Here is a 60948-nt window from a genome sequence, read left to right on the forward strand (position 1 = left end):
TTATGACCTCACCTTGGAAGTCCTATTCCAGCCTTTCTGCAATATCCTTCTGGTTACCCAGCCCTGTTCAGCGAGGGAGGGTGTGAATTGCAGGGGAGAAGAAATACTGGGCTGTCCTGTAGGTTGATGATGACACAGGCCCACATCCCACAGAAATCCTCAGCTGACGCAGGCAAGGATGCTCACCACACGGCTGCACGGGGTGGCCAGGAGCGGAAGTGCTCCCGGCAGAGGCGGCATGGGGGACACCCACAAAGGAGGCTGCACCGCAGGGAAAGCAAAGGGATTGAATGAACACGCGGCAACACGGAGGCATCTTAAAAAGCAAAGTACTTAGTGGAAAACGCGAACTATAGAGTGAGTTCTGAGCACCTTCTCCTTCACATCAGTTAAAGACACATGCACGTAAAGCAGCAAAACGTTTGGCAGGAACACATGAAAACAGCAAGGTACCTGCTAAACCCAGCAGGACGGCTGCCTGGGGCACAGCGTGCGAAGGGGGGATGGAGACCAACGGGAATAAATAACAAACGTAAATGAATGTACGGAGACCAGCAAGACTGAGCGCCACAGCCTATGGTGTAAAGTGACCCGGTTCTCTGTACCTGAGACAAAAGCACACTTGCACAAGGAAGCAGGCCCCTTCCCCTGCAGCTGGCCACCTGCAGTGACCACCTGCCGCACAGCTCCCCTGTGGCTGGCTCCTTGTGGTGGCTGGTCGGCTGGCTTCGTTTTGCACCTAAACCCTTGTCTCCAACTCTCTTTTCTCTGGAATTCCAGGCTCCGTTCCCACCTGGGTTTTGCACAAACTGAATTCACTGCCTACCCTCCAGATCGACTCTCCTGTGGCTTCTGTCTCCAGGCAGGGCCGCCCCACCCCCCACAGCCATGCCGTCAGAACTGCCTTATCCACCACCCTCCCGCCCCCTCGCTCAGCCCCACACCGGGTGCAGCGCCCTGTGGGTGCCAGCTCAACCTACCAGCATCCCCTGCCTACCAGACAGGCTCTCCTGTCTGCACCATGAGAATGAGCCCTTGCACCAGCTAGGACACTCCGAGCCGCAAGTAGCACACGGGCAGACAGCGCAGACTGGTTCCAGCAAAAATAAGCAGGCGTGTCACTAGGCCCTGCTTTCTACCTTCAGGCTCAGCTCTGCTCTCCGCCCGGGGAACATCACCTGCCCACGGCTCTGAGAGGCCCCCTCTCCTGGTCAGAAGCTGGAGGCAGCAACTCCTGCTCTTACATCCCCTCGCTTCACAGCCCTGGGGGAACAGTAAGCTCTCGTCCCCAGGCCTGACTGGCTCTCTTGGGCCATGTGGCCAGCCCAGAGCCAACCGCCAGGGCAGGGAAGGACTCTGACAGGGCAGGCCTGAGTCACATGTCACACCTCTGCCCGGGGGTGGGCTCACCTACAGAAGCACACGGAACGAGAATGGGGCAAGAGCGGGTCCCTGGTGGAAACAAGGTGACCAGCTGAAGGGCGAATGGAATGCGGGTGGCTGCGTGTTTGATGAGCACGAGCCCTCACGGGGTGTCACGAGGATGCAGTGAGAGGCTGCGTCTGGCTCTTGCCGGCACCTGCAGCAGTACCATTATTAACTTGGGTACTTCTATGAGCAGACCGGCAGTTTTAAAAGCTAGAAATTCCAAAACTTGGCCGCACAGAGACATGCAAACCCTTACAGCCTTTAAGACTTCTTAGCAACCTCAGATGAGGGCCAGTCAGGACCACCCACGATTTTATTTTGCTTCTGGAAATTAAAAGCTTTTATATGTCACCACTTTCTAAAGAGTGCATGCGCTATCGCAGGGAGCAATCTGTGATCTCAACTTAAACACGCTCTCCGGGGAATCAAAGTCCTGGGGAGAAGCTGCAGCCCCATTTATCAGCGTTCCTGCCGCTCTTCTGGCTGGTTCCGCAGACACAGCTCGAGCCCAGGATCTCATCTCGCTTGTCAAGTCTTTTCTATGTCGCAGTCTTCCCACCTCAACTAACATGCGGGCTTCTAGGAGCTGAGAGCTTCCGTACATCTCCCCAAGGCCCCTAAAACCGCCTCTCCGGGTGAAGACTGAGCGGGCTGGCGGGCTGGCGGGCGGGCTGGCCCGCTGTCTGGCCATCGGGCTGACTGACAGGGCAGCCTGGATCCCGGGACCTGGCAGAATTCCCATCTGTCTGCACAGCCCACACACCCCCGGCCCCGCTGCCAGCCAGGGCTTAGGCCCCGGCCATTAGAGGCTCCATTTGTGCCATTAACGGGAACTTCAGCAACAGCTGCCGGCAGCAGGTGCAAAGCCAAACAGAGCCCGGCTCTGGAGAGAAATCTTTGCTCATCAAGCCAGCTGTAGAGTCAGTGAGGAGAAGTGGGAGGGGGACGGTTCTTTCTGAAAGCCAGCTCAGAGCAGGGAAAGTTTGGTCCAGGCCACTTCCACGACTGAGTCAATCAGTTGGCTGGGCCAGCTGGATGGCCGCCCAGTCACACCAGAGCTGAGTGCCCCCCGTCATGGACGCTGGGATCGGCCCACCTGCTCCTCTCACTTCCAGGGACTCCTTGCCCCACCTCCAAATCCAGACGAGAGAGGAGGGGGCATGTGGGGGAGAAGCCAAGGGACCGCCGTGTGGCACCTCTAGCCCTGGACCAGTGGAGCCCCGGACATGTGCCCCTGAGAAGTGCAGCCACTCAGCCCCCACCCCAGACCTCCTGGGGCAGAGTCTGCAGTTCACCATTGCCCCAGGGGACTTGCAGGCGCATCCAAGTCTGAGAAGCACTGGCTGGCTTGAGCACGCATTTAGCCCTGCAATAATTTTCACTGAGTGTCCCCTCTGTGCCTGGCAGTGCTGTAGGTTCCGGGGCACCTCAGTGACCAAGGAGAGAAGACAGCCCACTTTCCAGTGGAGAGAAAAACACGGCGACTGAGATCCGTAAAGCAGACAGGGTGCCAGTGGGCGACAGCTTCTGAGAGGAAAGGCTAAATGGGGAGAGGAATGAGGGTGTGAGCTGGGGAGGGAGCAGCTGTAAAGAGGGCGCCTTGCTGAGAGGTGAGGGCCCAGGAGGAAGCGGGCTGAGGGCCTGGAGGGAGCAGGGGCGGGGCACACAGGACTGCCAGTTTTACAGCCAGGGCAAACAGGGACAGTCGGTCGCCCTGGAAGGAGGGCGAAGATAGAATAGGCGGCACCACCCTGGATCCTCACTGCTCGCAGCGTGGACCGCAGCTCCGCGGTACCACGTGGGCGGGGGGTACAGGGGTGGAGGGAGGGAGGTTGTGAGGAATGCAGACTCTCAGGCCCTGCCCCGGACCTCCTGAATCAGAATCTGCATTTTCACAAGATCCCGCAGGGGTCCAGGTGCATACCTGCTCCTTATAGACCTTTATAAGGACTTCGGCATTTCTGTTACCAACCCAGGTCCTCGGACTCCTTAATCAATAGAAATTGATAAGAGGCCAGGCAGGGAACCTCGGCAAGACTCCACTGGGACTCGTGCAGCACGAAGGAGCGAAAATGAGTAACAGCTTCCCTGCTTGCTCTGGGAGGCCAGGGGCGGTGTGGGGTGGGGGCAGCTGGTTCCTCAAATGGGGCGGGCCCATGGGGCGGGCAGGAGGGGCAGCTCAGGTGGTCTGCCCACCCCCTTGGTGGTGCTGTGTGCAGGGATCACGCCCAGTACCCTGCTTTTGCTCAGAGCACCTCAGAAGTGGTGGTGGGTTTGTGGCTTTTTTGTACCTTATTGTTCGTAACTGCCCCAACTGCGCGTGCGTGCAGTTACTTTCAGTCCCTTGCGGTTTCTTTCTAGTCTGTTGCCCAACAAGACAGTTTGTCCAGGTGCGTGCACTCCAGCAAAGGGTCCCAGGTCCCAGCCTCTCTCGTTTTCTTTGCGTGAGATGGGAAACCATCACAGATGACCTGATCCAGCGCTTAACAGGCTGCTGGGCTGAAAACAGACTGAGAGGGGAGGGGAACCAATCAGAAGAGGCCTGAAATGGTACAGGTGAGCAAAGGTGGAGCAAAGGTGGAGGCTGCTGGCCTCGGGCTGGTTCCGCGAGGGTTACACAAGAGGCTGTGAAAGCGGTCAGATTCCAGATGTATTTTTAAAGGCGAGGCAGGGTTGGAGCGTGGAAACCAAGCCTCTGCGAGGTGAGTGCACGAGCTACTTTTCACAACATGCTTTCTCTTAGGTCCACCTCCTTGGGATTTCTTGCAGTAACTTCCTTCCCTCCACCAGCATTCTTGGTGCCTGGTTTCTGGAAGTCCGTGTGCTGGAGGAATGAGGTCCCTATGATGAACAAAACCCCAGGGGATCCGGGTACCCAAGGGAAGAAACACTCCATCTAGGTGGGAGTGGGGGTTCCGGGAAAGGTTACCCCAAAGGACTTGTCCTCACAGCAAGGCTAGATCTCAAGGGACCTGAGATGAGGCCTGTTGCAGACTCAGGAAGCAGCTCCTGCAAGTACCTGAGGGCAGGCGAGGGAGCACTCCCGGATGCGGGAATCAGTGGGGTCACTGTGGACCTGGGTCCTCGGATCCCCCAGGGCTCCGCATGGCCCACAGGAACAAGCCCACGCTCTGTAGCCTGAAGTTCAGTGCCATCGTCATTCGAGCCCAAATATGCTTTCAATTTTATTTCCCAGCCCTCCCCTCCAAATCTGAGTCTCCTCTGCCACCCCACCAGGGCTCGTCCGCTCCTGGCTCCCACCACGACCAGCCCCAGATCTGGGCGAGAGGGCTGCTGCTCTGGACCCAGCTCCTTCTGGGGCCCCTCTTCTGGCCACACCCCTGTCCTGGGAGTGAGCAGTCTGGGCCACAAGGAAGTGCCCGCGCGGAACCCGCACGCCCCCTCAACACGGTCACCGGCCCGGGAGCTTGGACTTCCGGTCAATAGAAATTGATAAGTGCTCCTGCTGTGTCCTCCCCCCCAGTAACCACAGGTTCGTTTTCTGTGTCTGGGAACCTGTTTCTCTTTTGCATAGAAGTTCATTTGTGTCGTTCTTTGTAGATTCCACAAGTAAGTGGTATCGTAAGGTGCTTGTCTTTCTCTGTCTGACTTCACTTCCTGTGACTGACCACTATATAGAATAGATTTAAAAAGGTCCCACTGTGAGGCACAGGGCACTGTCATGGAACAGTGCATGAAACGGAACGTACATGCACAGCTGAGTCACCGTGCTGGACGCCGGAAACCAGCACAGCGCTGGAAATCTTAAAAATGGAAAAGAGGCTAGACAAGAAGTTCAGACGAGGCCTGACCGGGACCCGGGCGGTAGCACGAGGGAGCAAAAACACGGCAGCCATGCCCTGGCCCCCGAGGGGGCGGGCTGCTTGCTTTAGCGGAGCGAACGGGGCGGGAGCGGGGGGCTGGCTTCAGTGGCCCGCCCACGCCCGCAGGGCTGCTGTGCGCAGGGCCCTGCTTTTGCTCGCGGCGCCTCAGAAACGGCTGCTGGTCTGTGGTCTCTTGTGTCTCACTCATAATTTGCCCCAACTGCACACGCATGCCGTCAGTTTTGTCCCTTAGAGGTTTTTGTATTCTGTTGCTGGAGGAGGCATTTGTCCACGGGCAAGCACTCGTGTAAACGGTCTCAGGTCCCAGCCTGTCCCAGTGCTGCGCTCCAGCATCTGGAACCACAGAATTCACTGCTCAGACGACAGCCCCCTTCCACGCCGGCACAGCCCTCCTCCAGGCCGGTACCCCTGAAGGTGAACAGGGCCAGCATGTGCAGCCCAGGCCAGCGGTTGACAAGGGCTCTGAGGTTGGACATGTGTGCCGAGGTGTCCACGAGGAAGGGTCAGGCTGCAGGCTCTCCCTGCTCCATCTCATTCCAGCGCAAAATTCCGAGGATGCTGAAAATTCTGGATGGGAACCTGCCTTCAGGTCATTACAAAGACTCATGCGTCCAGACGAGAGGAGAAACGTATTTTACTGAACAGATTGCTAGTGTGAGCTGCAGCTCTTTAATGTTCAGACATGTGGTCTGTGGCCTCCGTTTGGGCTCTTGCCCTCAGCTCCGCAGAGGTTCTGGCCAGGCTGGTGGCGCAGCTTCGACCCTGCAGTTCTCCTTGGAGTGGTCCTCCCCTCCTCCGGTCTGAACCTGAAGTGCAGTCAAGGCCCCTGTGAAGGTCGTTTGTCATTCTGCCTGCCGCCGCTCCTGCCTGCTTCAGCTGGTGCCTGTGAGATGGGCTGGGACCTGGGACCCTTCACCTCCGTGCTTATTCCTGGACTAAGGTCCCTCTGAGCAACAGACCACAAAGAACCTGAGGGGTTAAACATAGCTGCACACACGCGTAGTTGGAGCGATTATGAGCAATAAGGTACAAAAAGCCCACTAACCCACTGCCACTTCTGAGGTGCCAGGAGCAAACCCTTTGAGGGAGGAATGCCGCCTCCATCACCGTGAAGCCCTGCGCGGTGGGCGGGGCGCCACTCCCAGCACGTGGCGGGCACGGGATGAGCCCCTGCTAATTTACCAGTCAGAGGCCTTGACGCTCGATTGGCTAAATCCAGCCTCCTTTTCCACCCAACGTGCCGGCCGGCTCTGAGTTGATGTTTCTCCCCGGCAAGACTTTTTCAATCCGACAGGCTAGTTCCCAGGCCATTAGGAGGAACTGCAACCAGCGCAGGAATATTACGCTGCTTTCTTTTTCCCTCCATTTCCTTTTGTTTTCAATTTTCTGCCTGTGGAGGCTTTTTCTTCCTCCCTTCTTCTCTAACAGCCCGAGTTGCTAAATTGCACATCGCCAGCAGCTCCTGTGAGTTTAGTCCCTAAGTGTTAAATTTCTGTAACAGATACTCCAAAAAGCAGCACTTATCTTCAGGAGGGGGCTGGTGAGGCCGCTAAAATTACATTTCCATTTCTGTTCCTATGTTTTTAAGCTGTTATTTTAGCATTTCTGACTAGTTCACAGTTGACACCTACTGATGGAAAATTAAATGAAACTTGGCCAAGGAGCCTTCCCTCTCCCCCCCCCCCCAGGCTGAGAACCAGCTCCTTTTTATAACGAGGCGCAGCTGTGGAGGCACAGGAAGGCTCCTCGATTCGGAAATGGGAGACCTGCTGTGCGGCCCCAGCTCTTCGGCCACCTACCTCCTGGACCTGGGGTAAGCCACCGAAGCCCTCGGGAGCTCCTCCGTCGTCTCTGTCAAGCAGGAATCACTCCTGCAGACGTGGGGTTACTGCAGGTTTTATACTGCGTAAAAACGTCTGGCCAGACGCTGGCCACACGAATCCTAGGCCATGACAGTTCTTGGCACATAGTAGGTGAGTTGTGAGCTCTTAATCCTTCTTTCTCAGCTGTTCAATAGCCTTTGGATTGGTTTGTGCTCCAAACCAGTTAAGTGATTTAAATATGGGAATGATGGGATTCCGCGCCTTCTCAGTGAAATTAGCAGACCATGCCCCGAAGTACAGGCTACACTAAGGCCCTGGGGTCCGCTCTCCACTCTATCTTCAGCAGCGCCCTATTTAAAAAAAAAATTGGAAGGGGGAGGAGACCAGGTTTGTTTGTTTGTTTGTTTGTTTGTTTATTTATTTATTTATTTTAATGGAGGTGCTGGGGACTGAACCCAGGACCTCGTGCGTGCTAAGCACACGCTCTTTCCCTGAGCCGCACCCTCCCCGCCAGCAGCACCCCATTGTTCTGGGCCCTCCCCAAGCCTAGACTCCACAGCACTACTTACTGCACGAGGTGGCTCCCACCTTCCTCTTCATCTCCTGCCGTGTCCCCACCTGGAATTCCTGGCCGTACACTTCCATCTGCCTGGAGAACTCCCCTTCAAACTGCGAGGCAGCTTCATCACATCCTGTCTTTGGGCTGCCTCCATCACGCAGTCCAGACTCGTTCTGCTCACCGCACGACAGGCCAGTAAACGGGAGAGGAGGTGTTGGGGCAAGGAGGTACGACTGTATTCGGAAAGCTGGCACACCCAGAAGATAGCAGACGAGTGTCCTGGAGAACCATCTTCCCTGGGTCAGAACTCAGGCTCCTTTTAGACTAAAGAGGGGAGGGGTGCGGTTGGTTGTTGCAGACTTCTTGGTGTCAGAATCCTTTGTTCCTGCATCTGTCCACGGGGGTCAGGTCACGATGAGCCTGCAAACCTCCAGCAAGACAAGTGGCATTTTCTCTTCTGCAGCTTCTACCTTTATACGAAAGGGAACGTGCCACACCCTTACAGGGCGGAGCCCGGAGCACGGCTCTCCTGTGCATTTCAGGCTCTAGGCAACATTCTTTCACAAAATGTACGGAAGCAGCATGACCGAGCCCAGGGTTAGAGCCAGAGGAACAGCTCCAACATGGAGCCAGGTCTGCGCTTCCTGTTACGTCGCTGGGCCTGCGACACCCGCTGGGACCGCGACCAGTGGTCTCGTTCGTCTCCCACTAGACTGGGAGCCTGGCTGGCACGGACAGTGCCCTGTTATCTCTGATCTTTAGGGCCAGCAAAAATACAGAAGGAGCTCAAATTCTATTTCTTAAAAGTAAAAGAGGGTTAATCCATGAAAAGTCTACAAGAGGAGGTTTCCAGGTGTCAGGTCAGAAATCCTCCTTCAATTAAAATTGAAATTCAGTGTAATTCCAACCCATATTCTGATGGGATTCTTAGGAAACTTGAGCAACTAGTTCTAAAGTTTGTCTAAAGAGTAAATTCATCTGGAAAAGCAGATTAAGCTTGAAAACCTGCTCTGCAAAACATCAAAATATGTTCTAAAGCTTTGTCAATTAAAATAGGGATTTGGGTCGAACAGGCCCATGGTTTGATGGATGGGACTCAAGATACACACCTGTGTATATAATGGGGATTGGACAGTGACGAGTGCGGCGTTTTATATCAGCAGGGAAAGATGGGCCATTTCAAAGAAATGGAAAGTCAATCATCAGCTGCCCACATGGAAAAAAGCAAAGGTCTTAGCCAGGACAGCGATGCTGCGCTGTGGCGATAAACTGCCCCCGAACAAAGGGCTGACTTCTGGCTCCGGGCACACGTGCGTTAGCAGGTTGGTGGGGTGGCTCTGCTCATTCAGGTCACGCAGGAACCAGTGACGGAGCAGCCACCATCTCAGACGTTGCCATGGAAGGTCTGGGCATGGACTAGAAGGTCTTGCGTTAGAAGTAAATGCTTGGTCCTGAAGCAACCCCATCAGTTCCGCTCACAATTCGGGCTACAGCCAGCTGCATGGCCCCTCGGACCTCGAGGCTACAGGAGGTGAGATCCTACCACACGCTGTGAGTGGAGAGGACCACAGGGTGTCAGGGCAGCGAGCACTGTGCCTGCCCTCCCCAGGTCATGCCCTGACCCCCAAAAGGCAGCTTTCATTCTTTTTCAAGCCTAAAGAAATATCAGGTAAACTTTTTTTTATAATCTTGGAGAAGATGGCTTCCTAGTCAAGGCATTAAACCCAGAACCCATAAAAGAAAAGAATCACAGATTTAATTGGCTAGAATGCAAACATGTTTTGCACAGCAAAGTAATCTGTAAGCGAAGAGACAAGTAACAGACCGGAGGAAATAGTTGCGCCGCCGTGCGTGGCCGGCAGCGAGCGAACGTCCACGGAAGAGGCTGCAGAGGGCTCCTGGAAATCGGGAGGAAGAGCCGCGCGGGGGCTGACCGCACAGGGCAGGCAGGCTTGCGTAGAGGGTTTGGGGAAGCAGACCTGTTGGTACACTCGTTAGGTGTAAGCTGATTTTCCCTTTTTTTATTTTTTGAGAGTAATTTGAAAGTACCTCTCACCAGGGCAAACGCACACACAGGCGACGCAGCAGCTCCTCCAAGCCTTCATGCGAAATACCGTCCGCAGCGGGAGCGCACAGCCGAGGCACAGAGTGCCTGTTTGGCACGCCCGAGGTCCCGGGTCGACCCCCGGAACCAATAAAATAAATAAATAAAAACAACCCTGGTTGCCTCCTCTCCCAAAAAATTAAAGGAAAAAAATGTTAGTATAAAAATAATCTTAAGAAAGAAATACTGTCTGTAGATGTACGATGCACAGTGTTATCACGCAAAATATCACCTGCGAGTGCGTGCGCGCCATGTTGGTCGTTACAGAATTACTGGTAATGGCCAAAAACAGTGTTGCTTTTAAAAGGAAAAAAGTACTAATATATCATTTTTGCACAAGTGTGGCTCATGCGTGCTTTGGAATCTATGCCGTCAGTAGGAAGTGTGAGGTGGCGCCACAAGCACGGACGTGAGAGACGCTCAGGACGCTCCTGTGTGAGGCTGCGGCGCTGCCTGGTCCCCGCCCTGCCCTCCGATTTCTAACATGCTTATAATGACCCCCAAGAACCAAGTCAGGTCAGCGTCATCGACAACGAGCAGGACGAGGGGCATCAGTGAAAAGTCCACCGTGTCCGTGGGCCCAGACCAGACTCTTCACAAGGTCGAAGTCCGTTTGGCTTTTTGTAAAGTCTGTGTAACTGCAATACTAATTCTCCTGGGATTTTTAAGCAGAGAAAGAAAAGCACTCCAAGAGCCACTCGGCCTGGGTATGCAATGACACAGTTAGCCAGCTGGCCCGGGGCGCCCACCAGGGGGTGGCGGGCAGGTGACAGCAGGACAGCGCTGTGGAGGTACCCCTGCATTAAGCCGAGTCGCCAGGGAGCTGCGTTCCTGGGGTCAAGCCTTGAGTGTCCTCCCTCCAAGCCCATCTCTGACTCTAACACTGCGATTGGCCTTCACCACTGTTACCTCTGCTCTTGGTCTAAAAACTGAAGCCAAAGAGGTTCCTCGTGCTCGTCCGCGTGCCCCCTGGGGAGACGGTGCCACAACCCTGGACTTGTCCCTGCTGCGCAGGCGGGCCCTTCCCTACGGTAGTAAGAATGCCGGGACCCCCGGTGCCCTCCCCCAACTGCCTCCTTCCTTAGGAAGCACAGAAACACATTTTGCCTTTACCAGCCGAACTTCCCCACAGTCAGAGTCATGCGATGCAATGTCCCCTCTCAACTGCCTCTTTTTCACTACACTTTGCTCTTTCCTCTGCCTGTGAGCGCCAAGCCCGCGGTCCCTGTATTTCATGGCTCTCCCACGTGGCCTAGGTAGCCGGGGCTGAAGCCCAGCTCACGAGACCTGGGAAAGTTCAGTTCTCTTTGCCTCAGTTTCCCTGTCTGTTCAGTGGGAGTGGTAGTCCCTGACCTCGCATGGGTTCATACTGCGCATAAACTTATATATGCGCCTGTGCACAGAAGGCGCTCCACAGAGGTCAAAGGTCACCGTTTTATTCCAGAATGCCTGAATATGACAGTTTCACGTGGTTCGACCTAACAGGTTTTGGCAAAAGTCAGCGGTCTGTAAATAACTGTGACGCCCTTTCTCACCCCATCTATCCACCGTTGGACATTGGGACGGTTTCCTACTTGGTAACTCTGGAGCCCTGGCACGCCTTGCAGTGGCCTGGGGTGGGAAGCAGGGGCAGCCAGAGGGCCGCTGAGAGCCCAGGGACAGGAGAGAGGAGCCTCTGGAGGGACCCTGGGGACTGGCAGAGGACAACTTTCTGGGCTCAGGTTTTGCCCAAACACAGCCCAGACCCTGGGCCTCCCTCTGCTCCAGCTGTTCCCAAAGCCTGCCCGAATCCCACCTGGTCTTCAAAAGGTGGCCTGCCAGGCCACTATCAGCCTTGCCACTCACCAGATGTGTGCCACGCTCCTCTCTGCATGGCTTTGCAAGGAGCCCTGGTGTCAGGCCCCTGACAAACGCGCCTGCCTCCCCGTGATGGTGAACTAGGCCAGGCAGGCCCTGTCTGCAGCCCGTGCAGCCCCGTAAGGCTTAGCGCGGTGCCTGGGACCGGGCAAGGACTTAGGAAATGATTGCTGAAATGAAACTTCACTGAGCTCACAGCCTCCCCTGGGGGCCAGTCTCATCCTCCTTGTGGGATATTAATCTTGTAAAGCTGTTCTGCTTGGGAGGAAGGGAGGGAGCGGGGAAGGGGGATGAAAGAACTCCTGTAGGCAGGCGCCAGGGGCAGCTCAGAAATTTCTTCCCAGAGGAGCTGCGGGGCACCCCCAGCCGGGAAGCGGGTTGCTTACAACTTGTCTTAAAGCCGCACTGACACAGCAAGCTGACTGATTTAACTTAGATGGTGGGTTTATTTGGGGTGGCTTGGAGGCCAGCTGGAGCCCCCAACCCTTCCCCCAGCCACCTAAGCTCACCACCTGTATAGCCCTCTTTCCCTACCAGATATAAATACAAATTTAAATATAATCCGTTCCCAGGTACAGGCCTCTGCTTGATTTCAGATCCCCAGCAGCCGTCTTCAGTGGTAAACTGGGCTTTGTCTCAGCCCCACAGTGCTGGGTGACCTTGGCAAACCCACCCCACCCCTGGGAGCTCAATTTCCCCAGCTAGAAATTAGCTCAACTTCTCTGCCCCCCCCCACCCCTCCCTTCTCCGCATCTTGAGCCCAGAATCCTGCAGCCCACCTCCCTGGAAGCATCACAAAAGGCAGCGATTTAGAACTGGAGCCCTGGTCTGAGGTATCAGGGACCGGAGGCAGCCTTCCATCCCCGCAAGCGAGCGAGCAAGCGGCTCAGGCTGCAGCTGGGAATTACAGGGCTGCCTCTGGGCCACCACCCCAGCGCCGCCTGCCCGAGAGGCCCCACTCTTGTCGGAATATTAACACCCTGGATGCATTTGTGTGTTACTCATGATTGCGACCGCGGTTCCAAAAGGATTATGCGGCATGCATATTTATGAGGCAAGCCCAGACAAAGACGACCACGTTTTAAAAGACGCAATTATCTCTAAAAAGTTCAGCTTTATTTTCATGCTAATGAATACAATGTTTTTAAGCAAACCTAATTGGTTTGCCTGGGCTCGCATAAAAGCGCTCAACTCATTAGAGCTCGAGGTCCCCTTCAGAAGGGGCCTCAGAGGGAGCCTGGGGGCCAGGGAGGGGCTGGCACCCAGGCAGCCTGTCTTCAGAACTTTTCAGCCCATGCGTGCTGCTGTCCTCGCCCTCTCCCCTTCCAAGCCCTCGGCTGGATGACGGGAGGCCTTTCAAGAGAGGCCACCCGAGGAGTCCGGGCCCTGGGAATGTGGGAGCATCGGGGAAACCGAGGGCCAAGGAGGGTGTCCTCCCTTCTCTCTGCAGTGGAAGCAAGGCCAGTGTCCCCACCCCACCGCGCCCCCTGCACTCACCAGTGTCACAAAACCTCTGGCTTCCTGGTGGATGCTGGAGTTCCACCCAGAAACAGGGTCTTCAGCCAGGCCGCCAGCCCTGGCCTTGGGCTCGGGGCGGAGGGGAGGGGCTCCTTGGACCCTAAGCCCCCGTCCCAGGTACCCCTGCGCTCTGACGTCTGGTCATTCGCTCTGACATCATGGCTCTCGGATCTCGCCTTCTGCTTCTGAAGCAGGTCCACACCTGTTTCCTCATGAGCTGCCCTTGTAAGTTGCATGTTGTTTTCCCCGTCTTACAAATAAGGGAACTGAGGCCGGAAGCTACAAAGTAGGTTTGTGCCCCTGTACAGGCTCCAGAGGCTGCCCCCAGCCGCCGCCGCCAGGACAAGCCGGACACAGGGCTCTCTGGGGGGAGGGCTGTCCTCTTTCCTGCCTGAGCTCTTGCTCTACTTCTCTGTCTCTGCCACCTCCCTGCAGCTTAAGCTGGGTCTTTATTTCACATGCCAGTGCACCCTCTGGTTCCTGGCCCCAGGGCACAGTGAGCAGCTGTGTGGGCTGTGCACTGTGCAATACCAGGGGGTGGTGCGGTCTATGAATGGCGCCCCCTGGAGTTGCGCAGCACTGCGCCCGCCTCAGCGTCCTTACCTCTCACTGGCTTCCTGCGGGGCCATCTGGGCATCTTGGGCCTGCAAGTAGCACAGGAAAGATTTGGGGATACAATGAGCTTTTCTGCTTGAAAATCTTCCCTCGATTGCCTCCTCGGGGCTGAAGTCCAGGCAGCTGGATTCCAGAGTGTCGTTCAGGAAATGACTAGCAGACTCAGTGGGGGGCAAAGGACAATACAGGCTGGGGTGAGTCCCAGCCTGGAAGCGAGGAGACGGGGACAGGCCTGGCCCCGCCACTAAGTGTCTCTGGGCTTCCGTGTCCCCGTCCGTGAGTGAGGACGGGACCTGCTGGGCTCTGAGGGCCCATCCAGAGGAGGCGTCTTTTGATGCTCCTGCAGATTTTTCAAAGACTCACTACAAGAAGCGACGGCATAATATTCACATTTCAAGTCTTGTAAGTTACACACAGGAGGTGTGATTCCATGGACCTACCCCCACTCCTGGCTGGGGACACAGCCCTCAGGTCAGGCTCGGGGAGAAGGCTCGGGGCCAGCAGAGCGAGTGGGACAAACATATGGGAAGGAGGGCGTGGGCTGAGCCTTACAGCCCAGCCAGCCAGCGGGAGAGGGGCGGGACGGCGTTCCAGAAAGGGCTTGCGGCTCCAGCAGCAAGGGAGCCCAGAATGGTGGTGAGCTGAGTGGCCAGGCTGCAGAAGCCGGCCAGCTGGTCAGGAGGGGAGAGGGCAGAGGGAGGCCTCAGCGGGGTGCGGTTTACAGAGCACAGGAGTCCTCCTCTCCTGCCATCCTCACAGCCCCTGAGGAGGAAACGACTGTTTTCCACTTTCTCGGGGGGTAAATGGAAGCCCCAACAGGTGAAGGTGTCCGCTGAAAGCACCCAGCCTGGGCCTGAGACCTCCGTCTCCGGACCCCTGATTTGGTTACCAGTTCCCTCAAGTGACCACGAGGTCAGATTCACAGGGCCTTGAACAGTAAGGTTAAGGTTTGGGGTAGTGGGTTGTGGGTGACAGGGAGGCCCTGAAAGCCTTTGAGGGAGAAATGACCTGGATACCCCGAGTCCAGGAGTGAGTGTGCAGGGCTGGACGGGTGAGGCTGGGGAGAAATGGCGGCGGGCCTCCTTAGGGGGAGCGATGCTTCGGATTTAGCGGGAGGTCCACCCACGGCCCTGCGCGTCTTGCCTTGGAGAGGCGGAGCTCCACGCTCTCCACCGGGCCTTCAAGAGGTCCCCGGGGGCATGGCCCAGAGGGCTCGGGAACTGAGCTCCCGCCCCAGGACATCACTGCAGGGACCCAAGCCAAGCTCAGAGCCAAACCCCCGCAGCCCAGTCTCTATGCCGCCTAATTGGCTTAGATTTATCAAACTAATTTTTAAGGGGGAATTTTATATGAAGGTAATTACGCTCAGCTGAACTAATTTTATTAAACAATGCTGCCTTAATGACTAACAAATCCGTTATTAATTTGTAACCAAGCAGCTATTTCATTCAATTTGTAGCATCAGTAATGGGCCCTGTGGCCAGAACAGCCCAGGAGCACCCCCTCCTGAGGGAGGCAGCCTGACCTCAGGCCAGCGCCCGAGACCCGGCACGGCTCTGCCGTGGCCCTGGTGTGACTCCGGCCGGCCCGCTCCTCTCTGGGCTGCGTCTCTCCATAACGTCTTCCTCTGGGGCTGGGCATGTTTCTGCCCTAATACACGTGCGTTTCCAGGGACCATGAATTTGAGGAGGGACTGCTGGGACAGCAGGCGGGGGTGTCTACGTCCTGTTTGATGAAACGGGCGAAGAGGAAGAGGAAGACGGCAAGGCCTGGCCACTGTGTTAACTGCTTACCTCATCGTCAGCCAAACACGCATCAGTCCCAGATGCGCCCTGAGGAGGAGTTACTTACTCTGGTCCAGGTTTTGTCCCTGGGGGCAGCGTGGCCTCAGGTGCAGAAGGCCTGGCATGGCGCCCCCGCTCCACCACAGGGGCTGCGCGAGCGGGGACAGGGGGCTCCTGCGGGCCCGGGGTGGGCCCTGTCGCCCTCCTGGTGCCTTGGTTTCCCACTCTGTGCGAAGGGATGAGTGCTCTGCTTCCTGGTGCTCCAGGGACTCGCCGAATGTGCCTTGTCACCTGTCAGGTGTCAGGCCTGTGAACGTTCTGATCGCTGCCATTTGCCCCAGGTTTGGGATGAGAGGCCAGATACCACCAGAGGTTTTTTTTTTTTTTTTTTTGTCCCCTCTTTCTTTTCATCTCTAATTTCCGACACACAGTGCTCAGCCAAAAAGAGGAGAACCGGGCACCGAGGCCAAATCCCCAGCCCAGAAACAGTGGTGCCATTGTAGCCGCCTCCAGCCGTGCGCCCCACCCAGCCGAGGAAGCCTCGCTCCCAGCCCTGCTCAGCAGCACACAGCCTGATTTAATATGAGCAGCTGATCTCATTGCTTCCATAGCAAGTTTAATTTGCTGGGAAAGCGAGTTGGTGAAGTTCTAATAACGCAGAGCTGCAAATAATACCAAGGAGAGTTTGCATTATGATAACTTTCCAATTAAAATGGATTAATGGAGGAGAGACAGCGGCAGTGGTGTCTAGACAACATATTACCAAACCCTTGGAGAGGGAGATGGAAAGGAGTTGGGGGACCAAGGAGACATAAAGCAAATGGGAACTCGGCGCCTCAGAGGCACCCTTGTAGGGCGCGGCAGGAGGGACCAGGAGTGGGCGCCTTATCGCTGGTGCCCCATCTGCTTCGGTGCCTCCAATTTCCATCGTTTGGGAGAATCAGTCTTTTAGAATTCAAAGGCCTTTGGTCGCTGGACATCCTTCATTAAAATGGAAAGAGCACCTTCAGCATCCTTGGCGGCCGTCCCCGGGATCAGGCTGCAGCTACCTGGGAGCGCCGTGCGCGACAGAGCAAAGGCCCGGCTGAGAGTCCCGGGACCAGCAGAGGCCAGGTGTGCACCCCTGTGCCCAGGCTTCCCTGCAGGACCTGAAGCGATTCCTCCTCATCTGCCCTGTGACGCTGACCCCCGACCTCCGCTGAGGGATCCAGGCAGGTCCATTCAGAACCTCTCTCCTGGGAACCTGGGTTTTAAACCTGAGAGATACAAGGCCTGGGAGGAGCTTGGTCGGTCAGGCAGGCACCTCCAGGAGAGGGAAGGCCGCCACCTGCTGCTGCGGTGCTTAAGAAGCCCCGGGCCCCCTTCTTCTGGGCCAAGCCAGCCAATTCTCTTGCCGTTCTGCAAGATGCCCCAGGATCCATGATCCTCCCCTTGGCTTCAGCTAACTAGTCATTTCTCTTGCCTACAAACAGAAGAAATGTGCCTAATTATCACTTCTTATCTGTGGGACCTAGAAAGTCACTTCACCTGGCTGAGCCTCTGTCTTCCCTTCTGTCGGATGGGGACACACGCACACCTGCCTCGCCAGGTTGCAGTGATGTGTTCGAGGCAGAGCTCCCTCTCGGTGCCTCTCAGGTCTGCAGCTGGGAGGTTTTGTAAGTGGGTCCTTGAGGTTGGCTGGAACCACAGGGACCTGGAGGCCGGGAAGCCCAGGACCCCGGTTTTACCAGCATCACTGCCTTGCAGGGCATAGTCAAGAGCACCTCCACACCAGAACTGAGGCTCCCTGTAGGAATTCCAATGCCCCCCATGCCGGGAAAGGCTCCGACCCCTCGCAAAGCCCGGGAGCCCCCAAGCCAGCCCCCTTCACTCACGGGTGGGGAACTAGCCAGGTGCTGCCCCCCGCGGGCCTCCGCTTCCCACCAGGTGGGCGAAGGAAAAGCCTATGCGACGCAACACAGTCGCCTGGGCGGCGTGCGGGGTCACACGCTCAGCCGCCCCCGCTTCGCCCGCATCACCCGAGTTCTTCGCCGTCTCCAGGTGGGTGTGAAGCCGCCGCTGAAGCCAACAGTCCCGAGGACGAGGGGAGCAGGAGGCGAGAGGCCGCGAGGGCGAGGGTCACCGCCCGCCTCCCACCCGGGAGACGCTCCCCCCGCCCCCGCACGCACGCGCACGCACACGCAGCGCTCTCACGCACGCACTCACGCACGCGCACGCGCACGGGCTCGGCGCCGAGTCCGGGGCAGCCCTGGGGCGTCGCGGGCGGGGGAGTCACGGCCGCCGCGCGTCCTGCGTCCTCTCGTTGCTGTCCTGCGCTTTCAGGACAGCTGACACCAGTCCCCACTTTCCAGACGGTGAGCCTGCGGCTGCGGGCAGCTCACGCGCCCGGCGTCAAGCAGCCGGCAAGCATGCGGGTCCGGAGGCTGCCCTCTTCGCCGGCGGTTGTCAGCCTTTTAAGTCGGAGCCGTGCCCACACGTGGACTCCTTGGGCCGGAGCGTGAAGGAAACAGCGGAAAAGCGGGGCTCTCTGCCGGACCGGACCGGACCGGACCGTGCTGGCGGCTGTGCCGCGGGGTGCGGAGCTTTGCAGCCCCGCCCCCCGGCCTGTCCCTCCCCCACCCCGTGCCTCCCCCCCAGGCAGGCTTCGTTGGAGGCCCGAGCGCAAACCAGCACGGGCTCCCAGTTAACCGAGAAGAGAGAACTCGACCTTCGGGGGTCTCTGGGGACGCCGGTTCTGCCGCTCGCCAGCTGCGCAGGGTTCTCGCTCCTCCGAGCTTCCTCCGCAAGCTCCGGGCCGGCACCACCCGACAGAACCGCAGTGCGAGCCGCACGCTTGATTGGGCGTTTTCCAACAGCCTCATTAAAGACAGGGCTAAAAGGTAAAAAAGGTGAAATCAGTGTTAAAATATTCTTATTTAACCCGATACATTCACAGCTCTGTTATGTCAACACGTAATCAATCTGTGTAATTGTTAACGAGCGACTCTGCCCTCCGCACAGTAAGTCTTGGAAATGCGGTGCGTGTCTTACCCTTGCTCGCACTCCTCCTGGGTGCGTGTACCCAGCGTGGAATCCTGCTCTTCACACTGGGCGCTCCGCTTTGCGTTCCCACCTGCCGCGGGCGTGGGTGCCGCCTTCCCCACGCCCTGGTCAACGCTTACTTTCTGGCTTTGTTTAATGCGTAAAGCTGCCACTCTAACAGACACGTGACACGCGGGTTTGACTTGTATTTCCCCAGTAACGCGGGGTGTTGAGGATTTTCCGCGTGTCTGTTGGTCATTTGTACGCCTTCTGTGAAGACACATCTATTCAAGGCCTTTGCCCATTCAGTGCAGCGCGTGGGTTGTAGGAATTCTTTACACATTGTGGGTGTTAATCCTTGCTAAATATACGACTTGCAAATATTTTCTCCTATTCCGTGGGCTGCCTTTTCACCCTATTGGCAGTGTCCTTTGATGCCCAAAATCTTTAATTCTGATGAAGTCTACCTTACCTACTTTTGTCTTTTATTGCCTGTGCTTTTGGTGTCATAGCCAAGAAACCTTTGCCAAATCCAATGTCTGGTAACTTTTCTTCCTTCGCTTTTTTTTCTGCAAGCGTTATAGTTTTAGATTTCACATTTAGATCTTACCCTGTTTTGGTTTAATTTTTGTAGGTGGTGTAAGGTGAAAGGGCAGCTTCATTCTTTTGCATGTGGATAGCCAACGCCCCCAGTTCAGTGTGCTTGGCACCCTGTCAAAAATCATTTGACTGTATCCCCAAGAGTTTTTTTCTGGGCTTCCTATTCTAGACCATCGGTCTATGTGCCTGTCTTTACGCCAGCTCCACACTGTTTTGATTCCCGTGCTTTGAAGTAAGTTTTGGAATCAGATGGTGTGAGATCTCCAACTTTGTTCCTCTTTTTCAAGATTGTTTGGGCTATTTGGGGTCCCCCAGAGATTCTATATAAATTTTAGGATGGCTTTTTCTGTTTCTGCAAAAAGCCATCATTGGGACTTTGGTAGGAATTGCACTGAATCTACAGGGCACTTTGGATGGTGGTGACATTTTAACGGTAATGCTGAGTCTCCTAGCCCATGAACATGGGACGCCTCTGTATTTACTGACGCCTCCTTTGATGTCTCTCAGCTAGGTTTTGTTGTTTTCAGAATATGAGTCTTTTGCTCCTGGTTAAGTTTGTTCCTAAGCATTTTATTCCTTTTGATGCTATTTTAAAGAAATTGTGTCCTTATTTTCTTTCCGGATTGTTCATTGAGCGGGTACAAGTGCAACTGGTTTTTTGCTTGTCGGTTATGTGTCCCGAGACTTTGCTGCATTCGTTTTTTCCTGTTTGTCTCTACGCTGGGTGGTGGGTATATAGTTTTGCGTGTCTGGAATATTTTACTAAAAGACAAATACCCTGAGCCCCAGACATGTTCTCACTAAAGTAACTCCCCTCCAGCTACAGTTGGAGGAGGGAGCAGCCCTTGGGCTCTTACTGGGCTTCTCGGCCCCACAGAGAGCCCAGCTCTTTTCTGTACCCTGGGAGATGCCAGCTTCCCAAAACGTAAAGCAATGCTTTGTGAAGCTGAGTAGAACCCACCAGGGAACTAAAGAGGCAGAGGGGCCCCTGCCTAGACCCTGGGTGGGAGGCTGGGCTCTGTCACTGGTGCTGGAGGGACCCTGGCCAGGTCTGTAAAGCAAGCGGGTGAGACTTGATGCCCTCCTGGGCCCTGCGAGTACGGAGGAAGTCGGAGGCTGGGCAGGCGGTGGGGACGTGGCGGAGTCACCGGGCTCGGGCGGCACGAGGGTCTGGCCCACGTCACCCTCTGCAGCCTCCTTGCTCACCCAAGGAGAACGCTCCAGGATTTTCTGCAACTTGTCACTCCTTTAGTCAACCTTCGTGGGTTTAAAACGACAGTAAAGTACTTGTACAATAATTATTACAATAGTAACCCCTTGCGCTGCAGTTTGTAAAGTGCTTTCACAACCGTTGCTCCTTTTACAAATGAGGAAACCGAATCCCAGAGGGGGGGTGTTCCTCGCCCCTAGCTAGGCTATTAAGTGGCACGCCTGGTCTGGATTTAAAAGAATCCCTGAAGTTTAGCTGCCCAGAGTGCTGGGCGGCCGCCCTGAACAGCGAGGCAGTTACAGACGAGGGAACGAGAGGAAACGAGAGAGCAGGGAAAACGCTGGGAAAGCCCCGTCACCTGCTGCTCTTCTGTGGTTAGTTTTCCGTAGCGTCTGTCGGAGAGGGCACATCCGGGGTGGACTCAGAATGTAGTCAAGTAACACACAAACACGTACCGGAGGCCTGACCCGGTTTTAGAAGGGGAGCCAGCCCCACCCTCCTCTGCCACCCCCGCCCCGCGTCCCCTCTGCCTCTCTGTGCCACAGCACCCGGCTGGCCAGTGCCAGCCTCAGTCCTCCCTCACCGTCCGTCTCTGCGTCTGGCTGGCAGCTTTCCCCGGCCACAGCCATGTCCCCTCGTTTCCCTGCCACGTGGGACGCTGGCGCCAGTGGCAGTGGGGACGGTAATTGTGAGTCTGTGAGATGTGAGCGAGGTGGAGGCAGGGAGACAGAGAAGCAGGAAGAGACAAAGACTGACGCAGAAGTTTTTCAAGGCTGGTCAGTGGGGGAGAGTGGGCTCTTCAGCAAGTGCTCCCGGGACAACTGGGTGTCCACGCACAGAGGAGGGAGGCTGGACCCCTACCTCACGCCGCATTCAAAAATTAACTCAAATAGATTGACAGCCTCAGGTAAGGCCAGAACTTTATAAAGCCAGCAGAAGAAAGCACAGGGGAACTCTTCATGGCACTGGATCTGGCAATGGAAATACAAACCCTCGTAACATGGCTTGGGGTGTGGGTTGTGAAATGGTCCAGCGTCTGTGGAAAAGAGCATGGCAGCTCCTCGGAAGGTTAAACGTAGAACTGACACAGGACCCAGCACTTCACTCTTAGTGTCGACCCAAGAGGAATGAAGGCCTATGTCCACATAACACATGCGTGTTCACAGCGGCATCAATCATAACAGCCAAAAGGTGGAAACAACCCAGTGTCCATCTGCAGATGAATTTATAAGCACATTGTGGCACATCCGTACAGTGGGATACTATTCAGCCATAAACTGAAATGGAGCACTGATGCAAGTCACAGTTTGGACAGATCTTAAAAACATGAGTGAAAGAAGCCAGACACAGAAGGTTGTATGTTACACGATTCCCTTGATATGAAGTATCCGAGCAGATCCACAGAGACAAGAGAGCAGATTAGTGGTCACCAGGAGACAAAAGGGGGAAGGCGCGCGGGAGAGACAGCTTCACGTGTCCGGGGAGTTCTGCTGCGGGAGGAACTGGAGAGAGCTGGTGGTCGCACAGCATGGTGAATGTGCTAAATGCCGCCGAATTCACATGTTAAAATGATCAAGTGTATGTTGTGTGAAATTCATCACAATTTTTTAAAAATGGCATAGAGACAGTTCGGCCAAGACAGAGGCAGGGCCATGGAGAGGACTGGAGAGAGCAGAGATGGAGAAACCGCGACAAGCCCCCCATCACAAGAAATCTACCAGCACTGTCCCACCCGCCGGTTGCCAGCTAAATTTAACGTAGATCTATATTTGAGGAAACGCCTCTTTCGACATGAATATTTAATCACGCCTTGGTCGGGCAATTTCACAGCAGTAATTGAAAGCAGTCTTTTATTTATTACTCCAGAATGATAGTGACCCACAGCCCGGAGCTTCTGACACAGTCACATCCTGGAAACGTCACCTGCTGACATATGCTGTTGAAGAGGAATGTGGGGGCGCTTTCTGCCCCTCCCCTTAAAGCTCACTCGCTGCCAGGCCCCCTCCCCCTGCCGCTGTCGTGCGGACGGAGCACAGCTCCAAGGGGAGGCTGCCTCCTGGGCATTGTCTCCACCCGCATCCCCTCCCCACTCAGGCAGCTGTACTTGTTGGGGCTTGTGGATTGAATGGTGTCCCCCCGAAAGATACGCTGAGGCCCTAACCACCGCCAAACCTCAGAACGTGACCTTATTTGGAAACAGGGTCATTGCATGTGCTATGGGTTGAGGTAGGTCACACTGGAGCGGGTGACCGTTACTCTAACACAACAGGTGTCCTTACAAGAAGAGGGGAGGAGACGTGGAGACACAGCAGGCGAAGACAGCTCTGTGCCGAGGGAGGCAGAGGCTGAAGGCCAAGGAGACCCAGGGATCGCCGGCAAACGCCGGACCCTAAGAGCAGGGGACGGGTCCTTGCCTAGATCTTCAGAGAAGGTGTGGTCCTGCCGACACCTTGTTTTGGACTTCTAGCCTCCAGAGCTATGAGAGAATCCACGTTAAGCCCTCTTGGTTCGTGGCGCCCTGTTACAGCAGCCCTAGGAATTGGCCGCCCTCCTCCAGGCAGCCCCCTCCTGAGGGACACTCCCGAGACCTTCTCGCTCCAGCTCCCGGAGCAGCAGCACCAGCATGGACGACACAGCCGGCCGAGTGAGGGAGACGAGGCAGGACCAGGGTCGTGCGCATGGGGAGCGACGGGGCTGAACAAGAGGGTCCGGCCACCAGCCCGGAGCACCAGCGGGAAAGGCCAGGGGAACGGTGTGACTGCAGCAGGCCGGTCGGGACCTGAAATCAGCCCGCTGTGCTCAGGGAGGCACAGAGTCCTCCCTCTGGCCCAGGCTCCGAGGAGGCTCTGGACCAAGTCTCAAGATCAAGTCACTCCCCATGGCAGTTGGAGCCGCCTTTGGCCCCAAGCCATCTAAGTGCTGGGCTGCACAGGGACCCTCGCACCTGGCACCCAGGTAGAAGCCCACAGTCCTGTTCATTCAGAGCCCACAGCCGGGGCACTGTGGGCCGACACATGGAGTCAGCGCCAGCCGGGGGCACCACACGCCTGACCTTTCTGCTCACAGCTCTCCCGGCAGCTGGGCTGAGCGTAATTGAGGTGTGTGAACAAAGAAGACGCCAGCTAGGTGAGCCAGAGGGACTTTGACGTGCGATGCCAGAGTGCTCAGGGCAGCGAGCAGGTAGCACGCCTCACCAGCAGGGCCTGCCCTCAGCCCCGTTGTCCTCAAGATGAAAATGAAAGAGATCAACTCAGTTATCTCAAAGGCCTTTTCTGCCTCCGTTTTCTCTAACTACAGGGACCGCGCACCCTGCCAGGGGCCTTGCACTCCTGTGCCCTCTTCTGACTTCCCAGCCCTTCATCCACGGCTGCAGACCCCCCACCCCCAGTCACATCATTACAGCCTGCTGGCCCCTGCCACAGCCCAGGTTCTGTTCTGCTGTGGAAATTCTGCAACAGCCAGAAATCCATCACACTAATCAGGTCATGAAAGAGGGCACGGGCAGCCTGCTCTGCAGGCTTTTACAACTAGAAAGAGGCAGCAGGGGCCATGGATCCTTTCATTCACCAACCACAGATCTGACCTGCTGCAGGTACTCTATAAGTGTTTGTTGAATGAATGAATGAATGCGAATCTCAGTCTCTGAAAAAGAGAGTGGAAGGCTGGGACGGGGACGGGCAGAGGCCTTCCTGGGACCCTTCAGCTCAAACTTTCAGACACAGGATCTGCTCTGCAGACCTGGAGACAATCATCCAGCCTGTTAATGCTGCAAAGGACTGGGAGGATGCCGCCCGCACACCAAGATCAACCCGAAACAAGGGGTCGGGCTTGGGTGGCTGTACTCAGCGCAGATTTTCTTAACCGTCTGGGGCTAAATACCAGGCAATGAAAATGAAAGAAGGTGGGGAGGGAGACTTGCTGAAAGGAGAAACCAGAGAGGAACAGCCCCAGCTTGTGTGCAGCGATAAGCAGGGCAATCACAAAGCAGATTAGAGGCAAGTTTTCTGGAAGGAGAAGACGGAGGGGAAAAACACTGTGATTGGTTCCCTCTGCTCTGAAGTTGCAGCACCTGCCCCCCAGCTGCACCAGCGAAGTGGCCAGAGGTCGGGGGGGAGGATTTACCAACTCTTCCAGGCCGTCTCAGAATGCACACGTGCGCACACGCACACGCCATCCACGTGCAATTTAAAATGCACAAAGTTTTAGTACTTAGAGGCCGACGCCGGGACCCATCCTCCCATCCCTCAGTTTGTACTCAGACTTCAGCTCCCTGAAAGGAGAGTTCAGGGGTGAGGGGCACTGACCCTCCAGCAGGCAGTGATCGGCTGTGAAGCATGGAGCAGACGATTTGTTACTGACCATACGGTGTCAAAGTTTGGGAATGGTTTATTTAGTTGTACAAATTGGAGAGAATTCAGGGTTACACCTATAGCGTCATCACTCTGTTTTTTAACTGAAGGACAGTTGATTTGCAGTGTTGTGTTTCAGGTGTACAGCAAGGTGATTCAGTTACACATGTGTATTTTTTCAGATGGTTTTCCATTATAGGTTATTGCAAGACATGGAACATAGATCCCCGGGTTGCACAGTAAACCCTGTTGCTTCTCTGCTTTCTGTGCAGTAGTCTGGGTCTGTTAATCCCCCAGCTCGTCCCTCCCTGCCTCCCTTTCCTCTTTGGTCACCGTAGGTCTGTCTTCTATGCCTGTGAGCCTGTTTCTTCCTCGTGCACACTCCCTTCTGCTTTCTCACAGGACAGGCTGGGCGGAGCCGACCAGCAGCATGCCGAGAACATGCGATACTCTGAGCACTGCCGACCGTCTCTCGTCCAGAATGTGGACCTGGAGGGCAGGCAGAGTCGAAGACACATCCCAGAGAGCGGATTTGGTCTGTCAGCAACCACCACATTCAGTGCGTCGAATGGCCAGGGCCAGGTGCTTGCAGGATCAGACGGCCTAAATGTGAGAGAAATAAAGTCAGAGGGAGCCAGAGACAGGGAGGGAGGGAGGTGGGGAGGTGGGGAGGGGCTGGACCCTGCTGGCTTCAGGCCTTTGTGAAAGCCGGCAGCCCTGCACTGGCCAGTTTAGTGGAGCCCTGTTACTAGCAGACAAGGGGCCCGTCCGAGGCCCGCGGGTCACCAGCTGCAGGCGGCGGGCGGGAGGCCGCAGGAGGCGGGGAGCGCCGAGCAAGGCCCCAGGCCCAGCTGTTCTCTCTCGCAGCTCGAGCTTGGTTTGAACCAAAGCTCCCCCGGCTCTGCTGCTCTGTGAAACCCGCGGGCGCAGAACGAGGCCGGAGGTGGATCCCACGCCGGGTGGTGCGGGGCCGTGGGGGGAAGGGCGCCTGGGCCAGGCCCCCCACCCGGCAGGCAGGGCAGGCCCCTGGGCCGTCTCCGCAGATGGGAGCCCTGGGGCTGCAGGACCACGTCGCAGGCCTCAGACGCGGCAGTGAGAGGCCTGCGTGGAGCCCCCGCAGGGCCCCCACGACGCAGGGTGGGCCTCCTGGCGGAGCGCAGCCTGAGGGGTTCTGCCCCAGAGGAGCCTTCAGAACCCTGCTGATCTGGCACCCATTTCCCAGAACGGGAGACCGAGGGCCTGGGAGGGACGCACTTGCCTAAGGCCACACAGTGAGTAACTTGTCACCAGACCCCTTCCTTGGGATAATGTCCCCCAAGAGCCAGTGGGGTCCTTCCCTAGGTCACTGGCGCTAGGTGTCCAAAGACCTGAGTCCCTTCTTCCAAAAGGCTGCGGGGCACTTTCAGCCCCTCTTCCCCCAGCTCTGGAGTCCGTGGGCCGACGCCAGAGCCTGGTCTAGGACTTGGCAGCCAGTCTGTCCCACAGGATATCACGGGACAGGAGAAAGCACTAGGACTGTGTCCAAAGCTGTCTTTGACTTGACCCCCTGTGTCACCTCAGAGACATCACGAACCTCTGGTTCCCAGTCTCATTTGTTGAGTGAGATGGTACATCGTGTCCTGCTGGCTTCTCAGGCCGTGAGGATTCAGCAGGGTGGAGTCTGGGACCAGGATGGCCACACGGGTGTCAAGGATAGGTGATCACCCTGCTCCCCCAGCGGAGCCCTCTGCTCGCCGGCTGGTGAGGCCTTCCTGGGACCGCGCCCATCTCGCATGGAACTCACTTAAAGCAACTCACCGCCTTTCCACGGTACCTGACAAGGGCCCTATGCGCCAGCGTTCAGAACACCCTTGTCTTGTTTTTATGAGAAAAGGGGGCTCGGGAAGCATCTTAGCGAAGGCTTCTGAACATGGGGTTCCACGCTGCCAGGGACCCACACGTGTGGCCTGGCACCTCCAGGCTGTTGCCAGGATTTCAGGAAGTCTAGTGGGAGCTGTCTCCCCGGGTGAACTTGAAGGCTTGTTTTCTCTGCTTCGCGCCGGAACATTCTTGCACAGTGCAGGACCGACACACCACCGCCTCGTGTTAGCCGGAGCGCTGCTTGCTGACACCCATGTTTCTGACTAATGTAGACATGCACCCTGACTAACGGCTATATGATAAACAAGGTCGGTTCGGTAGGAAGACTTCTTTTCAAAATTTACAGTCCTCAGCAATTCCACTTCTAGGTATTTCGACTAAGAAATAATTATGAACACGTGCAGCGACTTACAGACGAGGCTAGGTGTTGATACGTTGTGTACAAACCTTTTTAAAGTCCAACAGTTGGTTGGGTTATGGTGCATTCAAATGATGAGGTTATGTGCAGTTGCTAAAAATTATCTTGTAGAATAATATTCAATAACACTGAGAAGTATTTATTGAGGTATAGTAAGCAGAAATATTATTTGCCTATTAAGCAGAGAAGACAAGCTTCCAAAACAGTACAAACAGTATGATTTTTAATTTTGTGCAGTGAAGATTATACACACCAGAATTAAAAACAGTTATGAGATCAAAAGTGACTTCTGTTGCACTTTTCAAGTTTTCTACAAATTATATGTATGATTTTTATAATTGTGGGAGGAAAGGTCAGTGGCAGTAAAAGTCATTTTGGGGTTCTCTGCAAGAATAAAGTCTCTAGAATAAATAAAATTAAAATATAGAATTTTTAATAAATTTATGTATCTGTATAAAATTAAAATACAGAATAGAATTAAAAAATTAAAAATTATAGAAAAATAAAAATAAAGAAAATGTACATGTATGTAAAGGTATAACTGAATCATTTTGCTGTGCACCTGAAACTAACATTGCAAATCAACTACACTTCAACAAAAAAACTTCTTAAAAAAAAGAATAAAGTCTGTAAAAGCGTCTGGAAAGTTGAGAGTTCAAGGAGACCCCAAGGGCAGGGCCCAGCAAGCTCTCCTCCCCGACTTGTAACGTAGCAACAGTTGGTTTTCACAGCTTCCGTACATCCGTTTGTCAAAGTCTCAGGCCCCCAGGTATTGGTGAGGACGTGGCTCCGTGGCGTCTCTTGCACAGTTCAGGGGAGTGAAGGCTGGCACAACCGCTCTGCAGAACCCTTGACTTTATCTCCTAAAGCTGAACGTTCACATACTTAGCACTCAGCAGTGAACACGTGTTCGTCAGTAGACCCTGCAGGAGCCATCACAGCAGCACCGCTGACAACAGGGAACCCTGGTGGGGCCCCCTGCTGTCCATCAGCACAGGAATGAAAGGGTGACGGGGCCGTGCTCCCGCAGCGGAGTCAAAGCAAACTAACTGGCATCTCAGCTTGCGAAGGCTCTGGATTTGGATGGTGGTGATGGTTGCCCAGCACTGTGAATGTACTTAAGTGCCACTGAACCTGTACACTTTAAATGGTAAACTTCACATATATATAACCATATTAAAAATCAAATTAATCACAGTGACCACAATAATGTAGATGTAACTTAATCATGATAGTATTAAGAAAAGAAAGAAATAGAAATTTCCAAAGATGACACACAGCATAATGTCCTCTTCATAAAGTTAAAAGGACTAAAATATAAAATAAGCTTTTTTTAAAATTGAAGTATAGTTTAGTTACAGTGTTGTGTTTCTGGGGTACAGCATAGTGATTCAGTCATTCATACATATATACGTTCATTTTCATATTCTTCTTCACTATAGGTTATTACAAGATACTGAATGTAGTTCCCTGTGCTGTACATTAGGACCTTGTTGTTTTCCTATTTTATACGTAATAGTTTGAATCCACTAAACCCAAACTCCTAATTTATCCCTCCCCCGACATTCCCTTTGATGACCATAAGTTTGTCTTCTATGTCTGTGAGTCTCTTTCTGTCTTGTAAATAAGTTCATTTGTGTCATTTTTTTTAGATCCCACACATAAGTGATAGCATGATATTTGTCTTTCTGTCTTGACTTACCTAGCATGACCATCTCCAGGTCCATTCATGTTGCTGCAGATAGCACGACTTTATTCTTTTTTACGGCTGAGTAGTATTCCACTGTATAAACATACCACAGCTTCTTTGTCCAGTCATCTGTCGATGGACATTCAGGTTGTTCCCATGTCTTGGCTGCTGTAAATAGTGCTGCTGTGAGCATTGGGGTGCATGTGTCTTTTCAAATTAGAGTTCCCTCTGGATATATGCCCAGGAGTGGGATTGCTGGATCTTATGGTAACTTTTAAAATAGGCTTTTTGGGAAAACAAATCAAATAAAAGACAACCAAATATGCCAGCCAGCAAGAGAGCAGGTAGCACAGAGCTCAGGGTGACGGTTACCTGGATTAGGGAGCAGAGCTTGACGTGGGCTGTTACCAAGGTCCTGCCTGTGGTTGGCTGGTGGGGTCACAGGTGCTTTTTACATTAAAGGAAAGAAAGTGGAAGAAGGAGAAGAAAGGAAGAGAGGACAGAGGGGAGGAGGAGAGGGGAGAGAAAGGCGTTGTGCATGGGCCAGAGAGGAGGGTGTGTCAGGAAGCAAGTGTTTTGATCAATCCAATTCTGGTCACCTGGGGTCCTTTAAAACAAAGTGCTAAATGGAGCTTCTGTTGTGTAACAGACAAGTGAAAGGCGCTTGTGAAAAGTAAGTGGATGATTTGGGGGGAGTTGTCCCAGAGCAGCGCCTGTGCACATAGTAGGGGCTCAATAAACGCTTGTTGTTTGTTGGGGGAGAAAGTAAAGGAGTGCTTAGCAGAACAGTTAGGGTCCAGAGACCACGAGCAGATGCTGGTGCCAAAGGCTTCACCCAAACAGGACGCCACAGCACGGCACCCGCGGGCGAGCCCGGCTCTGTGCAGGCAGCTCGCGGGTGCCGGCCCCGGGTGGGGCTGCTACCAGGGCCCAGGTGGAGAGGCCTGGAAGAAAGCGGGTGTCTTTGGAGATGGGCGTGGAGGCAGGTGCTTCCCCTTCCCCTCAGACCCAGTGAGAGGTGCTCGACGAGGACCAGTCAGAGGACTCGAGGGGCTCCCAGGACTGCGGGAGTCACACAGGCTCACATGTCCCTGGAAGACCTACAGGCAAGGCCCAGTGAGCCGCCGGGCAGCAGAGTGGAGAGTGAGGAGCAGGCTCTGTCCAGGGCCGGCGGCGGGGCTGAGGGGGGTGGCATCTGCTCTCTGGGGAACAGGACCAAACAGGCAAGAGTCTCGTGGAGTAGACCAGAGCCAGCTGGAGGCAAGAGGTCAGCACGCCATCGACGCTGCAGCTGGAGGGCCCAACAGAGCGGGCGGGCTGCGAGAAAATCCAAGTAGGGAAAGAGCCGGCTTTAGATTCAGAAGCCTGGAAGGCACCAACGCCTCGTAAATGCCCGTCTTCTAGCCCCTGTCTCTGCAACGGTGCCCTTTCCCTGGGAGTCCCGGCCCGGACAGCCCTAGAGTGACGGTGACGAGTGTGAAGCAGTTGTGAAGGGCATAAAGGGCATCTTACATCCATAGACGGCAGGACTCCACGTCTTAAAAATAACGACTCTCCCCAAATTCTGCCTGTGGATTCGATGCCGCTCCCGCTGAAATCCCACAGGGCTTTTTCACAGGACTCGATAAGATGATCTTAAAGTTAATGAGGAAGGAAAGAGCCGAGAAGAGCCAAGGAAATCTTGAAATGAAAGAACAAAAGTGGGAGATTTGCATCGATGGGTATAAGGAATCGTTACAAAGCTGTTGTAATTAAAAACAGGGTGGTTTTGCTCCAGGAATAGTTAAATAAACCACGGAATAGAATATAAAGCCCAGAAATAAATCCATAAACACAGCTTATACGTAGCAGAGAGAGAATTACAAATCAGTGTAATGCATTATTCTAAAAATAATGAATATAAATAATAAATGAATAGACGAATCATTCTATAAATGGTACTGGGAAAGTTGGCTAGCTGTGTAGAAAAAAAGTAAAATTAAGCCTTTTCCTCACACTGACTCACACACACAATCCAAGGAGATCAAAATCTAAATGTGAAAATCATTTTCTAATTTTCAGAAAAAAACAGAAATACAGACGAGTATTTTATAGCATCAGTATAGAAAAAATTTTATCAAGCTGTATTAACTACAAACTATAAAGGAAAATTTTGTCACCTCAGAATAGATTGAAATTTAAAACTTCTGCCTAGCAAAGACTCTTACAAATGAAATGGAAAAGAGTAGTCAGATTGAGAAAAAATACTTTAAACATCAAAAAATTAGTATCCAGAATATATAAAGAACTCCAATAAATCAGTAAGAAAAAAACCCACCTGAAGTGGGCCAAGCACATGAAGAGGAAATTCACGAAGAAGAAAACAGGGCAGTGAGTAACCATGAAGAAACAGGCTTAATCTCACAGTAACCAGGGAACCAGACTGCAGAAGAGGGGCGTCCATGTCACACTGGTCAGACTGGCAGAATCTGCCGAGTCTGGTAACAGATTCTAAGCAGCGGGGGAAGGAACAGCTGTACTCGCGGACGGGGGGTGTCGGTGACGGCCACTGCGTGGGGGCGTTTGAGAATGGCCAGCAGGTCGGGAGAGGGTCAGCCCGCACCACACAGTGCAGCCACTAAGGAACCACTCTAGGGAGAGTCGCGGGTGCACAGGGAGGCAGGTACTAAGCTGTCTGTTGCTGTGCCGTTCGTAACAGTGAGTAAGTGGAAATGACCGTCATTAGCAAGATGGAGACCTAAAGATGTGGCTGACCCACCCAGCGGAGTATCACGCAGCAGATAAAATGGGCTAGATGCATAACATCACCTCTCACACCTGCTCCCTGCACGCTACATACAGGTTCTCTTTGACACGTAGAATCTATTCGCTCCCGTCCACCACCCCAACGATGCTCTGCCACCGTTGTTGCTTGGATGATGCCACCGACGCCTAACTGGACCCCTTACTCCACATTGGCCCCGGGCAGCCAGCCGGCACCCAAAGGCATCCTTCTAAGAGCACACCTGACATTGTCATTTGCCTGCCTAAACCCCGCCAAGGACTGTGGCTTACAGAATGAAACCCAGATGCCTCAGCAGATCTCACGAAGGCTTCATCTTTCACCTCGCCAGCGCTTCCAGTCCAGCCTCACGGAACTGTCCACGTTCACCCGCCAGGCCAGCTGCTCCATCACCTGGCTTGGTCCCGTGACCTGCTCCCTCTGCCTGGAGTGAGCTCTCCTTTAACTCAGCCCCTTCCCACCTGCATTGATCTACCTGAAAGGGGATCAGCCGGCGAGCATCCACCCTCAAGACTCGCTCGAGAACCCGTGTGGGGAATTTGCCAGGTGCCGACACGCCCGCAGACCCCTCTCCCCACACTTTGTTTTCTCCTGCGACTCCCCAGCCCACCTCAAGGCACAAGACCAAGCTCTCTTCTCCGTGGGAAGCAAAGCAAGTCATTTCCCACTCCGAGCAGGAGCTCGCTGCCCGTTCGTTCCAGCTTCTCAGGTGGCCGGCGCCGCCGGGGGGCCTGGGCGGAGGGGACGGGCCGCTTCTCACGGGGCGCCGCCGCTGCCCTCCCCGGCCTTGTCAGACGCGCCACTTCCCTGGCTCTTTCCCTCCTCCCTCCCTCCTCGTGCCTGCAGCCGGCTCATCGGGATAGCCATTGGTGGGCCTGAAGACCTCCGGACTGGCGGGGCTCATCGTGGGAGAGCTGCTCCCCGGGGAGGACCCCCACGCAGACCCACCCCAGGAGGATCCCCGTGAGCGACACTCACGGCTGAACTCCCGCATCCTCCTCTGCTTCCCACACATCTGGTCCAGAAAACCCGCAGAGGAGGAGGAAAAGGAGCCTGGCTCGCAGGGGAAGGACAGCCGTGAGCACACGGTTGGACACAGCCAGGGAGGCAGGAGCCATGTCAGATGCTGGCCAAGCTTCTCCGGGGTGGGGCTGCCTGGGAGGCGGCGCAGGGCGAGCCTGCGGATGGGGGACTGGAAGCACGTAGCATGGTCACCCCAGTTCCGCCCAAGTGGCATGGGGCTGCAGCCTCCTAAAACCTTTAAAAATTCTTTATGACGACACTTCCTTTCTGGAGAAAGTTGGTCCTGTTCAGTGGAAGTCTTTCTGCCTGGCAAGCACCCTGACAGGTTTGGTGTGTGCACTTGGAGTCCGGAGCAGCTGAGTGCTGGAACCACTCTGCAAAAGAGAAGGAAAAGAATTCGGACGTCCAGGGGACAGATGCGAGGAGCATCAGAAAAGGAAAGAGGGAAAGAGAGCAAGGAGCGAGTAAGTAGGGAGGTCGGGCAGTTGGGGGTGAGGAGGTGAGTCAGCATTTTAATGTCAGAAAGACCACGCATGATTCTAACTCACGTGCTGGGGGATAGTCCGCAGGCGGGTGTGAAGGCTGCCACGCTCACGGAGCTTGGAGCTGTGCATCTCTGGGGTGTGGCGATGGAGCGATGGGGCATGTGGCGTGAAAGAGGGGTTCTTGGATCTGCACCTTAAGAGCCTGGGGTCCCTTGGGGATCCGTGGAATTCTTCGCAGACGTGGAAGGGGCTTCAGAATTGGAATTGAAGACATTCTGATCTGGATCTTAAGTGCCTTCAGCTGACATCTGGATCACTCTTGGTAACGGCACAGCATCTGATAAACCTGGAAAACACTGTGCACCTTTCCAAAGGCCATCCAAGGCCTCCGGCATCATTTCTGCAAGAATAAATGGATAGGTGTGCGCGTCTACCACGTTACCCTTGCACTTGGCCGAGGACCACAGTCGCTCAGAGTTGTGGAGGCAGGAGAGAGGACCCGGGAGAAAGCCTGTTGGAAGACTGGGCCGTGGAGGCCCAGAGAGGGAGGGCAACTCTCTCAAGACCACACAGCTGATGGACAGAGCTAGGGCTTATTTTCCCGCCCCCAGCTTTGGGCTTTCCCCCCTCCTCCCCAAATCCTGCAGCTGCTGTGAGCTAGCATGGAGCCAATTCGGGTTTGAGGGCAATTCATGAAAAATGTCCCGGGAGTCAAAGCAGAAGACACGGAGGCCTTGTTTTCTAAGGGAAGCTCCCAGGGCTCCGAGCTCCAAACACGTTCCTGAGTCTTTGCCACCACATTTGAAACCAGAGGAGGAAAGCTACAAACGGGCTTTTTCTCTCTACAGATAAGAGAACCGCAGGATGTTAGGTCTGCGAGAGACGGGCTGGGGGCGTCTCCCTGCCCAGACCCCCTGCAGCCCAAGAGCTGGAATCCTCCTCGTGCACGCTCAGAGTTGCATCGGCAGAGACGTGTCTTCAGTAGCTTCTCACTGAGCGCATCGCATTAAATGTTTCGCGAAGTTCTGACTTGTCTGGCCCGTCAAGAGTCTGTTGACAAACCAAGGAAGCTGGGATCTGGACATGTGGAGGGGGAGGATTCACGGTGCCAGTCTCTTTGTTTTTGCGCATGTTTTCAAAACTCCATAATGAAAATTTTAAAGTATATGTATTTTTCAAAGTCTGCTTCTTAAATTAGTATCAGAAGTAAAAACGTCCATGGTGAACATTTTGCATATTGGCTAAAACAAAATCCAAGCTGCTATCAACAGACTCCATCCAGTCCGTCGACCTGTGCCTGTATCAAAGCTCTCATGTTAGAGGGAAATTCAAAGTGCTTAGTTTGAAGTGGAAATTAGGACGCAGTGCCACTGGGGACACTGTATAACCCACGCCGTAAGTTAAGGCAGTAGTAGCGTCTCACTGCCCCATGCCACGACTGTGTCACACCTGTGGGCACACACACCACACACCACCGCCAGCGGTGTGTGGATGGAGCCGGTGTTGACTGCTTACCTGCCCAGACTCGCTGCCTTCCCAGCAGAAGCAGGTGCCCCCAGGGTGCTAACCTGTACCTGCGGAGGCTTTTAGAGTCCCCTACTACTGGGGCAGGTTGGGAGGGGCAGCGTAGCTCAGTGGTAGGATGCGTGCTTAGCATGCATGAAATCCTGGGTTCAATCCCCAAAACTTTTACAAAAAGGAGTTCCTTACTGCTCCTCTGCTCCCCCAGCTACTTTCTGAGCTCCTCGAAGGCAAGGATGAGGCTGGCCCTCCTCTGGGTCCTGGGCTGGGACCCTGCCCCACAGAGTCGCGGCTCAATAGATAATAGATAACTTAAAAGTCAAACTGTGTAGCTTTCTGGGCTTGGAGTAGACAGCAAGGAGAAAGACAAGAGAGAAGAGATCTGGGACACAGAGCAAGAGCTGGGCTCCTCATCTCAGCTGCACTGCTGATTATCGTGGGGCCTCAGTCTCTCCATCAACAAAGTGGGAATAATAAACTTTACTTGCAGAGTCATGGTGAAGAAGAGAGATGATGGATGTGAGGTGTCTGGCACGTAACAGGAGCCCCATCAACGGCTGCAGCAAACAAAACGACGACCCCAGGGTGAAGGTGACGTCCGACACAGAGCTTGGGACAGAGGTGAGTGTTTTGAGCAGGGGCAGTGAAGGGTTACCAGGCTGATGTTATCCAAACAGTCCAAGATCTTTCCTTTTTAATTGAAGTAGAGTTGACTTACAATTTCTGGTTTCTGGTGTACAACGCAGTAATTCAAGTTATACACACACACATTTATTCTTTTTCATATTCTTTTTCATTATAGGCTGTTATAAGATATTGAATAGAGTTCCTTATGCTATACGGTGGGACCTTGTTTATCTATTTTGTACACAGTAGTTTGTATCTGCCAATCCCAGACTCCCTATTTAACACCCCCACCCCACTCCCCCAGTAGCCATAAGTTTCTTTTCTATGTCTGTGAGTCTCTTTCTGTTTTGTAAATAAGCTCATTTGCATTATTGTTTAGATTCCACATATAAGTGACATCGTATGTTTGTCTTTCTCTGTCTGACTTACTTCACTTAATATGAAAATTTCTAGGTCCATCCATGTTGCTACAAATGGCATGATTTCATTCTTTTTTATAGCTGAGTCATACTCCTCTGTGTGTGTGTGTGTGTGTGTGTGTGTGTGTGTGTGTGTGTGTGTGTGTGTGTGTGTGTGTGTGTGTGTGTTAGGTTGCTTCCATGTCTAAAAGTCAGACAGGAGAGAGGATTCACAGGCATTAGTGGCTTTACATGCCATGACTTTAACTAATCCTCATGTCAACCTGTGAAGTGAGTGGTTTGTGCCCAAGTCCCCGGGAGGGAAGGAGGAAGCTGTAACCCAGGCGGTGTGGCTGCTCCCCCAAGCTCTCGGCCGGAGAGGGGGTGGATTTCTGGCATCTGGGGCAGGAAGTGTTTCTGGGCTCCTGGTACTCTCCCTGTTCCCTTTAAACCAAATCAAATCCTGAAGCAGCTCAAAGCTCACGTCTCTGAGGCTCTGTCCTGGACCTTTGTTTAACAACAAACACGGATTCATTCCAGGCTCGCCTAGTTCAGGATGACCTGGGCGGGGCTGTGCTGCCTGGGAGGGGGACAGGCTCCCGTTCCCTCCCTGCTGCCCCGTCGGAGGACACGACCTGCTCCGTCCTCCGGCCTGGAGCCCTGCTTGCTTCTGCTGTATAGCACAGGGAACTACATTCAATGTCCTGTATTACCCTATAGTGAAGAAGAATATGAAAAGGAATATATGCATGTAAAAAAGAAAACGAAGCTTAAAAATGAACTCTGGGAAAATTCAAGAAAAAAACAAAGATAAGCTTCAGGCCCCACAAAGCCGGGTCTGCCCCACCCCCAGCGGCCAGGAAAGGCCTTTCTGAGGTGACATTTGAGCAGAGACCTCAGTGAATAGGAAGGAGCCTTAACATGAGCAAAACAAAATTCTTGGCCCGTGGGAGCCAGTGATTCTAAAAAGGCCCTCATCCATCCGCTTTGCTGAGTTGAAAGGCTGCATTTGAAATTCCATCTCAGGCCAGGTCTGCAAAACAGGCTAAGCCTGAAAGTCTCCCTGTCTCCCCAGAAGCCACCAACCCCCACCCCTCCACCAGGCTGCTGGCCTGCGCTGGGCCTGGGAAGCAGGGCAGAGAGGGCAGGGGCGCGGATCGGCACGCCCTGGGGCTCTGGGGACGGTAGGGCACAGAGACCAGCAGGAGGAAGGAAGCCAGACAGGCAACAGCAAGTGCAACGAGACAGTGGCACCTGGGACCTCGTGTGCTCCCGGGGGAACGTAGACTGGGTCAGCAGCCTTGGGGAGCAGCTCAGCGGTGTCTTCCAAAGTCAAACACACACAGTCGACCTTCGAACAACACAGATTTGATCTGAGCGGCAGGTGGGGGGCCCACTTATCCATGGATTCTTTTTTCCATAGTAAATATGACAGGACTACACGACCCACGATCTAGTTTGTTGAATCTGCAGATGCAGAGGAATCGTGGATACGAAGGGCTGACTGCAAGTTACGTGCTTGGCTATGCCGTGGGCTGGCGCCCCAAACCCTCACACTGTTCAGGAGCCAACTGTGTTTAGGGTAAGACTCAGCAGTGCCCTCCCTGGGACTCGCCCCAGAGAAGTGAAACCTGATGTTCACACCAGAACTCGTGCACAGATGTGCACAGGAGCCTCATTCACTGTAGCCCAAAGCAGCCCAGACGTCCCGCAGCAGGTGAGCAGACGGACAGACCGTGGTGCGTGCCTGAGCAGAAACTCCTCCGTTTCATGGAGGCACAGGCCGCTGATACACCGGACGCCACGCGTGAATCTCCCAGACACGCAGGTTTCTAGAGGAAAGAATTTACCTGTGGGATTCCACGGTATGACGTTCCAGCCATAAGAAGAGAAAGCAGGTGACTGTGAGAGGGACACGCGGGCACTTTCTGGGGAGAGTGAAATGGGTCTGGATTGTGACGTGTGCACCTGTCAAAACTCATTGGACTGTGTTCCTTGAACGGATGGGCATGTCTTATTACATAGAAGTGACAGCTTCCTTAGGGTACAGCTTAATAAAATTGACATAAAAATCACATCACAGCACACTGTCCACTGGAAAAACACTCCCTGAGGTCCATCTTCCACCCCCTTCACTTTACACATCAGGAGTTGGAGGCCCAGAGAGGGGAGTGACTTTCCTGTGAGTCAGGACTGCTAACAAGGGGCAGCTGAACGGCTCGCTGGAGTTCACAAGGCGCTTCCCCGCCGCCTCTGGCTTGGTGCTCACTGCGGCTTTGTCAGGCAGCAGGGCCACTTGGCCCAGCTTACAGATCAGCACACTGAGGCCCGAGGTCACACAGCCAGCTTCACCACAACTGAACCAGCCGGGGCAGCGACAGTGGAGCGAGAAAGCAAACCCAGGGCCTCAACGCCCAGCTCTTTCCTCTTCCCCACACATCCACCTCCACGCAGAGGGACGTGAGCTGGAGACCCTTCGCTGAAGCCGAGCGCCCAGAGCCCAGCCCTGGGGCCGGGCCAGGAGGGGAAGCAGAGCCTGGAGCACTTGTGAGCCTCCCTGGTGGGGCTGCAGGCTGGGGGGTGCTTCTGCTCCGGGAGGGGAGCCACCCAGGCCGCACTCAGATCCGGTTTCCCCTGGACGCTTTGTCCTGGCCTGCCAGGAGAGGTGAAGATTGCAGAGAGCCAGCAACACGACGCCCTGGGGAGAGAGATTAGCGGGTTCCGGGGTGTTTGTCTCCCCGAGAAAGGCGGCTTGTTTGGGATCTGACTCCAAGCCGCAGATGATGCCATGCCAGGCCCACTGGAGCTGAAAGGAGGAGAGAGAAGGCCCACAGAACAGAACTGGGGCCTCCAGAACCCCGACAGGGCCGTGGAGGCCGCTCTGCGTCCCCCAGAAAGTGCACTCCAGTGCCTCCTGCAGGACGGGCTCCGTCCCAGGTGGACCCCTGGGTCTGCTGAGGACACACGTGGCCTTCGCCCTGCGGGGCCGGGCCGGTGTGGAGCCGAGGAGCCTCGTTTGTTTCCTCCGGGGTGGGAGGGCCTGGACCCGGGGCGGGGGCTGGTCCCGAGAGTGGGGAGGGGAAGAAGAGCCAGTCAGCACGGAAGCTGGCAGAACTTCTAAACACTGAAATGCGTGAGACGAAATATTACTGAGGCTGCTGCTCATGGAGGACAAGGAGGCGTGTCCTGGTGACCCAAGGACCCTCAGTGAGGTTTCGGGAATGCAGGCTGGGACCCCCCCAGTCAGGATGCATCTGCGCGGCTGCAGTGGGGGCTGCCTCCACCTCCCCATCTCCAGCAACACCTGCTCCAGCGGGCTTTTCTGACCCCAGGCCCAGCCTCTCTGCCCGGCCGCCCCACCCCTGACTCGACCGTCCGATCACGTGCGCTCATCCCCATGCTCAAGGCTGCCTATAGCCAGGCGTGTACTCACCCACAGCACGCGGACCCCTACGTCCAGCGGCAGGGCTGGCTTGGGCATCCCTTACTTGGTGTTTGGAGGCTCCTTGTTCAAAGGCAAAGTAACTGATCCCCCAAACCTGTCGAGCAGCCTGTACCTCCACAGGCCACTCCAAGCCAGACGTCCTGGTGCAGAACCCAGACCCACTGCCCGGGTGCCAGGAGTCTAGGCTCCCAGCCAAATTCTGCCACGGGCTCCTTGCAATCCTAGACAAGTCTCCAGGTTCCTTGGCCTCTTCTTTGTGGACTGAAGGAGGAGAGACATTCTCCAGGGTCCTTCGAGCTCCCACCAGAGAGTCCCACTCCCTCTGTTGCCCAGGGAAGATCAAGCCGGGTCTGCCCTGCACACCGCGTCCCCAGTTAGCCTTCTTCCCATAGAGCGCTCCCTTATACAACATGTGTGTCCCCGGTGGAGTGCTTCTGGGCTGATGTTTACATGGGAAGACAGAAAAGTATGTGTATGTCTCCAAAATGTAATACATTTTTAATGAAACAGGTTGCAGGGAAAGAATCAAGATACATTCCAAGTACAGTTAGTGGATGGTCTGAATCCAGTTGTGTTTTGAAAAATACGAAAGTCATGGTGAAGCATGTGGTGCCTCCTGGCCGTCGCTGGCACTGGGGCAGACTCCTGTGTGCAGAGGGCACACTGCTCGTCAACGTCCCTGCTGGTTGTGGGGTGACCAGAAGCAGAGCTTTAAGCATCTTACAACCTAACATGGCCGTTTGTTGCACATGTAGACATTTTACTGTGTTTTAGTGAGAGCTGGCAAATTGGTTAAGGGATTGGGGGTGACAGCAATACAGTGTTTCCTCTTCAAAACTAAAGGAAATACAGAGGAAGGGACAAGAAGGGTGTTCCCAGAAGCATCTGCACATAGGACATCTCATCTGCAAGAACAGATCGCTGGCGTTAAGCAGGAGACGCTGCACAGCCCCTCCAGCTCACACAGTGGCCGTGTTCCTGAGACGCTCAGTGCGTGTTAAACCCTTGCAAATATACTTGGTGTTTATTACGTAGAGTTTGGTTTGGAGCTCAGATGATCACCTACATCAGGGTCCTGAGAGGCACGTGGAGGGCAAGGCAGTTCTTCATCGTGAGCTGGTCCCCAGCATTGCACAATGCCCGCATGCCGGGCTCGACCCCCCTCCCAGTGCCAGCAGTGCTCCCCTCAGCACTGGGACCACCAGAAATGCCCCCTTATGTTTTCGGTGGCCCTTGGAAAATCCCCACCTTCATGGAGAAATGACCCTTAAATAGTATAAATCATTATTTTAGCATATCGATAAAGTGGGCAACCATCAACCACTGGTTCCAGAACACCTTCATCACCCCAACACTGAGGCCTTGTGCAGTTAGTTGTCGCTCCCCAGCCTCCCTCCCCAGCAGCCGCTCGCCTGCCTTCCAGCCCGGCGTCTGCCTAGTCTGGGCCTTTCTTGTAAACAGTATCACACCACGTGTGGGTCTTTCGCTTAAAGTAGTGTTTTCCAGGTTCAGTAAGGCCGCCGCTGAGTCGGTACCGCGTTCCTTTCCATGGCTGAACAGTATTTCATTAGCTGGATCTCCCACAGTTCATCGACTCGTCCGTTGAGTTGCTTCCTCTTTTCGCTATGATGAGCAGCACTGCTACGAACACTCACGTATACGTGTTCCTCTCCCAGTTTTGCTGAGATGGAATCGACACGCCGCACCGCGTGAGCGAGGGTGTGCAGCGCGATGACGTGACTCACGCGCGTCGTGAAAGGCTGGCCGCGATGCGTTCAGGGGCCATCCGTCATCTCATCCGGGCACAAAATTAAAGAAAGGGGAAAAGGTCTTCCTGTGACGAGAACCCTTGGGGCTGACTCTCCCGACAGCTCCCCTGGACAGCAGGCAGCCGTGCTTCCTCCGCTGCCGTGCTGTGCGCGGCATCTCTGGCGCCCGTGTGCCTGGGGCCGCCCCCGCCCGCATCGCGTGTGTTCGGTTCGCTCTCTCGTGTGTCCACCTGGAAGCTGCTGGGTCGTCCAGGCACTTGATGCCTGACTTTTTGAGGGAGTCGCTGTCTTATTTAAGACCCCAGCAGCAAAGAGCGGGGGTCCCAGCTTCCCCACATGTGCGTCAGCGCTTGTCCCTGTCTTTTTGAGAGCAGTGGTCCGAGTGGGAGTGAGGTGGCACCGCGTGAGGGCTCTGAGTCGCGTCTTCCTGGTGACCGAAGGTGTGGCGCGTCTTGCCACTGCTCATTGGCCGTTTACACATCTTCCCTGGAGACGTGTCTGTTCAAGTCTTCCGCTTACTTTTAAGCTGGGTCATTTGCCTTTCGGGTGGTGTGTGGTAAGGGTTCTCTGTATATTCTGGATACGAGTTCCTTCTCAGACGTGTAATTTGCAATTTCCTCCCATTCTGTGGGCTGTCTTTCCACTGTCTTGATGATGTCCACTGAAGCGCAAAAGGTTTTCACTGTGACGGAATCCAGTTCCCCTCTCGTCCTTTGATCGCTGTGTGCCGTGGGCTTGGAACCGTGGTCCCAGCAGCTCTCCCTATGGCCGAGGCCGGGAAGTGGAGGCTGCGGTCATTTGAAGGGAGGCAGCGTCCTTCCGGCCTCAGAGGCTCTTGCTAGGATTCCAGGCACAGGGTTTAACTTCTCTGGGTTAAAAACGTGTTCCTGCCCAAGTCGAATGGCACCAGGCCCCCAGGCATCCGCCCCTGACAGCAAACTGGTCTTGGGACCCGCCTCTAAGGGCAGACCACGCTGGGCAGGGGAGACAGCGTGGGGGCCCTGAGCCCTGGCTGGGCACCACGTGGGTAGAGGGACAGAGGAGAGGCCAGCGGGACATGAGGAAGGCCAGGGTCGCCTCTTGGCTGAGGAAAATCGCCACCAGCCATCTCCTCCATGGGCCTCAGCTGGAGCCCCCCCCCCGTCCCCTACCTCGGGCCACACTTTGGGTTTCGCAGTAAAGGGCCTGCTGAAACGTGAATGTGTCTGCAGGATGGGGACACGTCCTAGATGGCTGATGGCAGACAAAGAGGAACCCCGATGCTCATCTCCTGCAGGGCCTCCAGCTGTGCATGGAGAAAGGGAGGCCCAGAGAGGGCAAGGGACTTACAGCGAATGCACAGCAGGGCAGGGACCACACGCCCTTCGTCTCCCCCCCGCCCCCCGCTGTCCCTGGGCAAGCCCGATGGCAGCAAGCAGTGTCCTCACGGCGCGGGCGGGAAGGGGCAGGTCCGTGTCCCAGAGGGTGAGCGCCCAAGGGCCGCAGCAGGGAGCCAGGCAGCCCAGGGCCCCAGCCCTCAGAGGGCAGGGCCTCACCTCTCTGGGACTACCCTGCAGATCACGCCTCTCAGTAACAGTGACAGCTGCCACCCACAGAGCATCCGCGAGGTGCCAGGCGCCATACTAAGAAACATCCCTGCCTCCTCACGTTCATTCCCCGACAGCCCGTGAGACGGGCATCTGTTTTTTTTTATGAGGCCACTGAGGCACCAGGAGGCTAAGCGACTCACCCAGGATCACATAACTCGAAGGAGCTGAGCAGGCTTTCCAATCCAAGTCCTCCAGCTCCGAATCAGCGCTCACAAGGCCCGTGCTGACTGATTTCCCGAGACCCGGCCAGCCCTCGGCCCTCGGGAGGAAGATGCGCAGCGCGTCCTGCCCTGGTGTCGCCCGCGGAGCTTCGCCCAGGGGCAGGCAGAGCCCTGGTCTGTTCCCAGGGAGGCCAGGCGCCCCGCTGCTGACCACACTCTCTTCTGCAGGACCGCTCAATGCCAAGGGGCTGCCTGTGAACAGACTCGGGGTTCCCCAAACAGGAGCCCCAGCCTCTCACTAACAGCCCTGTCTTCTTGGAAGTCATCTAGGTTTGGGGCAACTCAGAGAGAGAAGTGTGATACGTATTGCTGGGGCCTAGAAAACCTGGCATTGTCCCACCCTCCTGTCACAAATCAGATGGAGGAACTCTGGGCGTGGTGTCAGGCGCCAGAGGTCAGCAGCCCAGCTCCAGATCTTCGTGGCCCTGCAGACATGAGTCAGCTGAGTCTCAGTTCCTCATCTGCCAGCTGGAGACCAGAGTGCCCACCTCGCTGCTAGGGACGTCTGGGGTCTGGTCCGTGGCCAGTCCCCAGAACCTGAGCTCCTGAGCCTCAGTTTCCTCCCCTGCTGCTGCTTACTGGCCACCTGGCCTTCACTTACATTACCTCACTCAACAACCACAGTAATACTTGGGTGGAATAAAGAAACCCAGGCTCAGAGGAGTCAAGCAAGTTGCCCAAAGTCACGTAGCTGGCAAGACATGGAGCCAGGATTCCAACCCAGGCAGCATGGCTCCAGGTTCCAGGCTCGCAACCACTGTGTCACAGTGCCTTCCAGTGGCAGGACGCCTTATATGTTATCAAATGTGCAGAGTCTGCATGGCTGTGGAGATGCGGAGCAGGAAGAAATTAGGAAAAAAATAGCAATTACAAAAATGTGGGAAGACTCCTGGGGTTTGCCTCCATCTCAGCAGACTTCCTGGAGGAGGTGGGGGCTGAGCCCAGTCTCACCAGGTCGCAGGGTGCAGAGTGACTGGTGGAAAGGGGCCTGGCTGCCCATCTGGGACGGGGAGGGAGCGAGGCGTGACGGGACTGCCGTGATAGTGAGCACCAGGCGCTCTGCTAGGTGCTTTCTGTGGGATCTCTCCCCTAGCCCCCCAAGAGCCCTGTGGGGTAGGTACCGTGAACGTGGCCCCTTGACACTTGGAGAAGCTGACTTTCCAAGAGACTGAGTGGCTTTCCCAAGGTCTCACAGCAGCTGAGGGGAGGAAGCACGATTCCAGCCCAGGCTCAGAGCGCTGAGCCCCACGCCCAAGTCAGGGTGACACCTCCCCAGGAAGAAAGCCCCTGCCCGGGTCCTCGCCTGCCTGCCGTCCGCACGCGGCCCTTCTCCCTGGTGACACTTCTCTCAGCTGAGCCGAGCAGAAGGAAGAAGGACTTCCTTTCCCGTGTGTCCCAGCCCCCAGAAGCCGGCAAGTGGAGGATGCCTGGAGAACCAACGGGCCTTGCTTGGGGACGGACGCTTAGCTGTGTCTCTGTCGCCCCCTGCTGCCCCAACAGGGAACTTCACAGGACCGCAGCCCTTGGGGAGCAGCCCAGCGCGGGCTGGACAGCTGGCCAGAGCAGTGCTTCCTGAGACGTCATCCTTGGAGGACTAAGCTGTCATTTTGGGGTTTTATTCCCAACCTCCAATCTTTCATGGACCAATACTTTGTGAAAATGCAATAAAAATGAATTAGTTTAAAAATGAAATGCCGCTTGAATGACACGGCAACGTCAAATTGCTGTAAAAGCTTCTACATGCTTCCCCTACGTCCTCAGTAAGTGCTCCCTGTGCCTGCCTCCAGGTGCCAACTGTCCGGGAGCCAGCACAGTCCAGGGACCACACCAAGAGTGGCACTGGTCCAAACGGCCATGGGCAAAGGTTAGCCTGAGGTCACGTGGCTCGTGATGAGGAATCCATCCCCCGGGGCACGGCCTCAGCCGAGGGCAAGGACTCTGCGCCATCCTGAGACTCGGGTCCAGCTGCTGGCCCGGGGGCATCTCTGGACTTGCAGCTGGAACAGAAGGAGAGCTGAGGCCTGAGAGAGCCCCAGGGGCAGGGCCCCGAAGACAGTGCCCAGAAGCCAGATCCCGGGTTCTGCCGTCCCCGGCTGTGGGACAGAGGGGCAGAAAGCTGAGGCCGTCAGAGCCCAGGAGGCCTTTGGAAGGCAGACCCTCCCCCTGGCAAGCTGGAGAGGGGGTGGGTGCCTTAGCCTGATGGGGCACAGGGGTGACAGGGCTTAGGTCCAGAGTCGGATGGCCACCTTGCCACTCCGAGGTTCCTCTCCCACAGACGCTCTCTGGGATCCCTCCTAAGTCTGACGTCCTGCGCCTGTCCCTGGAGGTGGGCTGCCGGCCCTCAGGGCGGGCAGCAAGGCTCCTGCACTGCCCGGAGGAGACGGCAGACCCAGCGGACTGGAAACGGCAGCAGCTGTGCATCGCAGGCTGTCCCCGGGGGCGAGGCGGGTCCGGGCTGGGTGCGACAGGGGGTGCCGCGGAAGGCAGAGGTGCCACGGAAGGCAGAGGTGCCACGAGCCGCTGCACGAAGGCACTTGCCGGAACCAGGAGCCTTGAGGGAAGTCGGGGCAGCCCTGTCCACGGTGCCTGGCCGCCTCGCACAGGCCGCCTCGCACAGGCCGCGCGCTCCACCTGCCCAGCCTCAGAGGAAAGAAACCCAACAGCTTCAAAGAGAGCAAACAGCAGCCGAGCAAGGAGCAGGCTTCCCACCCCTTCCCAGCCAAGGTGAACAGGCTGCAAGTCTGTTGACAGAAAAGAGTCATCAATTTTTCATCACCCAGCGAAGGCAACAGAACGTCTCAGGATGTCAACAGTTTCCAAGCAACAAAGACAAACCAAATATGCAGTCCCCTCACCCGAAAAGACGTTTCCTCTGCCAGCGGCAGCTTGGATGGGCGTGGGGGCGGGGGGCGGAGGCCAGTCACGCCCCTTGGCGGCCGCACCAGCTGACCCAGACCTCCGTGGTCTGCGGCTGTCTGCAGCGACCCCGTTAGCAGATCTGGTCAGACAATGACTCAAGGCCAAGCCGGTCCTTGGGGAGGATTCGGGCACCAGAATTAAGGCCAGAGGGATCAGCTGGCGTGTCTTATTCACCTATTTATTCAATAAACATTTTTGAGGGCTCTTAAGGTCTGTGTTCGGGCCTGGGGCTGAGTCTGGCTGGGGAGAGGAGCCAGGATGGACCACTTTCCCTCGCCTTGTGGATAAGAAAACGGAGAGCCAGAGAGAGGACGCAGCTGTCCCAAGATCACAGGGCCACCTAGGGGCCAGGGTGTACTTGAACCCCTAGCCCGATACTTGGTGGCTGTGCCAAGGTCCCTAGGTGGCCCAGGACTCTGTGCCTGGAAGGAGGCTGGCACGGACGGAGTCTCATCCAGAGTGAACGCAGCAAGCTTTCTAGAGACCTTTAGCAAAAGTGTTCAGATACCAAATCTAAAAACCGAAGCGGAGATGGTTCAGCTCCCACGGGCGGCACGGGGCTGCTATTTCTACCTCTGATTGTCACCGAAGCAGCCGGACGGCCCTTGCAGAGCACGTCCTCGGGCCTGAGGCTCCCAGGATGTCTCCTCATGTTTGCGTTACCGTTTCCCAGTGAATGTCAATGGAGACTCGAGAATAAGTCAACACAGGTCCTCACAGTAAACGGCAGGGCTTGTTAGCAGAGTAAACCGTGTGCTTAGCCCGTCTTAAAAGAATCTTCACTGAGTAAACAGAAGGAAGGCTTTGCTTGAGAGTAAGTGGAGCTGGGAGCTGAGGTGCGCCTGAGGGCTGGAAGGTGACTCCTTCCTGGGCTGGGAGCTGTCCCCGGGGTCCTGGGAGGGAGCTGGCCTTGGCTGTGGTGCAAGGGCCAGGGCGCCCTGGGAAGACCTTCCTGCCAGGAGGCATGGGGATGGGAGGCCAGAGGGGTCAAGGGACTTAGTGACGGTCACACGTCAGCTGAGGCAGAGGTAGACCCCTCTTGCCCAGCGGGCTCTGCCCTCCCAAGGGGCTGACTCTCTTGTGGAGAAGGCGAAACCCCAGCCTCTGAGAGACTCTCCAGAGGAGAATCTGGGGGTCCGTCTCATTTGCTGTGAGGCATCCGGGTGTCAGCCTTCCCGGGGCGACTTTTACACTTAAACACAAAGCAAGGAACTGCAGCCCTTATGAAGACAGCGGTGGGAAGATATCTGGGGCCCAAACAGGTGAGCAGCTTTCTGTCCCCGAGCGTTAACACTGATTCAATCTCACCCTTCGTGGCAGTGGCTTCTGGGCCTTTGCCCACACCTCACAACTTCCTTGACGGCCTTATTCACAGGAGCTTCTCATTTTCCCAAGTTTAAAAAAAAAATTTAGGTCTGAAATCTTTGACCCATAAACTTTTTAGTCTCAAAAACCCAAGTGCAAATGCTGACTTTAAATCATCTCAAATAACTTTTCACCAGAAAAAAAAGAATGCAACCTGAAACACTCCACTTCTTGTTTAATCTATGGATTCCTTTCCTCGTTCTTGACAGGATCTAAGAACACAGATCAAAGCACAAGTGGCAGTGAAGTCATCACAAGAACCACAAAAAGAAGTTGTTTTAGCTAGTGCCGAGGAGAGGCTGGGGGAGCCAGCCGCCGCCCAGCGAGGGCAGCTCACCAGACGGGCGGCGGCAGGCCAGCTCGGGCCGGCGGCAGCGGGGCCGGGCGGCGGGCGCGCTAGGTCACAGGGCCCTGGTTACTATGAAGGGGTCGTGGCTTCCCTTCCCAGAGGGGACAGACTGTCTCCTGGCCCTAAATGTTTTACCCAAGACCTTACTTAGGAGACAGTAACAACACGGCCCTTCCACGAGCTTCATGGCCGACGCGCAGCGGTCTTCCCGTGGCCGGGCCGTCCAGCCACCGTGCAGACGAGCCCAGGGCATGCCGGGCCTCACGGCAGCTCAGGAATGTCCTGCCTTGTTTTCAGACGAGAAATGAGCCGAAGCGTATTTAGAGGGAAAGTCAGACGTGCTGAGCAAATTGCACACGAGGCAAGACCATGTTCAAGGGCACTTGGTTTCCTCTTGACTGGGTCACTGGTGGGCACACAAACATGCCTTCCCTTTCAAATGTGTGGACTGACGTGCTCGCCCCTGGGCCACCAGCCCCGCCACCCCTGCCTGCCTCGCACCCCAGCCCACCCAGGCTCCCCTATCACGAGGCAAACTTATCCGAGTAGCTATCCCTAGGACCGACCACTCGGGGGCAGCACTGAGCCAGCATCGGGGAAAAAAGGTCCAAAATTTTCTTTGTAGGCAAAACCGTCCAGTATAAGTGCAATTCTACCAATCTACTAACTCCGTGAATCCTGAAAACCCAAAATATGGCTGTTCCCATAAATATTTAAAGGGTGTAAAAATAAAACAGCCACTCCAGTGGTAGGAATGATTTGATTCCCTTCTTAATTTTTTAAGTGTCAATCCATGATGCGAGATAGCAAAGAAATGCTAACAGTTTTTTTTTTAACAGGAACTGTGCTAAGTGCTTAACATGCACCATCTCATTTAATCCTACAAGAACTCTCTGAGGTAGGTACCATCATTAGCCCCAGCACGCACATGAAGAAACTGAGACACAGAGAGGTTAGACAACTCACCTAAGGTCACATAGCCCTATTTATTGGCAGAGTGGCATTTGAGTCAACCCAGGTGGCCTGACATCAGGGTGCATAACCCTGTATACCATACCATATACTATGCGATCTCATGGCTGGATGAGCTGTCTAGTCCACATTCGTTCCCTCAACAGACATTGTTTTCCTTATCCCAGCCTCAGCCTAATGTCCAGAAAAGTTTCTCCTTATTTTCCTTATTTTCAGCTAAAACTCCGAATTGGTCAGGGTTTTTCCCTCCAGAGCTGCTTCGGATAAAGTGAGTTTCCCTTCCATACTAAAACCCCTACAATTTTTGAAAAATTAATAACAACATTCATTGTTGCTTCCCAACCCTCAAACAGCCCTACAGCAGGAACGAGGTCATTAGTCCCTGTTTACAAAAATGTCCCTTTCCACTCCTGCTGGTTAGCGTAAGTGCTGGACAACTCTCGACGCGGAGGTTTCACAGCAGACTAGGTGCCTTCATCCACCAGCCGATGCCCAAGACCACAAGTGCTGTTACTAAACCAGACTTAAGAGCTACTAAAGGTAATGCATGGTTGTGGTTTTTAGAAATGCAAGCAATATGGAAGAGGATAGACTGGAACCGGAAAACCTCTCTCCCACCCTGTCCAGTCTCCTCTCAGAGGGAATCCCTGTAGCTGCTTTTGAATTCCAGGAATTCCCTTTGCACATACAAACATGTGCGTGTGAGTCTTTTAGGGTCACGTTATGTACACCGATTTGCTTTCACCGGCGGTCCCCCAGATGCCTTGCACTAGAGCACTCCTGCTAACGGCTACATGAAAACCTCCCTTCGTGTACCTTTCCGCCTCTCCTATAATGCTTCGGTGAAACTACATGTATTTTTGGACGGCTTCCTAGAAGTGAAATTCCTGGGTGGGAGGTACGAGCACTCTTAATTCTGAGAGACAGAACCCAATCACACTCTTTAAAGAGCTGTCGTGATCTTCACTCAAAGTCACAGTCCATGTCCCAGTCTTGGCATGATTTGTAATTCAGCTGCTGAACCGTCCTTCGCTGTCCGAAGGCAGCCGCTGAGCCAGCCATGCTTTCAAGCCGCGCGCCCGCGTGCCAGGCGCTGCGGGGGTCTGGGGGGCTCTGGGGGGTCCGGGCTGCCCCGGCCGGCGCTCCGCAGCGGAGCCGCTCGGAAGGCTCTGGGCCCGGTCCGGCCGCCCGCGGAGGGGCCCGGGGGCGGCTTGCTTGGCGGCTTCCCTCGGGGTCTCGTTTCGTCTCGCGGCTTCCCAGGTGCCTCGGCGCATGGCAGGCAGTCGAAAGAGGGCGTGCTTTCCTGCCTCTTTCTCCGGGCCGAGCGCGCTCTCCGGAGCCGCAGGCGCTGGGCACAGCCCAGACCCACCCCCGAGGTGAAGCCCAGGGGGCCGACTCCGGCCAACTAGCCACGCCGGACGCCCGGACCCGCCGCGGCTCCCGCCTCCCCGCCAAACAGGCTTGAGGCGGGAATGGGCCTACAGATAGGCCCCATCTCACTCCTGTCGGCCAATTAAAGTGCAGGGACCTCCAGACCGAGAGGCTTCACGACAGACTAGTTGCCCTGATCCAGGAACCAGCTGCCCGGACCGCGATGCCGCCACCAAACGGACAGGCGGGACGGATGCTACTGGGCATGCGCGAAAGTCCGAGGCGGCGCGCCCGCGCGCGCCCCTGGCGGCCACTGGGCCTCAGTGCGGCTGCGGCGCTCGGCTCCCCTCCCCGGCCACGCTCGGCTTCTGGCCCCGCCCCTTCCTCCGCGCGGTGTTGATTGACGGCAGGCGGGGCTCGAGGGCAGGTGCGTGAAGCTGTCATCAGCGCTACTACGGAGTCTGGATCCTCCCGAAGGCACAGAGAGGCGAGCCGGCCTGGCCTCGGTCTCCGAGTTCTCCTGCGCCTTCTCTCCCACTCCAGGCCACGTGGACGCGACGAGGTAGGTAACGGGTCACCGTGTCCAGGAGGAAGTTTGCGGGCTGCGGGCGCCACGCCGGCTTCAGCCGTCCCACTTGCTGAGAATTCCACGTTTATCAACAAGGCGTCACCTGCGGTGGGGGGATGCCGGGACGCCCTCGCCTTGCGCCAGTGGACCCGGGGCCTGCGGGTTTCCGGATTAAGAATGTGTGAAACCAGACCCGGTACCAGCGTCTGCGCCTTCCGTCCTCATCTGGGCCTGTGGGCCCCCACCTCAGCTCCTGAACACCCACACCTGAACCTGGCCACCTGGAAGGTGCGTGCTAAGTGTGCACTGAGTGCAGGAGGCTGGCGGGAGGGGGCAGGCCTGCCGCGGTGGGAAGAGCACTCGCTAGTCCTGAGGCTCGGTTCCCGTTCTGGCTCTGCTAATCACTGGTGCGGAGCAAGTTCCTCCTCCTGTCTGGGCCTTGATTTCCTCCCGTGTGAAAGGAGAGGGTTGGACTCTGGTAAGTACACAGTAAATGCCAGCAACAAGCCAGGCACTGTGATGAGTACTGGGGATACAGGTGAGCAACACAGGCCTGATCCCCGAATTCACTGTGTGGAGGGAGGAAGATACTGAACACACTACCAAAAACGCAGTTACGCACTTACTTCTAAGAAGTGGTGCACCGGGAACTCAGAGCAGAGACTTCATACGGCCTGGGGTGGGCTTCTGAGGCCAGGAGGAGTAGGGTTAGCTGGGTGGGTAGTCAGTGGCCCAGGCAGAGGGGCGATACTGGAAGGTGAAAGGCACACATATCTTACTTTAATTGAACATCATAATAACCCTTAAAATACACAAGTAAGAGGAGCGGAAGTTTCAGTGAGTTAAACTGAGTAGATCTTGCAGGGTCTTTGGAAGCCCGTAACCATTTGAGCAATTCTGTGAAAATAATGTGACGCCCCTTGAGCCAGTGCACTGACGTTAGTGTTCCAGAAGACTGTTGGATCTGACCTGAACAGGCCAGGTTCCACGATGCATGCTGTGTGCTATTTGTGCTCTGACTTTGCGTGACGCGTCCTGGCTGTTTCAGAACTAAAAACATCCATCTTCTGTTGAAAGCAGCCCATGTCAAAAAAAAAAAAAAAAAAAGCAGCCAGTGTCCATCTCAAGCTGAAGGGTCCAGGCTTGACTGCAAAGACAGAGATGAGAGGAGCGGCTTGCAAAGTGCAGAGAAAAATCAAGAGCTGGTCACCGTACCTTACAAAAGCACGCGTGTGGAGGAGACACCGGGTCTGGTAGAAGAAACGCAAGATTGACACAACTGAGGTGGCAGCCCCAGCTGGCTGTACGGACTTGACGAGGCTCTCCAACCATCTGAGCAGCATCTTGATAAACAGGACTAGTTAAGTTCTCCCGAAGTACAAAATTCGGAACTGGAGAATGTGTGGAAGTTACTTCTAAACTGTGAAGTGCTATCCTACCAGCTCAGTGATCACCTGGCTCATGTTGTTCCCTCAGCGTTTTACTGTATATACGCCTCCAAATTCTGGGCGAGAAAGGATTTGACACATTTGAATTTGTAGCAATACACCAAATCGTTTTGTTGCATAAACGTTTTTAATTCTTTCAGTTAGGTTTTCTCTTTTCTAAAGGTGGTTTTAAACTTAACTTTTCACATGTGGTCTCTCTCATCACTTTTAGTTGAGAAGGAGCAAAACACAAAATGAGAGTAAAGCAAAAATTAGAGTAAAACAGTTGGCAGGAGTTTCAGATTTTTTTATGTATCCCATCGTGCTGAACACATTCAGTGGTTTTTGTTTTTTGTTTTTTTTGAAGTTGTTTTCTTAGCTGGTTTGTCAGTAAGCACATCTCTTCCTAAAATTCTCCAGAACATGAGGAGGATTCGAGCCCGTACGCCCAACCCTGGCTTGCTGCTAACGCTGGCTTGTTAGAGGGGGTAAGCGAGCTGGCCGTGGACCTAGGTATGCTTTCAGTGGCCACAGGAGACAAGTGAATAGAATTTTAAGAGCAATGGAATTGTTTAAACAAAGTAACTATGCTTGGTGAACAGTCAGAAGCGTCAAGTCAGTTATGAGAAACCAAAGCTGTTGTGTGATTGGGAAAGATCGGCAGAGAAGGGGTTTGAGGAGACAGGGCTAGACCTGGACGCTGGGACCCCGGGAAACCTTGTGCAGAAGGGAAGTACCATCCATGTGGCAGCAAGCTTTGATGGGTGTGTTCACTTACTCGGTTCAGTCTCCAGTGTGAACTCAATGTCATCCCCATTTTGCAACGAGGAAATCAGGTTTCAGAGAACTGAAAGATGGGTGGAACTGGGCAGGCTTTTTGTTCACTGAAAAAATGAATACGCCTGGCATTCCTGGACATGGCTGTGGGCCCCCTAATTTGATTAGCAGATCATTCTTTGGAAAGGCTTCTATTTTTAGCTATTACGGTTTTACTGTGTCAAGATTTCTTTTAAAGCTGGGCCGGCCATTAGGCCATGCTGACACCCGAGCTGCTACACTGAATGTCTGCACTGCACTGTGCGGTTTGGGTAGCTGACCTGATGTTAACACCCCAGCTTACCACTTAGTTTTCAGCTGTTCTGGACACTGTGCTTTCCTTCATTTTGTCAGTATTCTCTATCCCACTCAAAACATTTCTCGTTATGTGAAATAGGTACTCTGACACCCGAGTGCTAAAAGCAAGGGACCCCTTATCTCAACGCTGGGAGGCTGTACTCAGTGCATTACAGATGAGAAAACCACTGCACGGGGGAGAAGGGAGCACGGGGTGGGGAGTTGTTAACAGGCTTTGGCGTCAGAGCCTCGTTTGTCTTTCCATGTACTTGGTAGGAATGCACCTGACACAGGGCCTTACCCCATTACCGTGGGACCGTGGTGCAGAGTGGCATGACACTTGTGCAGCAGTGCTGGCCTTGGGTTAAGTTAGTTGATGGATGAGGAATGAGAGGAAAAGCACTGGTGTGCAGATCGGACACGTTTTATGACACATCCCTCAGCACTCCATGGCCCTTCTCTATTATCACAACTCCGAAATCTGAAGTGACATATGTACGCTTCCTTATTATACCCCTCCTGCCTCGAAATCCTGAATTATTTACCATCCCTTTATCAGACATGTCTGAATCCACCTTATTTTTGAGCTTTGATAATTTAGGACCACTAATTTTCTGGGTGACGTACCTTTAAGCATTCCCAGAGATGCATCTTTATGTCTGTTAACACCCAAAGTGGAACTGCTGGGTTATATGGATTTAACTTTACAGGCCACCCCAGCCATTTGCCCAAGTGGTTCCTGTACACTGGAGTGAGGACATTTGGGGGCTACAAAGTCCTGCTTTTTCATCAAAGCCTCAATCTCATGTCCTCAATGCAAAAGAGCAAGATGTTCCGAGTGTGTCACCTACCAGGTGCTGTGAATACAGAATCGTGAAAATCCAGCCCTAGGATGATCCTGGCATTTTGAAAAGTGAACTCACTTCCACTTCACACCATTGGTCACCCCTTCCCCAAAAGCTACCTCATTTTTCAAATACAGGTTTGAAATCTGGTTTCATTCACTCTGTGATAACTAACCTAAATTTCCCCCCGTCAGTCAGTATTGTTGAACTAAACCCAGGGATGCAATAGTTAATACTCCCAGCACAGTTCCAGTAATTTTATAGCCAGGCTCATACTTGGAAATTTCAAGGGGCTTTCTAAATCTGAGGTCTGGCTCAGCTCCTCTGCCCCTGCCCAACAGTGACTCTTGCATCTAGAGGACAAACCCTGTAATCATGAAGTCAGGTGGGTAAATCAGACCGAGGTACCTGCTCTGCACCTTTCTCCTCTCGCCTCTGCATGCAGCTCCCACTTCTGCACCCAGCTAGTCGCGGCAGACAACACAGCCGGCCAGCATTCCTCTTACTGAGCACATCTCCAGAACTCTCAGAAAGAACAGCAGCAGCGAAGAGCTCAGCTTTTTATTGGATGCGTTCCTACAGAGGTCTAGTCAAAAAGACCAAAGCCCATGTCGTCATCAGACTCCTCGGACTCTTCCTTCTTCGCTTCCACTTTCTTCTCCTCAGCCGGGGCGGCGGCAGCGGCGGGCGCGGGGCCTCCTGCGGGGGCAGCCCCGGCGGCGGGGGCGGGCCCACCGGCCCCCACGTTGCAAATGAGGCTCCCGATGCTGACGTTAGCCAGAGCCTGCAACACACGCACGTACAGGTAAACGCTCAGTTGCGTCCTTTTGTTAGACAGCGCTCCCGTAGAAAAGAGGTACCCCCCCTTTTCAAGGCGGTAATCCATTCCCAACGCTTTATATATGTTTCTAGTCCTTCTTTGCTGCAATCTACCAGTGACATTGTCTGCTACTTGGATTCCATAAAGCCCAGAGCAACCCACAGCTATACGGAAAATAAGCAGTTACAAACACTCCTCAGGCTTTAGGTCTCATCTTGCATTTTAGCAGTAAAGCGCCACTAACTGAACTGCTTCCGTCTGCAGATGACAAGACTGGCCCCACAACGCTGGCTGCCTTGGACACTCAAAACCAGGATTCCTTCCACGGCTCATGTCTCCTCCTAACAGGGAATTCCGTTTTTTCAGACTGCTACGTGATTCTAGGACTTCTCCCCAAGGGAATTCAGTAAAGAGGACACTGAGACAGTGTTTTCAACCGTTAAAATCCTGTTGAAGGACACAAGGCGAACAGCTTCACGTGCCAGTAACCCACACAACGGAAGGCAGCCAGCGCCCGGTCCCTCGCGGGGGAACCCTGCCTCCATCCGTCTCTTGGATCCCAACAGACTAAGTGGTCAACAAAGGCCACTGCACCCAACTCCCACTGAAACAGACCGTCCGCATCTACTTCCAACAGCACAGACGAGATAATCTTCTGCATGACCCTTGTAGTAAGGGAGGACCGGGTCATATATTTATCACGGTTTCAAAACAGAAGGAAAGAGAAAACAGAGCTTGAGACCAGAGACAAAGGCATGGCAAACCAAAATTTAAATTAGCTCCGAGAGACGGAAACGTGAGGAATCCCCCTTGGACGAAGTCCAGTGGAGTGCGGGGCGTTCCGCACGCCTGGAAGTCAGCGTCAACGCCGGACTGCACCGGATTCCGAAATTCGCTATCACCTCACCTTTGCAAACAAGCCCGGCCAGAAAGGCTCGACGTTCACTCCGGCTGCTTTAATGAGGGCGTTGATCTTGTCCTCCTGAAACAAGTGAGACGGTGGCCCATCAGACGGCGACGTACAGCTGTCGTGTCGTGTTCGTCCCCCAAGTACGGAAAGCAGGTCACTCGAAACGTGTGCACAAGCACGGACGTCCCATCCGAAGGCGCCACCGGCCCCGCCGCGGGGACGGCCGAGAGGGAGGCGCTGCCAGACGGCGAGCTCACCCCCGCCGCTGATCTCCGCTCGGAGGCCGGGCCGGACGCCGAGCGGTGCCAGGCGCTCCGCACTCCGCGCGCCGGGCCCGCAAGGCCTGCCGGGAAGGGACGGATGCCCGGGGACAGAGCCAGCCGCGGAGGACGCCGCGCCGCACGTGGCCAGGCCCGAGCCGCCCGGCCGCGGCCCACGGAGGGGAGCCCGCCCCGCTGCCCGCCGCCCCGCGCCGCGCGGCTCCGGCCGGAAGCGCCTGACCGGACGCCCGCGCTGAGGGACCGCTGCCCGCAGGCCGCCCGCCCCGCCGCAGGCCCGCACTCACCGTGACGGTCACCTCATCATCGTGCAGGATAAGGGCCGAGTAGATACAGGCGAGTTCGGAGACAGAGGCCATGGCGCGGGAGAGCTCCAGGCGGGCGCTGCCGGGCGCGGTGCTAGTCGCCGGATGAAGTGAGGGCCTCACCCCAACGCGGCCTTAGCTCCCTCGGAAGAACCGAGCACCTTGGCGGCAGCTGAGGAAAAAGAACGCCGTGCCTGCGCGCAGCCTCTTATATGAGTCACGCGGACCAATCGGCGTCCGCGCTTGCCGGAAGAGGCGGGACGCGCTTGCGGAAGGGACGGGGCTAGCAGTCGTACCTGCCGGAAGAGGCGGAGCTAGAAACGCCGCGCCGACCCACGGGGGGCGCCTGCGCACAGCGGGCAGTGCGCTCGTTTGCTGGCTCGCGGAGCTGCCGGTGGTGCAGGTGCTAGCTGCGTGGTGGGTGGCGGCTCAGGGCCCGTGAGCAGTGAAGATGCTGTAGGAGCGTTGCCTCGGCAAGCAGGCGTCCTCCCACCTGCTGTCGCCGTGGGACTCTAGGCAGTTACTTGGTGACGCCACCCCCGGCAGGCGGTGGCGTGTAGAGGCGAGCCCCGCACCCGGCTGCGCGGGTTCCCTGAACGCTCACAGCGCGAGAGGTGAGCACGTCTTCATCTTGTGGGGCAAGACGACGTGCAGCCCAGGCAGAGAACGAAGGTGTAGCCCAGGTGAGTGGCCTCGATCCCGCAGTTCCCGCGGGCGCAGCCTGGGTGTGCGTCTAGGAAGGTACCCAGTGCTTCGAGCTTGGGTCGCAGAGACGGATGGGCTTGGGGTTTATGAGTAAATGTTGTCTTCTTTCTTTTTCGCAAAGTATCAGAGATAATATTAGGAATATAAGGGAGCTTTCTACTTCAGCTTTATTTTATATAAGGGACCCCGTGATTGGGTGGAAATGTCTTAAAACCGCACTTGTGATGTTAAAAGACCTCTTAATGCAGCTGTTGTCTGGCGAGGTGCTGTATTGCCATTTTGTGTCCTTTGAAGCTAAAAAAAAAAAAAAACTGGTGGAGGGTTCATACAATATTTCTTTAAAATTCTTTAAAATTGAAGTATGATTAATTGATTAGTTTCAGGTGTACAACATAATGATTTGATATTAGTTCATGCTGGGAAGTGATCGCCACATAAGTCTACTTAACGACCATCACCATACATAAAAAGCAGATTTTTTTCTTGTGCTGAGGACTTTTAAGGTCTAGTCTCTCAGCAACTTTTAAATATGCAATGCAATATTATTAACTGTTGTCATCATGCGGTACATCACATCACCATGATTTATTTATAACTGAAAGTCTGTAGCTTTTGATCCTCTTCACCAATTTCACTCACATCCTCCCCCCCCCCCTTCTCCCGCCACGGTCAACCACCAGCCTTTTCTGTATCTATGAGCTTGTTTGGGTTTTTTGTTTGTTTGGTTCGTTTTTTTCGGATTCCACGTATAATGAACTCCTACTGTATTTGTCTATCTCTGTCTGACTTATTTCACTTAGTATAATGCCCTCGAAGTCCATCTATGTGGTCTCAAATGGCAAGAGTTCGTTCTTTTTTATGACTGAATAGTATTCCACCACAGTTTCTTTATCCATTCACCTGTTGGTGGACACTTAGGTTGTTTCTGTGTCTTGACTGTTGTAAATAATGCTGCAGTGAACATTGGGGTGCAGGGATCTTTTCAAGTTAGTGTTTTTGTTGTCTTTGGTAAACATCCAGAAGTGGAATTTCTGGATCTTACCGTAGTTCTACTTTTAGTTTTTTGAAAAAGCTCAGTACTGTTTTCCATAGTGCTGGCACCAACTTACATTCCCACCAACAGTGCACAAGGGTACCCGTTTCTCCACATAATCACCAACACTTATCCCTTCTTGATGGTAGCCATTCTGACAGGTGTGAAGGGGTGTCTCATTGTGGTTTTGACTTGCCTTTCCCTGACGGTTAGTGATGCTGAACACCTTTTCATGTAGCTGCTGGCCATCTGTATGTCTTCTTTGGAAAAATGTCTATTCAGATCTGCCGATTTTTTTAATCTGATTTTTTAGGGTTTGTTTTGTTTTTTGTTTGTTTTGTTTGCTATTGAGTTGTATGTAGGAGTTTGTTGTATATTTTGGACATTAACTTCTCGGATGTATGATTCACAAATCCCTTCTCCTGTTTGGTAGGTTGTCCCTTCACTGGGTGGACGGTTCCCTTTGCTGCACAGAAGCTTTTTAGTTTGATGCCGTCCCACTTACTTGTTTTTGTTTCTGTTGCCTTTGCTTTTGGAATCAGGTCCAAAAAATCATCACCAAGACCTATGGCAGGGAGCTTACCAGCTATGATGTCTTCTAGGAGTTTTATGGTTTCAGGCCTTACATTCAGATCTTTAATCCATTTTGAGTTTTTGTGTATGATAAAAGGTAGTGGTGTAGTTTCATTCTTTTGCCTGTGGCTGTCCAGTTTCCCAACAGCATTTATTGAAGAGATTGTCCGTTGTGCATACTTGGCTCTTTTGTCGTAAGTTAATTGACCATATGTGCATGAGTTTGTCTCTGGGCTCTGTTCTATTCCAGTGATCTATGTGTACGTTTTTATGCCGTACCATACTGTTTGATTACTACAGCTTTGTAATATAGTTTGAGATTAGGGCGCTTCTCAAGATTACTTTGGCTTTCCGTGGTCTGTTTTGGTTCCGTGTAAATTTAGGGATTGTTCTGGTTCTGTGAAAAATGGCATTGGAACTGTGACGGGGTTGCACTGAATCTGTAGATTGCTTTGGATAATACGGACATTTTAACCGTGTTCTTCCAGTCGTGAACGTGGAATATCTTTCCATTTATTTGGATCTTCAGTTTCTTTCATCAGTGTCTTAACTTCCTTACTTCTGATACTTCAAATTGTCTGCACCTCTTGTGTTCTCACTTACTACATATCTGAAACTTTAATTCTAACCATCAAAGATGGTCATCTTTACATTGCATCAGCTATTTCCCTCTTGGAATTTGTGTAGTTTCCTGGAAAGGCAGTTCAGTTTTGTTTCTTTTCCCTCCAGGAACCTGCTTTATTTGGTCACCGCCATCATCTGATGATCGCCCTGACCAGACGTTTCCACTGGGATTCCCCACGTTAGAGCCCCCTTGGATCCACCTTAGCCGCAAATATAAACAGATCTTAACATCCCAAATGTTTTAAAAAGCTTTGAGAAAACTATCAAGCTTTCTAAAAATAAAACTTGTTTTGAGCTTTCATCCAAATCTAGGAAGCAATTATAGTGGAATTTGGGCAGAAGAAAAGGTAAAGCTATTGAAAAATTCAAACATTTCCACAGTCAGAATGAGTCAATCAAAACACACTTCCCCAGCCAGCGTACTTAACAAAAAAATGATCTAGTGAATATAAAACATATCAACACACAATAAAACAAAGTCTTGCCCATTTTAAACTATATTAATAAATACTTTTAAAATTAAATTAATATTTTGTTACCCCAATTGTTTTACAACTATAGGAACAAATCCTAAACCTTAGACTGCAAGGAAGGTAAATTATAGGCTCTTCTCACTTATGAATGTAAATATAAAATCTAAAATAAAACATTAAGATCAATCATATCTCAATAAAGCTGGGGGCGGGGAAACCCAAAAGATTAATGAACTGATTCTGTACTGTATATAAAAATCTGGCACATCATGACTGAACGGGATAGTTCAACATAATGAAACTTATTAAAAATAATTCATTAACAAAGAGGAAAATCCACAAGGACATTTTATAGGTTAAAAAATCTACTTGAGTAGAGCAAGTAACCATTCACATAGATCCTAGGAAATTGGAATAGAAGGTGACGTCCATCTCCCGATAAGGTGTCTGCCAGAAATCTACTGCAAACATCACACTTAACGGGGAAACTTCGGGAACACACTCGTTAAACTCAGGGACAGACAAGGATGCCCCCTTTCTCTGCTTCTGTTTCAATGACTATTTGAGAGTTTGGCCATCTCCATAAGACAAGGAAAGTTATGAAAATTGGAAAGGTGTCGACGTCATTGCTCATAGATGATATACACTTGTTTACCCGGAGCTCCAAGAGGGTCCGTAGACAAGCAGTTCAGACCAGTAAGTGGTTTGGCGAGACAGCTCACGCCAACACTGGTGCACGGAACCCAGCAGCATTCGTTGCGCAGTAAAAGTCAATTAGAAGATACAGTATTAAAAAACATACCTCATACGATAGCCGTAAAAGTCATACGGTTTCTAGGAATAAATCTTAACAAGATGTGCATGACCGTTATTTTTTAAATTATGAAATTTTATGGAACATCAAAGGCAACCTAAATAGAGTGATGAACCGTATTCGCAGATGGAAAGCTCTTCCAGTGGGTAATTCTCTCCAGATTATGTAAGTTTAATCAAAATTCCATTTCAGTGGAATTTGACAAACTGACCTTGAATTTTAATGGAAGGGTCAAAGGTCAGTAATAACCAAGGAAACTGTTATAAGGGGGCACGTACTGCAGTGTAAATCCCACTGAGAGCGCGGACTTCGGTTTGCCGCTGCGCTTGTCCCTGGCACATAGGAGGCACTCAGGTAAGCCCGCAGGGAATGAATTAAAAGTACTACCGACATACACACAGGTCAGCAGACCAGAAGGGGGAACCCCTTCTGTGAGCGGGAACGCGGCGAGGTCAGAGGCTGGCGTTGTGAATGGGAAGGGGAGGTTGGGGGAAGAGCACCTTTTCAGAAAAGCCGCAGTGGATGTGGGGGTGGGGAGAGACTGTTTATTTCCCTCCTCACTCCGTACATAATGTGAAAAGCAAAACTCCAAATAAAAATTTAGAGGAAAACATAGGCTTTTGTATGACTGTGTGTGAAATCTTTCTTAAATTATTACTTTAGTATCGGAACACCATTGAATTTTGGATACTGATCTTTCATCTAGCAACCTGGTTGTTTTCTTTGTTTTGGGGGGTAATTAGGTTGGTTTGTTTATTTAACGAAGGTACTGGGGATTGAACCCATGACCTCAAGCACGCACTCTACCACTGAGCTATACCGTCCTCACCCCAAAAATTTCTTCAGGCACAAAAGATAAAGATTGATTGTTCGATTACATTAAAACTGAAAACTACAAGCCGAAGGTCTGGAAACCCGTCACAGCCACGAGGAGCCTAGGGAA

General features: G+C 54.0%; 1 protein-coding gene and 3 long non-coding RNA genes across 5 annotated transcripts; 2 read left to right on the forward strand and 2 right to left on the reverse strand.

Moving 5' to 3' along the window:
* Positions 1–16127: 16127 nt before the first annotated feature.
* Positions 16128–17670, reverse strand: LOC140689852 (uncharacterized). Of its 2 annotated transcripts, XR_012064996.1 has the most exons (3): positions 17408–17670; positions 17110–17226; positions 16128–16995 (listed from the first exon to the last, which is right to left on the reverse strand). It is a non-coding gene; the product is annotated as an uncharacterized lncRNA (long non-coding RNA). The 2 variants fall into 2 exon arrangements; XR_012064995.1 differs by having other exon boundaries at positions 16128–17226.
* A 7457-nt stretch (positions 17671–25127) lies between these two features.
* On the forward strand, positions 25128–51849 carry LOC116285797 (uncharacterized). The gene is made up of 4 exons (XR_012064920.1): positions 25128–25322; positions 34983–35113; positions 48014–48072; positions 48568–51849. It is a non-coding gene; the product is annotated as an uncharacterized lncRNA (long non-coding RNA).
* Positions 51850–54016: 2167 nt separating this feature from the next.
* RPLP1 (ribosomal protein lateral stalk subunit P1) lies at positions 54017–55975 on the reverse strand. Its single transcript, XM_072951158.1, has 3 exons — positions 55766–55975; positions 55198–55272; positions 54017–54254 (listed from the first exon to the last, which is right to left on the reverse strand). The coding sequence occupies exons 1-3, from the start codon at positions 55835–55837 to the stop codon at positions 54057–54059; spliced, it is 345 nt and encodes a 114-aa protein (XP_072807259.1). The 5' UTR covers positions 55838–55975; the 3' UTR covers positions 54017–54056.
* Positions 55976–55985: 10 nt separating this feature from the next.
* On the forward strand, positions 55986–60620 carry LOC116285795 (uncharacterized). Its single transcript, XR_012064919.1, has 2 exons — positions 55986–56466; positions 58824–60620. It is a non-coding gene; the product is annotated as an uncharacterized lncRNA (long non-coding RNA).
* Positions 60621–60948: the final 328 nt, after the last annotated feature.

Source organism: Vicugna pacos, chromosome 27 (assembly GCF_048564905.1).
Source record: "Vicugna pacos chromosome 27, VicPac4, whole genome shotgun sequence".
Taxonomy (NCBI): Eukaryota; Metazoa; Chordata; class Mammalia; order Artiodactyla; family Camelidae; genus Vicugna; species Vicugna pacos.

Excerpts from the sequence above, each read along its gene's own strand:
- RPLP1 (XM_072951158.1), bottom strand. The coding sequence starts at position 55,837 with ATGGCCTCTGTCTCCGAACTCGCCTGTATCTACTCGGCCCTTATCCTG. Across the intron at positions 55,273-55,765 it reads ATGATGAGGTGACCGTCACG|GAGGACAAGATCAACGCCCT; the intron begins GTGAGTGCGGGC and ends CACTTGTTTCAG. Across the intron at positions 54,255-55,197 it reads GGCCGGGCTTGTTTGCAAAG|GCTCTGGCTAACGTCAGCAT; the intron begins GTGAGGTGATAG and ends CGTGTGTTGCAG.